Source organism: Coffea arabica, chromosome 3e, assembly GCF_036785885.1.
Source record: "Coffea arabica cultivar ET-39 chromosome 3e, Coffea Arabica ET-39 HiFi, whole genome shotgun sequence".
In the NCBI taxonomy this organism is placed as follows: domain Eukaryota; kingdom Viridiplantae; phylum Streptophyta; class Magnoliopsida; order Gentianales; family Rubiaceae; genus Coffea; species Coffea arabica.
In genome coordinates this window covers 36,910,707-36,982,795 of record NC_092315.1, presented here as the reverse complement: position 1 = coordinate 36,982,795, position 72,089 = coordinate 36,910,707, and the positions used below count along the sequence as shown (strand labels likewise).

The window sequence follows — 72,089 nt, the reverse complement described above, 5'->3', positions numbered from 1 at the left end:
AGGGAAAATTGCTTAATTGATCCCTCACATTTTTAGAAAAAAATTTTTGTTCCGTTTGGATCCCCAAAATTTTTGAATTATTGTTTTTGTAGTCAAAAAACAACCCCCAAGTCAACATTGTATTTCATTTGTATACAGTGATCACTGTATACAAACGACATCGTTTAAGCCCAAAATGTAAAACAACGGGTATTTCACGCCCAATTCTCTTCGGCAGAACTCCACTTGACTTTTCCTTCTCCATTTGCTGTTCTAGCCTAAGCAATTCCCCTCTTCGATTCCTTGCCGTCAAAGAGCTCCATCCAGCGAGTTCTTTTGACCACTTCTCCCATGGTATCATTTCCTCGCAATATTGACTTCCCCCAAAAAGCAGATCTTGCAGTAGCTTTATCCCACGCAACTCAATAAAGCCAACTATTTGGAAAAACACTTTGCTGAGTGTTCCTTCATTTGGCTGACACATGCGAGCTTATTCCCTTATGCTGTCACGTTTTCCAGTAGCTTCTTGAGTCCAGGTATAGTTGCATTCCCCCTTTCAATATTGTGATGCTAATTCATTGCCGAGTGTAAGGGTACAAATTAGGGCCAAATTCGTGATTAAGTTGACTATTTTTTCCCTTTTTTTGTCATCAGCCGAACTGTAGCCCACTTGAAACCATCTGCTAGGAATTTCAAACAGGTTGCAATTACGAAGCTAGTACTGATCGAAAGAACTTCACTGGCTGCATTTATTCGACTTCAACCTTCACAAACCAATACCTTCCTGCCTGGTCCGTATGTTATTTTGTTATTTTTAATCTTTATTTGTGAATTAGATCTGACCACGACATCAACGCATCTTAATCGTTGTTCTTTATACACATTTCATCTTATCTCAATTCTGCGATTCATCGTTGCTTTTATACAAACGATAATTGCTCCTCTGTCAGCTATGGTCCTGTTCTTGCTTATGCTTCTGTTTAATTTTTTGCCCTCAAATTTGGATAATGGCTCATGTGGTTTAATAATTGGTCCATTGCATGAGTTAATCCTTAGAATCGCAGGGCAAAGTGTTGTCTTAGGTTGTGATTTTCATTCGGAAAAAATTATTAATGTGGCTCTAATTGCAAAAGAAAAGAGATAGAAACATCTTGGGTATAAGAATCTGTTGTGCTTAGAAATAGATATTAACCTGTTGAACTATTAATTACTTCCTTCCATAAATGATGAAAACACCATTGTGCTTATATCAGCGCTTGTGGTTTTTAAGTTTATGTAAGTATACAATAAATCCCCTTACCTAATTTTTATATAGATTTGCTTGATTTAATTATTATCGTAATTGCCAGAGGACGGCTTTGTCTGAGTTTTTTAAAAATGTTTGACAATCCGAACATAAGCACTTGTTACCCAAACTATTTATTATATGCCTGACATCTATTTTTTGTGTTGGAGGATTAGGTCTGCTAAATTAGTTACCCGACTTGACTTTGAATTCGCCCTCTGTTACTTGGCATGCTTCGAAGGGTGGGTCTTATTGCATCTTGTCTAAATTTTTGCTATATATGGATAATGTTTTGGTAATAGTTTTTTGCTTTTTTTGATAGCTTTGCAAATAAGTAGGGGACTCAGCACTTGTTTTTTGAAGTCGGTTTGGGAAGAAAACGATTTGCAGCTTTGCATCACTTACTACTTCAAGGTATGTTATTATGAAGATGCTATACTTACTCAGTGTTTGGTATGACATTCTTTTGTTATATAGCAATGTAACTTTACCCTAAGTTTATTATTTTTATGGTTTTGCCACCCCAAAGGAAAAAAATATGAGTCGATCGCGAGCAAAGTATTTGGAACATAACACTTTCACTAAGGAATATGAAATTGCATTTGCCTAACATGTTATCAATATGCATGGAAAGGGAGGAATAACCCCTCATAACATCGGGAGTCATGTCGTCCTCGAGATTGTTGGGTTACTTAATGACTTGTACAGTACTTCATTTCCAAGCAACACTATTAGGTCGAAATACCATGCCCTGCAAAGCCTGACTAGCTGTACATTTCATTTAAGAGAAGAGGCACTACTATAGGTTGGGATGCTACCAACTACGCCTTTCTGATGGACGATGCCCACTGGAGGGATCTACTTTAGGTCAAATACCTTCTCCAAGTTTTTTCTATTAAAAATCAGTTCATTTATTCCCCTCTAGATTTACTCATGTACATCTGTCCTTTTCCTACAATTAACTAGCTTAGACCCTTAGCATTTCTTTTTTCCACTGGCTAGATTCATTATTTTGTGCTTCGTTAATGTTGATTTTGGTGCAATTTTTATAGGTGAACAAGTAAGATTTTATGATAGATCATGCCTCATTTTCCATATGCTTGAAGAAGTGTTCATGAATGTGCAGGGTATCACTTAGGGATTATAGAGTAAGGTAGTTGGTGCTTCATGGATAATCACATGCACATCCAACGTGGACACTTGGATGACGAGAGGGATAATATTGATCTCGACAACATACTTGTGGCCTTCATGCTACTAGGGTTGGTGCTTTTTGACTCGTTCATTAATCGCATTCCGAGAAGAAGAAGAGTCCAAGATAGTGCACTCTTCGGCAAGGATATGTGCTTGAGTTGATAAACGACTATCGAGACTGAATTATCGAGAACATGTATATGGATGTTCCCTTGTTCCTATACTTGTGCAAGTTATTGATTGAGCGTAGTTACTGGCAGGCATATCCATCTCAGAGGGTTGTGGTTCATGAATCTGTTGTTCTTACACTAGTGTGCTTGAGTCATGATGAGCGACATCGGGTTCTAGCCAAGTGCTTTCAAAATTCAACGGAGATAGTTGATTGGCGTGTATGTTGTATTCTACGATCATTGATGCGACTTGGTCAGGATCTCATTAGGCCAACAAACTTCAATAACACGCACCCAAGAATTCTTAACAATGGACTGTTTTAGCCGTGATTCAAGGTAAATAATTACGAATTTGTATACATACGAAGGTTTGTAAAAATTGCCATAAACATAACGATCTCTTCTTACGTAGGATTGTATTAAAATCTTAGATGGCACCCATGCCTCTACTTGATGCAGAGCAGAGATAAGAGAGTGGTCCAGAAATAGGCATGGTGAGTTATCTCAAATGTGTTTGCAGCCTGCGATCATGATATGCAATTTGTCTATATTTGAGTGGATTGGAAAGGCAATGCCCACGACTGTAGAATTCTTCAAAACACCTTACTTGATCCAAATTCAGGATTTTCAATGCCACCTCTCAGTATGTTACTCATCTATCTTTCGAAACTGCTAAATTTGGATAACTGATCAAGTGCAACTGACAAATAATTCATGAATTTTCCCAGTTTCGTTTGTGTAAATTTGAGAAATAGACTAATTAACATTGAGATTCATTGGCTGGCATGTAAATATTATGTGGTTGATGCTAGTTACACTAACATGTCAGAGTTTATGGCACTATTTAGGGGTGTTTGACAGACACAGCATGAACATGCAGTTAAAGGTTTGTTCAACCGGTGACATGTCTCCCTTAGAAATATTATAAAATGAATGTTCGGGGTTCTTAAGAAACATTTCTCCATACTCAAAGGCCCAATGCAGAACTACTTCATAGCAACTTAAAATAACATTATACTTGCATGTTGTATCCTGCACAACTTCATGAGGAATTATGTGCTCAACGCTGACTACTTCAATGAAACAACTGTCGTCAAAATCTTTGCTGATGCACAAGAAGGAGGGAACCAAGTCTTGGGGGCTCAACCCATCAATATGTCACAATAGGGCATAGATAACTAGAATGAAGATCGACAGGCAATTGTGGCTCACATGTATCTCAATGACCACAACTAACATTTCTTTCCTGTCTTGGATCCAGTGTTTCAGCCAACAGTACAATAACAAGGTCTTGGATCTTCATTCGATTGGCCCTTATCAATTTGAATTATGTCGATATAGTACTTATAATAACAATTACTCAGACTTGTACTAGATTAGAAACTTTTCATGATTTTAACAATCTTGGTAACAGATCCTCTATTTAAAGTTTGCTGTATCACTACGTGATCGATGACTCTGTGGGACGAATGAGTAGTATCAACATGTCCTAAATTTATTCTACTTCAATTAATAGACTACTATGATTGGTTTTCAAACAAAAAGTCACCATATTGCATTTTTGTTAAGGACAACATGATCATTTCGAAAAAAGATTCATAGTTCTTCCAAGACAAGATTGTAATTATCTGCAAGTTTAAGTTCTAAAATGACACACTTCCATGAATGAGGGGAAACAAGAACTTGGTAATGAGTTAAAAGAATTTGAAAAATATAGGCTCCATTTTGATCAACTACTTTTTAGAGTGTTTTTCAAATATTTTACTATAGCAGTTTTTGAAATACTGTTGATGTCGTTTGGATTGCTGTGAATGAAAGACTCATTAATTTTGAAAAATTTCTCCGTTTGGATTGACCTATATTTGAAAAATAACTATATTTTTAAAATTCTTTTAACTCATTAACAAGCTACTACCTTCCCTCATTTATGAAAATGCACCATTTTAGAGTTTAAACTTGCAGACAATTACAATTTTGTCTTGGAAGACCTATAATTTTTTTTTTCGAAATGATCATGTCGTCCTTAATGAAAATGTAGTATAGTGAATTTTTATTTAAAGACCAATCATATTAGTCTATTAACTGAAACAACATAAATTTAGGATATGTCGATACCACTCATTTGTCCCACAGAACCACAAATCACGTAGTCATACAGTAAATTTTAAATAGAGGATATATTACCAAGATTATTGAAGTCATGAAAAGTTTCTAATCTAGTACAAGTTCGAGTAATTGTTACCATAAGTACTAAATCGTCATAATTCAAATTGATAAGGGCCAGTCGAACGAAGATTCAATGCCCCATTATTGTACTGCTAGCTGACGCACTGGACCCAAGACAGGGAACAAATGCTAGTTGTGGTCATTGAGATACATATGAACTGAATTACCCGTCAATCTTCATTTCAGATATATATGCCCTGTTGTGACATATCGATGGGTCGAGCCTCCGGGACTTGGTTCCCTCCTTCCTGTGCATCAGCAAAGGTTTCAACGGCAACTTCTTCGTTGAAATATTCATCATTGGACACATAATTCCTCATGAAGTTGTGCAGGATACAACATGCAAGTACAATGTTGTTTTGACCTGCTATGAGGTAGTTCTGCATTGGATCTTTGAGTATGAAAAAATGCTTTTTAAGAATCCCAAATGTTCGTTCTATAATATTTCTAAGGGAGGCATAGCGCCAGTTGAACTAAATTTTAGCTACTCGCTCATGTTGTGTTTCCTAAGCACCCTTAAACGGTGCCACAAACATTGGCATGTTAGTGTAAGTAGCATCAACCACATAATATTTACCTGCCGACCAATGAATCGTAGTGTTAGTCCATCTATTTCTCAAATTTACACAAATGAAGCTGAGAATATTCGTGAACTATTTGCCAGTTGCACTTGATCAGTTGTCCAAATTTAACAATTTTGGAAGACAGATGAGTAATATACCGAGAGGTGGCATTGAAAACCTCGAATTTGGATCAAACAAGGTATTTTGGAGAATTTTACAGTAGTGGGCACTGCCCTTCCAACCCACTCGAACATAGATAAACCACATATCATGATCGCAGGCTGTAAGTATATTTTGAAATAACTCACCATATCTATTTTTGTACTGCCCCCTTATCTCCGCTCTACACAAAGCAGAGACATGGGTGCCATCTAAGGTGCCAACGTAATCCTACACAAAAGAAGATCGTTATATTTGTGGCAATTTTTACAAACCTTTGTACGTATACAAATTCGTAATTATTTACATTGAACCACGTCCAAAACAGTCCATTGTTAAGAATTCTTCAATACATGTCATTGAAATTTGTTGGCCTAACAAGATCTCAACCAAGTCACACCAATGATTGTAGAACATGACATACATACTAGTCAACTATCTCCATTGAATACTGGAAGTGCTCAGTTAAAGCCCGATGCCAGTGACCGTTCATGAGCTCAAACGAGAAAGGCCTCATTCAATATAATTTGAGAATAAGAAAGAAGAGAAAAGAAATTAGTAAAGAAGTGAAGTTGAAAAACTAAGAAAAAATGCCTAAGAAGAGCAAGCAGCAGGGGTTTTTATAGAGAGAGAGTCAAGGGGGCTTCTGCGGGCGATTCCGTAACCGCAGGCAGCCCAACCGACTTAATAATAGCCGAGCATGAGATCGTACGAGACCACTTCGATTATGCAAAAAACCAACCACTGAATAGAATGACTACCGCCACTCATCATGACTCAAACACATTAGTGTAAGAGTAATAGACTTATGAACCCCCACTCTTTGAGATGGATATGCCTGCTAATAACCATGCTCAACCAATAGCTCACACAAGTGTAGGAACAAGGGAACATCTATGCGCATGTTCTTGATAATTCTGTCTCTATGATCATTTATCAACTCAAGCACATAATTCTTGCTGGAGAGTGCATTATCTCGGAGTCTTCTTCTTCTTCTCGAAGCACGATTAATGAACAGGTCAAAAAGGGCCAACTCCAGTAGCACGAAGGCCACAAGTATATTGTCAACATCAATATCGACCCTCTCATCATCCAAGTGTTTGCCCTGAATGTGCATATAGTTATCCATGAAGTACCAACCATCTCTCTGTAATCCCAAGCGATACCTTGCACATTGATGAAACAAAATCAGAAAAATATGTCATACCAAGCCAATCCCAAACTTTTACCTATTGTACTTAAAATCCTGCTTCATAAATACAGAACAAATAATTCAATAATAGTTAAAAGCAAGTCCATGACATTTAAAACACCAAGGGCATGTAGCAGACTCATTTTTAAACATTGCCAATAGTTAAAGGTATGACACATATTACTGGATAGTAGTTATTTCACAAATTCAATAATAGATATAGTAGTCACCCAAATTCAAAGTCAAGTGAGGTAACCAATTTAGCATATCTAATCCTCTAACACGAAAAATAGATGCCAGACATAAAATAAACAGTTTGGGCAATAAATGCTTATGTCTGGATTATCATATATTAAAAAAAAAACTCGGCCAAAGCTGTCCTCAGGCAATTACGACAATAATTAAATCAGGCGGATCTGTATAAAAATTAGGCAGGGGGATTTTATTGTGTACTTACATCAACTCAAAAACCTCAAGCTCTGATATAAGCACAATGGTGTTTTTATCATTTATGAAAGGAAGTAATTAATAGTTTAATAGGTTAATGTTTATTTCTAAGCACAACAGATTCTTATACCCAAGATATTTCTGTCTCTTTTCTTTTTGCAATTAGCGTCCCATTAATAATTTTTTTCAAACGAAAACCACAACCTGAGACAACATTTTGCCCTGCTGTTCTGAAGCTCAACTCATGCAATGGATGGGATTATTAAACCGTATAAATCATAAAAGGCAACTAACAGGCCATGAGCCATTATCTGAAATTGGGGGCAAAAAATTAAACAGAAGCATAAGCAAGACAGGTGTATAGCTGACAAAGGTATAAGAGCAATGATGAATCACAGAATTGAGGCAAGATGAAATGTGCATAAACAACAATGATTAAGATGCATTGATGCCGTGATTAGATCTAGTTCACAAATAAAGATTAACAAAAATAAAATAAGATACAGACTGAGCAGGAAGGTATCGGTTTGGGAAGGCCGAAGTCGAATAAATGCAGCCCGTGAAATTGTTCCGGTCGATGCTAGCTTCGTAATTGCAACTTGTTTGAACTTCGTGGCAAACGGTTTCAAGTGGGCTATGGTTCGGCTGACGACAAAAAAAAGGAAAAAATTTTCAACTTAATCCCGAATTTGGATCTAATTCATACCCTTACACCCGGCAATGAATTAGCATCACAACATTGAAAGGGGGAATGCAGGTCTATTTGGACTCAAGGAACTACTGGAACAGGACTAAGCAAGAATAGGACTATAGCTGAAAAAGGTATAAGAGCAATGATGAATTGCAGAATTGAGGTAAGATAAAATGTGAATAAACAACAATGATTAAGATGGATTGATGCCGTGATTAGATCTAGTTCACAAATAAAGATTAACAAAAATAAAATAAGATACAAACCGAGCAAGAAGGTTTTGGTTTGGGAAAGCCGAAGTCAAATAAATGCAGCCCGTGAAGTTCTTCCGGTCGATACTAGTTTCGTAATTACAACCTGTTTGAATTTCATGGCAGACGGTTTCAAGTGGCCTATGGTTTGGCTGACAACAAAAAAGGGAAAAAATTTTCAACTTAATCCCAAATTTGGATCTAATTCATACCCTTACAACTGACAATGAATTGGCATCACAGCATTAAAAGGGGGAATGCAACTATACTTGGACTCAAGAAACTATTGGAACACACGACAACATAAGGGAATAAGCTCGCATGTGTCCGCCGGATGAAGGAACACTCAACAAAGTGTTTTTGCAGACAATCGGCTTTGTTAAATTGCGCGGGATGAAACTACTGCAAGATTTACTTTTTAGGAAAAGTCAATATTACAAGGAAATGATACCGCGGCAGAAGTGATCGAAAGAACTCATTGGATGGAGTTCTTCGACAGTGAGGAATCGAACGGGGGAATTGGGTGTGAAATATGCATTGTTTTATATTTTGGGCTCAAACGATGTCGTTTGTATACAGTGAACACTGTTGATCTTAGTCCCTATCTTTTGATATTTACAAAACAATTGGATGATACTAATATCTCTTCAAAAAGAAACCCTTTCAGATATGAAGCAACCTGACTCGAAGAGTAAAAGCAATTGAATGAGATAAAGGAAGTTCAAAACTGTCGGACGCTCGTGAAGACAACATCGGACGTTCGATAATCAATGCAGCACTTCGGATGCATGAAAAACTTCATCACCGGACGTCCGAAAGAATTAAGATATTCTTTCTATCTCACTGTCTGCTTTCGGACGCAAGTATTAGAGGTACCGGACGTTTGAAAAAATTGAATAAGATTTATTAAAATCATTGTTTGCTTTCGAATGCAAGCATTAGAGGTACCGGATGTCCGATACTCCCAACGGCTAGTTGACTTTTCAGTTGCCTTCTATCCGTTGGAAGCATTAATGAATCTCTTTTTGATTTCATATAAATAGTACATGGTCAGAAACTTAAAAAGAATTTTTGCATACTGAGAATACAAAAAGATTAAGAGTAGTTTTAGTGAGAAAACACTCTACAAGGAAGAATTGTACTATTTGTGGTGTAAGATTCGTGTGAGCTTTTTCATGTGTGAAAAAAATATTTCAATAAGTGTAGCTTTGTGAGGGTTATCCTGAGTGATTGTAAAACTTCCTGACTTGACCGAGTGTAGCTTGGAGTAAGGAGGAAGTGAACATTCTTTTGTACACAAAGATTGGTTGTATTTTATCAATTTGAAGAAATTTGTTCCATAAAATGATCTACAAGCTGAAGAGGAGCTTGGTGGTCAAATTGGTTTGCAATTCCTCTCTTTATTTTATTATCTTGTGAATCTTAATTACTTATCTCTTCTACTCCCTAGTGATATTGCTCTCTTAGAAATTGATTCATTGAGTGATCACCTAGAAAAGAGAGTAAATTTCATATTGAATAAAAAAGTGTCACATAACTTGATTAACTTTTAAACAATCTAATTCACCCCTCTTAGGTTGTTTTTTATCCTTATAATTGGTTTCAGAGTTTGGTCTTCTAGAGATTAAACTCAATCGGTTTAGGAGTAAAAATGACAACCAACAATGCCATATTTTTTGAAGAACAATCTGTTACTAGACCTCCAATGTTTAATGAATCGAATTATGTGAGTTGAAAAGAAAAATGATTATCTTCTTACAATCGATTGATATTGAATTGTGGTTCACTGTTAATAAAGGTCCATACGATGTCTGGATAATTGATAAAAATACTCATAGATCAAGACCAAAAATCAGAAATGAATTGATTAGTGATGATAGAGCTCACCTTACCTTGAATGCAAAAGTTATAAATGTGTTATATAGTGTTTTAGACTCAAATAAATCTATTAGAGTCAAAAGCTACAAGTCAGCTAAGAAAATTTGGGATAAACTGAGAGAAATTCATGAAGATAGTGAAAATATTAAAGAGCAAAAGAAATCTATTTTGGTTACTAAATATGAGTCTTAAAAGTTTAAGACTAAGGTACAAGAAGAAGAAGATGCAAAGGTAAGAATGAGCATTGCTCTAAAAGCATCTTAAGATGAGGATGACTTGGCTTCCTTGGATGGAGAAGATATGGATGTTGGCGACAATGATCTTACTCTCATCACAAAAAGTTTCAAGAGAATACTCAATAAAAGGAGATTCATAAAAGGAGGATCTATCAATTCATTTTCAAATCAATTCAACAATGCAAGAAACAAAGGAAAGCAAGAGTCAAATAAAAAATAAGGTGATAAATGCTATGAATGAGGCCAACCTGGACATTACATGAATGAGTGTCCAATGAAGAGGAAGAAAGAAGGAAAAGCTGAACAAAAATCAAATTCAACAACTTTCAAATCATATGGAATGAATTCAACTCAGATGGTGACATTGAAGAGGAAGAAAAATCTGTTCAAATGACTTTCATGGCCATTGGCGATGATGAGGTAACAAACTGCAACTCTCAACTTGTTAGTGATGATGAAAGTGATGATGATGTTGATTCCTTCACTAAAAAACTGCATAATAGCTTGAAAGAATCTTATACTAGAAACAAGAAATAAAAATAAAAAATTAGCTTTCTTATTTAGGACAATGCAAACCTTTTTCAATAAAATAAAAAGCTGAAAACTGAAAATGACTACTTTAAAAAAAATGAGACTAATCTACACATTGAACTTGATAAAAAAACAAAACTTTATGAAATATTCAAAAAGGAACAAGGTGATTTGAAAAGAAGGATAAACAATCTAAATGAGTTGCTCCAACACAAAAAACAAAACTGTTCTCAAGGGAATGGATCAAAGCCTTATTTTGACACTATTGAAAAAAGTTAAATTCTAGTACAAATGAGTTTACTATTTATAAGAGAAGACAAATAAGATTGGTTAAATCAATCCATACAAATAACTCCTTGATTATGTGTAGTTTTTGTTGTCAAAAAAATCACATGAAAAGTAATTGCTATGTGAGAAAGAACATGAGAAAAGGCGTGAAATTCATGTGGATAGTTAGACATGATGCTAACTCACGTGGACCCAAAAATTAAAAAGGGTATCAAATATTATTTTGTGTACTTTTTTTTTTTTTTTGAAACATTGAAGTACATAAGTTAAGCCTATCACAGATTCAAGACCTATCCGGGTTGCCAATGCAGGGAAGAGAACTCGCGGCTGTCTAGGCATACCGTAGCCCGCACAAAATGCGGAAGCTGAGGAAGCGAAGTGCAAAATAATTCCGACGACATCCGCAACCCAGCGAGCGCATCCACCGAAGCATTTGCCTCCCTAAAGATGTGAGATACTGTTGCCGAAAGTGAGGAAAGCAGCGCTCGGATGCGACGCAACGTATTACACAAAGGCCAACGGGGCGTCGCTCCCGTATTGAGAAGATCAACCAGGCTCTTAGAGTCCACCTCCACCAGCAGGGGCCCCGTATTATTTTGTGTACTTGTGTGTAGGTGAATTTGGTGAACATTATTAAGGCATCAAAATGGTTTATAAACAGTAGATGTTCAAGATACATAACTGGTGATCCATCACAATTCATCAAACTCAAGCCAAAATCAAGTAAAAAAGTGACATTTGAAGATGATAACAAACCTAAAATAATTGGAGTAGGAGATGTTGGTAAGAATGGTTAGACTTTTGTTCATAATGTTCTTTTAGTTAATAATTTGGATTATAACTTGCTAAGTGTTAGTTAATTATGTGATAGAAATTTGTTTGTCTTGTTCAAAAAGCATAAGTGTCTTGTTCTTGATTCAAAGTTTAATATCATTTTCAAAGGAAAAAGAATCAATGACATCTATATAGTTATTCTTGAAAATGTTGATTTCTCTAACTTTAAATGCCTTAAAATTTCAAATGAAGATTCTTGATTGTGGCATAGAAGACTTTGTCATTTCAACATGAACTTGTTAAAAGAAATATTCATAAAGGATCTTGTTAGAGATTTGTCAAAATTTAAGTTTAAGAAAGACAAAATTTGTGATACATGTCAATTTAGAAAACAAATCAAAGTCTCTTTTAAACCCAAAAAGTATGTTTCTACTTCAAGACCATCGAAACTTTTATATCTTGATTTGTTCGGTCCTACACAAATTGCTAGTTTGGGTGGTAAGAGATATTATTATCTAGTCGTTGTTGATGGTTATTCTAGATACACTTGGGTGATTTTTGTTGCTCACAAAAATGATACCTTCAAAAATTTTGTTTTCCTATTTACCAAAGTTCAAAATCTGCTTAGTTTGAATATTGTTAAAATAAGGAGTGGCAATGGTTGGGAATTTAAATTTTGTGACTTTTCAAAATTTTGTGATCACAATGGTATTATACATGAATTTTCAATTGCAAGAGCCCCTCAACAAAATGGCGTAGTTGAAAGAAAGAATAGAACTTTTCAAGAGGCCGCAAAAACCATGTTAAGTGAATACAGCTTACCAAAATATTTTTGGATCGAAACCGTAAATACGGCTTGCTATGCAATGAATAGAGTGCTTTTGAGACCAATTTTGAACAAAATCTCTTATGAGTTAATTTTTGGTAAAAAGCCAATCGTTGGATATTTCAAAATTTTTGGTTGCCAATATTTTATTTTAAATATCAAGGAACATCTTGAAAAATTTAATAAGAAATCCGATGAAGGTATTTTTTTGGGTTATTGTGAAAATAAGAGAGGATATAGGGTCTATAATAGAAGGACTGTTGTCATAGAAGAAACCATATATGTTACATTTGAAGAATCTAATAATGATAGTTCTAATAGTTGTTGTGAAGATGATGATGTAGGTGCTCGAGAAGGATTCAAGAAACTCACGATTCATGTTCAAGACAATACTTCATTAGAGGAAAATTCAAAAGAAGACAATCTTCAACAGAGTCAAGCATTAGAAGAAAATGATAAGAATGTTAATATACCTAGGGATCTTCCAAAAGGTTGGAAGTTTGTTTAAAATCATTTCAAAGAACTTATTATTGGTGATCCATCCGAGAAGGTAAGAACTCGCTCCTCATCTAAACAATTAATGGATAATTTTGCATTAGTCTCACTTTTTGAATCTAAAAATATTGTTGATACTTTGAAAGATAAAAACTGAATTTTAGCCATGCAAGAGGAACTAAATCAATTTGAAAAAAACAAGCTTTGGACTCTAGTTGAAAGGCCTCAAAATCATCCTATTATTGGCACAAAATGGGTCTTTAGAAATAAAACGAATGACAAAGGTGAAGTTGTGAGGATAATTTTGCCTTAGTCTCACTTTTTGAGTCTAAAAATATTGTTGATACTTTGAAAGATAAAAGCTGGATTTTATCCATGCAAGAGGAACTAAATCAATTTGAAAGAAACAAGGTTTGGACTCTAGTTGAAAGATCTCAAAATTATCCTATTATTGGCACAAAATGGGTCTTTAGAAATAAAATGAATGAAAAAGGCGAAATTGTGAGGAATAAGGCTAGACTTGTGGCCAAAGGGTATGTGAGAACCCGAGAAAATTATGTGTATACCCTAAAATTATTTTATTTTATTTCCTTTGATATTAGGAAATTATATAAAATGATATAATCTTAGTCTAAATACTTCACAAGACTTTAAATTTGGTGTATACGTATATATTCATCATTCTTAGTTAATAAACTTAATAAATCTCGAAAAGAAATGTAAGAAAGAATTGCTGGAATTTCACATCTTGTTTAATAAGCTAAGGAACTTGGTTTTTAGTGATTTAAACCTTAAGTTAGTGAGATTTTAACGCTTAAAACTTCTCTCCTTACACTTTAGAACTTTAGAACTTATGTTTGGGGTTCTACATAAAATTCCTAGTCTTGAAAGTGTAAATCAAATGGGAGTTTTAAGAGTACTAGATTGCTTGGATTAGTTGAGCTATATTTAGAGAATCCTAAAACTCTAAATAAACTTATTAGAATTCACGTTAAGAATACCTGAATGATTGTAGTTTATTTTACCTCATGAATTGAGAGTGATCAAGGATTTAACCCAGAAAGCGAAGCTTAATCGACCTTTAACGGTGAGTGTTTCCGAATTTATGTGTTTAACTGTTTATGTTTGTTTAAGTGAAATTATGTGATAAATGTGCTTATTATGAAATATTGTTAAGTGATTCATTGTAAAGTGTATCTTAATTGTCCCTTGCCTTTTAAGTCGAGGGTGTACTTTATCGCACTCAACTTAGTTGAGTTTGAAGGTTGATAATTAATCAAGTGATATTGTAAGTGTGCATGACTGTAAGTCGTGTGTGTACTTTATCACACTGGCTGAACTGAGTTCCAAAACCCTCTGTTCAACGGACTATTCGAGCCAGCAAAGGGTTTGGTCGGGTAGGACGATAGCTTTGGGTAAGTGTTTCGGTATGCTCGAATATTACCATGAAATAGCAGATTACTGATATTGATATGGCCATCCAAGTGAGGGAAGTGTTTATTGTTTTGGAGGTTATAAGGAAGAGTTCGACGGAGTGTGTAGTGCATTGAAATGGCTCTAATGCGAGCACCGTATCCTTTTAAAAGTGATTGTTCAGTGAAGTAAAGTATTTCCTCAATTGCTTAATGAAAATGATTGTACAGTGAAATGTGCACTACTTGCTTAACTGTATTGATTTAAGTGCTTATTGATTGTTGCTTGCATGGAAACCTCACGGGCGTAAGCTCACCCTTTTAGTTTTGTTTTCCTTACAGGAGTCGGAGATTGAAGAGTGATTGGATTGAACTAGAAAGTTATTTTGGGAAGATCCGTTATTCTGTGTATATAGTGTAGTCATGGTCTCTTTTGAATTTTGAGACTGTTGAATCTTTTGTTTGAGTTGGTGTGATATTAAGAATGGATATTTAGAACAAGTATTTTGTTTCTTTTATTAGACAAATTTATGTTTCAAGTTTATTGGAATTGTACTTAAAAGTGAATGTTCAGTTGTTCACTGGTAATGTTATCTCTGAAATTAATATGAGTGAGTGAGTTCTGACGAGAGTCAAGTGGGAAGTCCGCTATCTTTTAGGGTACGCCCTAGGAGAGGGTGGGACCGTCACAGGGTATGCTCAAAAAGAATAAATTGATTTTGATGAAACATTTGCTCCCGTAACTAGACTAGAATCAATTAAGATGATTTTGGCATGTGCATGTTTCAAGAGCTTTAAACTATTTCAAATGGATGTTAAAAATGCTTTCTTAAATGATTTTATTGATCAAGAGATTTATATTGACCAACCTCCCGGTTTTGAAAATGAGACATATCCAAATCATGTGTTTAAACTTTCAAAAATTTTGTATGGATTAAAACAAGTTCCAAAAGTATGGTATGAACATTTAAATAATTCTTTAGTTGAAAATGATTTTAAAAGGGGTATTGTGAATACCACTCTTTTCACTAAACAAAGTTCTAGTGATTTTCTAATTGTACAAATATATGTGGATAATATTATCTTTGGTACTATTGATAAGTGTTTGTGCAAGGATTTTTTTCACTATTATGCAAAATGAGTTTGAGATGAGTATGATAGGAGAGTTGAATTTCTTCCTTGGATTTCAAGTGGTTCAAACTCAAGAGGGTACATTCATCAATCAAGTTAAGTACACAAAGGAACTTCTCAAAAGATTTGGAATGGAGGATTTAAAGTAAGTTGGAACGCCTATGTGTACGTCTACCAAACTTGATAAGGATGAAGAAGGTATGAAAATCGATGAGAAGAAGTATAGAGGTATGATTGATAGTTTACTTTATTTAACTGTAAGTAGACCTGATGTTATGTTTGCTGTTTGTTTGTGCGCTCGTTTCCAATTTTGTCCAAAGGAATCTCACTTAATGGCTGTTAAAAGAAATTTTAGATATTTAAAGGGAACCTTGAATTATGGTCTTTAGTATCCAAAATGTCATGAATTTAGTTTATGTAAATTTTCGGATGCTGATTTTGGTGGATGTAGGATTGATAGAAAAAGTACTAGTGATACATGTCACTTTCTTGGTAATTGTTTAGTATCATGGTTTAACAAGAAACAAAATGCTATCTCTTTGTCTACGGCGGAAGCGGAATATGCAGTCGCCGTTGCATGTTGTGCTCAATTGTTGTGGATGAAAAATACCTTGAATGGCTTTGGTCTGGTGTATGATTGTGTGCCTATGTATTGTGATAACACTAGTGCCATAAATTTGACAAAGAATCCCATTCAACATTCTAGAACAAAACATATAGATATAAAGCATCATTTCATTTGTTATCTTATTCAAAAAGGTGAAATTTATGTACAATATGTTTGTTCAAAAGATCAAATTATTGATATTCTTAAAAAAACATTACCTCTGGATCAGTTTATATTTTTGAGAACAAAGTTGGGCGTTTTGAAAAAGAATTTCTAAAATTTCTCTGATCAATCTTTATCGGACGTCTGATACCAGATGAATGGACGTCCGACAGTATTCTAAGTTATTGTCTAGAAAAGTTTTGTGTCGGACTAGTCTCTTCGTTCGGCCGTCCGACACTCAAAAGGGGCGTGTTATAAAGAAGTTTTCTCCTCCATTTAGTTCAAAAGCAACCGTTGTCTCTGATGCACGGCTTCACTTTCCTCCACTTTCAAAATTTCAAATTTGTTTCTTCTCAAAACAAATTTCAAGAAATTGACTTCACAAATGACCTCACTGCCCCTTTGTAAACTGATCACCATTCAAACTCTCTTCTAACTGTCAAAAACTCGACTGATCCCAAATTTCTTCAAAAACCCTAACTTCACAAAACTTATCTACTTTTGGAAGATTCGAGCATTCATTCTAGGCTAAATAACCATATCAGTCCATTTCATTTACATTCTTTTCACATTCTCTAAGAAAATCATCCCACATTTTATCATGGTTCGATTGAGAGGAGGACCGTCAGGCACCGAACGCACAACCAGACTTAGAAATGAAGAAACTATGGTGCCATCACCAAGCAAATCGACTTGTGGGTCTACAAAACACACTGCAAAAGGAAAATGCACTAATCAGACTGAGCAACAGGCCATCACATTGCCCAGGTTCATTGATGATGATGCCAGAGACAAGTTTGAATCGATTTCACATAAAGGTTTCATCACTCAAATAACTATCATTCGTTCTGAATTCTGTAAGCTTGATATAGAGCCAATTTTTAAGCCTTTTGAATTCCAAAAATAGTCTCATATTCTGTCTATACCCAACACATATTACCCTGAAATACTTTATTAGTTTTTTGCTAATTTTAGGAAGGGTAGTTCCCATATTGAAATTATCTTTCGTGTTAATGGCATTAACATTCTTCTTACTCCTGATATTGTCAATCTAGTTCTAAAAACCAAAATTGAAGATGACTGTAGGAGTAAAATTATAAATTTTTTCTCTTATGAAGAATATCCGACTACTCATCACCATTTTCATATTGAAAACTGATGACCTACTTTCAAAATCACTTTAACACACCTGCTGAGGCCAAATTGGAGAATCTCAGTTCTCAAAATCTGATCATTTTCACAATCATTTCAAACTCGTTGGTTCCTACTGACGGTCATAGGACTGATGCCAACAAAATCGAGCTTTATCTGTTTTACTGTTTTGTTGAGAAAATTAGAATTGATTTGGCTTTGTCATGCGTAAATTTTTGCTCAAACTGGGCACTGATAGCGGTAGAAAACTCTCTTATGAAAAGTTTTTTACTCTAATCTTTGATCATTTCAAAATTCCTGTCACTGGAGTATCTCCAAAAGAGAATTCATCCTCTGTTTTTACCAAAGCCCATTTTGAAAGAAAAAGTATCAGGTTTTTTTATGGCCACTGGTGTTATAAGGAAGCTGTTTTGGAGTCTAGAACCAAAAGTTGTCATGAAACTCTTGTTACTCCTAGACCTTCCAAACAGTCTCATGTCATTTCACCATTTTCCATCCATCCTCGCAAATCATCTACTCAACCCACCTCATCTAATCATGAAGTCATTTTCCTATTTAAGGAACTCAAACAACATGTCCTTCTCCTTGAAGATGGTCTAATGATGACCATGACACCTGAGCAACAAGCCACCTTTCTGGACAAAAGAAATCTGCTTGCGCCTCCTGTCCCATAAGAGGACGAACACATATATCAAAAGGAGCCACGCACTGAGTCAACTCCTGTCCCACAAGAGAAAGAACCACAAACTGAGTCCACTCCTCCCATTGCTGAAATCCATGCCTCGAACTTTCAGCCTACTCCTCATGATCCCTCGATTTCAGACAAATACAAGGCTCCAACTACTGAGGATAGTGAAGCAGATGATGAAGAAACTGAAGATGAATTGGATCCCTTTCAGTTTCGTCTTGCAAGAAGGAGGCTTGGATCATTCAAGATCATAATTTAGGTACTCTAAGGGCATTTGCACTTCATTTAGGATGCATTTACATGGTCTTTTGTATTTTTCTTTCTTTTCTTTTGATGTTTCTAGTGCTTTATACTAATGGATTTCTCTGGTGTTTTGGAATGAATGTTAATTAATATGACTGATTTTGGTTAACACTGATGGATTCTAGTTGAATGGCTAATATATTTTGGTTGATATTTCTTTATTTGGTATTTCTCTTGGTTTTATTTCTATGTTCTTGGCTGGTATTGGTTGCGAAATTTTGGTGTTGTGACTGCTATGTAACGGTGTAATGGATTGTTGAACTCTGGTTGATATTGGTTGCTAACCTTTACTCTCTCATCTTATGATGACAAAAATGAGGAGAAATGGATGCTACGTGTAAGGGGGAGTTATTCTGAGATTATGAATTTGGCACTTAAAAGTTTTGGATGTGATGAGTAAGGGGGAGCTTATGCTTATTTTTTTTTTCTTTCTTCCATCTATTGTTTTGTCATCATAAAAAAGGGGGAGAATATTGATCTTGATCCCTATCTTTTGATGTTTGCAAAACAATTGGATGATACTAATATCTCTTCAAAAAGAAATCCTTTCAGATATGAAGCAACCTAACTCAAAGAGCAAGAGCAATTGAATGAGATAAAGGAACTTGAAAACTGTCGGACACTCGTGAAGACAACACCGAACATCCGATAATCAATGCAGCACTTCGGACGCACGAAAAACTTCATCACCGGACGTCCGAAAGAATTAAAATATTCCTTCTAACTCACTGTCTGCTTTCAAACGTAAGTATTAGAGGTACCAGATGTCGGAAAGAATTGAAAATTTTTTTCAAACTCAATGTCTGCTTTCGGACGCAAGCATTAGAGGTATCGGACGTCCGAAAGAATTGAATAAGATTTTTCAAACTCTTTGCCTGCTTTCGGATGCAAGTTTCGGAGGTACCGGACGTCTGATACTCCCAACAGCTAGTTAACTTTTCAGTGGCCTTCTATCTGTTGGAAGCATTAATGAAACTATTTTTGGTCTCATATAAATAGTATATGGTCAGAAATTTAAAAAAAACTTTTGCACACTGAGAATACAAAAGATTAAGAGTAGTTTTAGTAAGAAAATACTCTACAAGGAAGAATTGTACTCATTGTGGTGTAAGATTCGTGTGAACTTTTTCTTGTGTGAGAAAAATACTTCAATAAGTGTAGTTTTGTGAAAGTTATCCTGAGTGATTGTAAAACTTTCTGGTTTGACCGAGTGTAGCTTGGGGCAAGGAGGAAGTGAGCCTTCCTTTATACACAAAAATTGGTTGTATTTCATTAACTTGAAGAAGGTTGTTCCATAAAGTGATCTACAAGCTCAAGAGGAGATTGGTGGTCAAATTGGTTTGCAATTCCTCTCTTTATTTTATTATCTTGTAAATTTTAATTGCTTATCTCTTCTACTCCCTAGTGATATTGCTCTCTTATAAATTGATTCATTGAGTGATCACCTAAAAAAGAGGGTAAATTTCATATTGAACCAAAAAGTGTCACATAATAATTAGTTTTTAAATAAGCTAATTCACTCCCCTCTTAGGTTGTCTTCGCTCCTAACAAACACTGTATATAAACGAAATACAATGTTGACTCAGGAGTTGGTTTTTTACTACAAAAATAGTAATTCAAAATTTTAGGGGATCTAAACGGAATAATAGTTGTTTTTCAAATATAGGTCAATTCAAAAGGAGAAGTTTTTCAAAAACAATGAGTTTTTCATTCATAGCAATCCAAACGATATCAACAGTATTTCAAAAACTGCTATAGTAAAATATTTGAAAAATATCCCAAAAAACAGTTAATCCAAACGGAGCATTTATAAATCAGCCAAAATAATTACTCAAATACTAAAATTTTGCACGTTTGATCCCCAAACTCATTTTTTAGTTTTCTGGTCAGAAAATGCATGTCTAACTCACAAGCCCATAATTTCAAGAACAAATAGGAATACAATTTATTTCCCTTCACCAAAAAAAAAAAAAACACATGACTTCCTTTTTCCCTTAATTTTCGTTTATCAAACCTTATTTCTAATTCTTACCCCAAACTCCAATTCCCAATAACAAAATTTTCAGTAAGTTCATAAATAACACATGTAGCCTTATAATATTACATAATATATGTATCAAATCACAATATTGCTATTTAGAAGAGATTTTATCATGTGTGGCGATTCATCGGTGCTTCTCGATTGTTTTTTATCCTTTTTCAATCTGATCCTTACGCTATTTTCTTTATTACCTTTTTGTGAAAGTGCATCTATTGAAGTTTTGTTATTGGGAATTGGGTTTTGGTAACTTAGACTTAGAAATAGGGTTTTATTGGTTAAAAATAGGGGGAAAGGGTGGTCATGTGTGTTTTTGAAGGAAAATGAATTTTATTTCCATTTTGCCTTGGCAATTGTAGGCACATGAGGAAGACGTGTGCTTTCTAGTCTAAAAATTTAGCACAAATGAGCTTTGGCACCAAATGGGTATAATTTTCATATATCAGGGACATTTTTTTTACTGATTTTAAAAGTCAGGAACTCAAAAAGTTTTTTCCTCAAATGTGAAGGACCAAATTGGCAATTTTTCCTGATTTTTTTTTTTGAAAAGTGAAATTAATTTCAAAAATTGTCTAATTGTAAGGGGTGAATTTTATGTGAGTGTGTTTGTTAACTTGATAAATTAGGTTTTAATTAGGTAAAATACACAAAACTCCCTTGTACTCCCTCATTATGATACTCCCTTGCACTCCCTTGAAATTAACTTCCTCAAATATGATACTTTCTCATTATTTAAAAACACCCATATAGCCCCCTCGTACTTTAGACTAAAGTAAAATTTGATCGATAACCTGTATGCTACCTGCAAGTGATGTATTATTTTTTTTAATATTTTTTTGTTTTTTCGTCATTTTTTTTTCAATTTTGGTGCTTTGACTTAACTATCACAGATATTTTTACAAATTTTATAATTATTGATGCACTTTTAAAATTTTCTAAAAATTATTCATACCCTCCTACTGTTTTCCTCTACCATCTCTCTCCACTGACGCCAGTTGCCACCACCACCTGCCGCTTTGTCTCCAAAGATTCTTCCAAAACAATGGCCCCAAAATCCAAATTCACCGAAAAATCCAAGAAAAAATTTCATGAATTTCATAAGCTTCCATCATAAAATTCTTGAAAAAGTAGACAAATCAGATGAGTGAAAATGGAAAGTTTCGGAAATGGAAAATCTCCAACTACAAGTCCTCTTTCTTCTGCCTTCGTGAAATCATAGCAAAAATTATTCATACCCTTTCCCTCTTTTCCTCTGTCATCTCTTTCTACTGCCGCTAGTCGCCACCACCGCCTGCGACTTTGTCTCCACCACCGCCCCCGACTTTGTCTCCAAAGATTTTTCTACAACAATGGCCCCAAAATCCAAATTCACCCAAAAATCGAAGAAAAAATTTCATGAATTCATAAGCTTCCACCATCAAATTCTTGAAAAAGTAGACAAATCTGATCAGTGAAAATGGCAAGTTGCAGAAATGGAAAATCTCCAACTACAAGTCCTCTTCTTCTTTCTCCCCGAAATCATAGCAAAAATGAGACCCACCTATAGAATTTCTCTACCCAATTTTTGGGTCTTTGATGGCTGATTCTTTGGTGCCCATTTTTCCCATGGGAGACTAGATCTGTAGCAATACATAAAAGTACAAACCAACCCACTACCTCTCATATTATGGTGCTCCAAATTTGCAGGATTTTAAATTTTGGGTGGAGAAGATGGTGGTGTAAAGTGGTGGAGGGGATGGTGTAGAGTTCGGGTGAAGAGGGGATGGTGGTGTGAAATGGTGGTGCAAAGTTCTGGTGGAAGGGATGGTGGTGTGAAGTGGTGGAAGGGGAAGGGGAGCAAGAGAGAGGAGGAAAAAGAAAGAAAAGGTGAAAATGAAAAAGAAAATGAGTAGATGCCAAGACCCCCTTGCTTCGATATTGTGAGTTGTTGAGAATGTGAAATAGAGGAAGAAGGAGACGAAGAATAGAAAAGAAAAGGAAAGGAAAGGAAAATAAAATAAAAAAGAAAACAATTAATAATAGACAGACTACCGGTTCACAGCAGATCAAAAAACGTAATTCCACTCTAGTCTAGAGAACGAGGGGGTAACGTGGGTGTTTTTAAATAATGAGGAGGTAGTGTGTCAAATAGTCAAACCACAAGGAGGTTTTCTATATTTTACCCTTAAATTTAAGTGTATACCTTAAAGCACCATTTCAAAAAAGAGCAAACAGTAGAGGGACGGTTGTTAGACCAAATAATTAGTGGCCCAAAATGGACCAACAATGCTAAAATTCAAATTGTGAAAATCAAATAATGCCATGTAATTTTGACCTGACAAAAATATAAGGACCCATGTGAACATTCTTTTGTTTTTAAATTTTTTTTAGTGTAATTAAAGGTATTGAATTTAAATCTCTTACTTACACTCTCTTTTCCCATACCACCAAATCCAGCTTTCCCCCTCTTTCCCCCTTGACCCACTTAAACGCGTAATTCTGATACAACAAAAATAAAAAGACCCATGCAAATAGTACCCAAATATAATATCTTTGTCATAAAAATGTATATGCTGTTTGCGATAAGTTATAACGAGTTGAAGAGTTGTTATATCATATGGGAACGATGACAATCGTTACCACCCTTGTCTCTTCCAAAAAAACCCCTATGGAAAAAAATTATGTGTAATTTTTCTGCATGGTTTAATTATACGCATTTAATGTTAGAATTAATCTTCTATGTACTACTAGGAGGAAAAGCCCACGCGACGCGTGGGAGTTTAGTGCTTATAATTAAAGATGCTTAATAATTATTATTTGGTATTTTGTAGTATAAGAATTGAAGTATGACAATTTTAATATATGATATTAAATAGAAAAATCATAAGTTACATATTGAGTTAAAAAATATACTAATATGCAATGAACAAAATTATAAGATACGATCAACTATTTTGCATCTAACCTAATAAAATAAAAGACCTATTTATATCTGCTCATGCACTTTATGGATATTAAAATCTATTTTTTGGTTTGAATTTGATCTTAATATAAGGGCAATGCACCACATTATCTTGTCATATAAGTGAGATTTGAACAATTAGCATATTTGAAGAAAATCATTGCTAGTGGAATTTCGGTTCTTGCAAGCCAAATTCTTGAATTTATATTGATTCCAAGGACATATCATCATGAAATCTCCACATTCACCAATCCATCAATTATGATTTATTGTATGATTTAAAACATATAGTAAAGCATCTCCTTCTAGATAGGGATTACAATCACTAAACATCAGTTTTTTATACAACAACTAAAATGCTAATTTAGAGGAATAACCACGTCAAATAAAGTACTAAAACATCTTAGACCACTCAATTCAAGAAAACAATTAAAAGTAATGAAGTACATACTTTATATTTGCAGCCAAATAGTTTTAAGTAGATAGTTAAACCTATTGGCAAATCAAATGAAGTGAAAAATTTGCCTAAATGGAATCATCAATAAAATAACAAACAATTTGAAAATTATCATAACTAATAGTTAAAACAACAAAAGTAGATGCAATCTACATATGAAAAAATTTATAATGATAAACTTACTTTAAACCACAAATAATAATGGGAAAATTGTTCAAAACGTCCCTCACATTTTGTAAAATGACTTTTTTCGTCCCTCACTTTTAAAAGTGTAATTTTACATCCCTTACAAATTCATATTGGTCAAATTTGGTCCCTACATAGGTTTTCGACTAATTTTTGGTTGGAATTCATCACGTGCCTTGCATGTGATTATTTTTGAGGGGTAAAATTGTCAAATCAAAATTTACATAATCCATCTATAATCCCTTACATTTCACAAAATAAAATTTTCATCCCTCACATTTCACAAAATGAATTTTTTCATCTCTCATTGACCATGTACACAAATAATTTTTTTTTAAATTCATGTATATATCTATTTGATTTCACCTGAACAATATGAATAGTATGTAATATATCTTTATTTTATTTCACTTAAACAGACTAATTGTAGTTGTGCATATGCTATTCAATAGATAAATACATTAGTTTAAATCTAATAATTTTTTTTAAACCCATATATTTATATTTGATTTCATCATGTAAATTTATTTAATATTTGTAACATTTTCTATTTTGGTAATAATTCATTTATTAAGTTGCATAATAAGACCATCTTATTAATCAATGTTAATTCGAATTTTATAGCCATGCTAACAAATTGCAATTTAAATTTGAAATTTTTACTCGCTACCTTTAAGACTAATAGTTGAATTTCTTACTTTATGATTATCTTAAAATTTAAAAATGTCAATCACTTACTTCATTTGGTCATACTTTTTTTTTGTTTATTTTTTTTGTCCAAATTTAATTCGGTATAAATGCTTGATAATGTTTAGAATTAAATATCTTCTTTGTTTTCAATTTTTGAGTAAAAGGAATGAACATTTGTAAAAAACTAACAAATTTTTTTAAACCCCTGTATATATCTATTTTAATTTCACTTGAACAGTATGTTCAGATGAAATGTTCAGGTGAAATTAAATAGAGAATACTATTTATATTGTTCAGGTGAAAACAAATAGATATATATTAATTTTTAAAAAAAGTTATTTGTACATATGATCAATAAGGGATGAAAAAATTTATTTTTTAAAATATGAGGGACGAAATAATTCATTTTGTGAAATGTAAGGGACTATGGATCGGATTATGTAAACTTTGATTTGACAATTTTGCCCTTAAAAATTGATTACAAGCAAGGCACATGGTGGATTTCAATTAAAAACTAATCAGAAACCTAGATAGGGACCAAATTTAACCAATGTGAATTTGTAAGGGATGTAAAAATATACTTTTAAAAGTGAGGGACGCAAAAAGTCATTTTATAAAATGTGAGGGATGTTTTGAACGATTTTTCCAATAATAATTAACAAATGTGATCTCCTTCCTATCATGCCTATCTAATATGGACAATTGAATTATAATACTAAAAAATCATCACACATACAACCTTCAAGATTACAGATTTCTTACAACCAAAAAATAGATTGGTTAAAGAAAACATACCTATTGAGATATCTTACAAGCAAAAAGTAGATTGGATAAAGAAAATATACTTATTGAGAAAAGTGTTGCAAAATGGGGAAGATGAGTAGCTAATATAGCAATATCCAAATTTAATAGGTTACATGATTGTGGTGAAAGAAAGTTGTAAGTAAATGAAATGAATATGAACAAATGGGGGTAACGGCCAAGAAAGCAAACTTCTCTACTAATTGGCATTAATTGTGTCTTAATATCTATATATCATAAGTTTGCAGATAACTGATGAGAAATGCTTTAGGAAATTAAGAGACTTGGATGTTAATACAATTAAATGATTAGAAGAGCTTTTATGTTATTTCACTAAAACACAAGCTGAATTTAGTTATACCTAATGTTCAATCTCACCCCTAGTTTTAAATGTCTAAAAGGACATCTAAGTAATTACAACAAAACTAAATTAGTTATAATGACTTGTATTCAATACTCCAATTGCACTTCAAACTCTTACATTCCCAAAATAGCCCTACCCTTACAGTTGAAATCCAAAGAACATCTTTACCCTAAACTCATTCTTATATAGTATAAGGAATTAGAATTAATCTTCTATGTACTAAGTGTGCAAATATTACCTTTGAATGAATAATAACTATACAAATTTTAAATTTGAAATTCAATTTTTATACATGTGTCATAATGTTAATATTAATGTATGTGTTGACATGATAAGTTAGACGTGAATTCGGGGCACCCATTAGAAAAAAAATAAAAAATCATTATAAAATAAAATTTTCCTGAAAAGAAAAAAAATTGATAAATCACTAAAGCTTAAATTTGCTAGCATAAAAATTCAAACGTCAACCCAAACAAATAGAAAAAAGGAAATAGTCTACATTACTACTACTAAAACCCCGAACGGCGTCGTCGTTTTCTCCTTCCCCCCGAAAGCCCTTTACGGTGCAGACTGCAAATTCTAGCGTCCTTAAACCCCTTCCCTTTGCCTTCCTCTCTTTCCATTTGCACCCAAAAACGCCTTAACGATGTCGTTTTCAAGAGGTCGCATGGCTTCATCAATCCTCCTCGGCAGCCTCCGCTGCCAGACGAAGCCCGCCAACAGCCACGCCTTCTTTTCTTCAAGTACATCTCATAATTTCTCAAGACTGATTTTCAATTTCCATTTTCATTTCTGAAGTTTCATTTTTTTAATCAAAATATTGCAGGTGCAATCGAAACCATGACTAGGAAGCCGCCGGCTAGGGTTCCCCAACCGATGATGATGAACGATATGTTTACGCTGGATATCAGCTCTCAAGTCGGATCGTGTATGCCTCTGTCGATGATGCGGATCGGGACCCTGATCCATAACGTCGAGATGCGACTCGGTCAAGGCGCCAAGCTCGTCCGAGCTGCCGGCACTGTTGCTAAGATTTTAACGGAGCCAAACACAACGTCGTCTAGGTACAGTTACTTCTATTTACTAGTGCTAGATTTATTTCTTTCTTGTGCTATGAATAATTCGGTGTAATTACGGCATCGTTTTGGTAGTTGGAGAGCTATTGCTTTTAAATTAGAACAGAGAATTGATTGAAAAATAATGGTGGAGGTTGTAGGTGTAGGGAAGGTACAACATATTGAGCACAAGGTACAAAATTGTTCTTGTAGTTTTCTCGTTATTATTTATGGGTTTCATTGTGAAAGATTGAAAGTTTGAGGAAGAATTTTGGTGGATAAGGCGGTATAATCTTTCATGCATAGTTTACAAGTAGTGGCAGTTGAAGGTTGTGGCTCTATTGGAATGATGTAGAATGAATTTGTAGTGAGGGCTGATGGGGTGGTTGTTGTGGTGCTATGCCGTGGCCTGGATTTTTGTGCTTTTTTTGAGAGTCATGTATTTTGCAGGTTTTGTGAGATAAAATTACCGTCGGGGAGAAAGAAGAGTATAGACACAAGGTGTAGGGCAACAATCGGACAGGTATCGAATCCAGAGCATGGGAAGAAGAAGTTACGGAAGGCTGGGCAGAGCAGGTGGCTGGGAAGGAGGCCAAAGGTGAGAGGTGTGGCAATGAATCCGGTTGATCATCCGCATGGAGGCGGTGAAGGGAAAAGTAAGAGTAGTGGGAGTCATGGACGTGGTTCACGTACACCATGGGGGAAGCCCACTAAGTGTGGCTACAAAACTGGGCCACTCAAGAGGAGAAAGTAGCAGATTTTCTGTAGTTTCTCATTCACAGCTGAGGTGTAACAAACTATGTATATTGTAGCTGAAAATTCATTTTCGCTGGAAGTGACAATAGTATTCAACAAGTGTTTTCTTTTACTCTTTTATAGTTTGGGTGTTTTGAAGTTATACACTTTCTCACTGACCTGAGTTCTGCTTTGCTTCCAATTAATCTGAATTTTGTGGTGCTTGTTTTGGTCTGGATATTGCAAACTTCAGTAGATGTGAAGCAACATGGATAATTTGCCGATCATGGTTTGATCTAAAAAATAGAGTAGTACACTGCTACACATCAGAGCATTTAGTAAGGTTATTTAAATGGAATGCTTGTCTATATTCTGTCTGATGTAGAAAACTAGTGTTTGCGGTCACATACGTGTGTCCTTTTTTATTTATATGTGACAAGATGAGTAACTTTGGATATTCTTTTGTATTGTGTCGTAGCTTAGACTGTGATGATGGATATACTATACTCTGCTCGGATTATGATGAAATGTTCTGCTTAAAATATGCTTGGAGGAGTAAATTATGGAATTCTGTTTAGAACATGAAGTGGACAAATATGAAGACTTCCATTCACGGAAGCTTTCTACTATCTATTGTTGTATGCTCCTCCATCTTTTTGGCAGTTATAAGCATTCAAATTTATTTGTGATTTAAGTTCCTATCCACATTTTTTTTGCATAACTTTCTTGTAATTTTATTTAATAATGCATCCCAAAATCTGGACTAGTTCTTTCTAGGCATAGAACTTTGGCTAATACAGTGCATTCATGTGTTGTGATTAAATGGCCATTTATTTTTTGAACTGTTGTGCATTACTGGTCGACTTTATGTGCTAATCATATGTTAGATCATAGCTCTGTAGTATAATTGTATAGATATCTGGTAGAATGAGGGACGGATTGTCTGGTGCTGCTAGCTGCCAATGAATATGTCGTGACTCAGATATCCACATCAGTTGGACTGCCCACCATTGATTGACATACATTTGCATATTGGTAATTTGCTTCTTAGTGACTTGCTACTTTGATGATTATTCTTAATGAAGCTTGTATATGTCTTTGATGCCAATTGGATACCTTTAAACTTGTTTGTTAAGGTGTTCTGATTAGTATGACCTGAGACTTTAAGTTCTTTCTATTTATAGGAATTACTACCTGGAATGAGGCTTGTTATACTTGAATTGACTTGATGGCTCATCATTCCTCTGAAATCAGCAATTATAAATCAAGTATTTTGTTGTGTAACGTGGATCACTCTTGAATTGTCTGTTACACTTGAATTTTCTATTCATGCATCTCTCTTACATAAAACGAAACTTGAAACCAATGGGCTGAATGGATATTGTCTTCAAGCTAGCTTGACTTTTTTTTTTTTTTTTTTTCATTCTAAATCAAGTATTTTGTTATGTAACCTGGATCACTCTTTTGACTTCTCTGTTCATGTGTCTCTCTTACGTAGAACAAAACTTGAGACCAATGGGTTGAATGGGTAATGTCTTCAAGCTAGCTCGACTTTTTTTTATTCTAGTCTCTATCTGCTTTGTTGACGTATAATCTGATTAGGAATATAGAAGGAAGGTGAAAGTTGATCTGCTGTGTACCTTGTGGTTGAAGTGTAGTTAAAATACACCTATGGTTCATTTTACTCATTCATTTTGGACTCTGTGTGTGTGTGTGTGATGACAGTGATCCAAACAAGTATCCCTGCAGTGACAAACTTGTTTTTGCCAAGCTAAATTCAGGAGTTATTCAGGAGTTACTCTCAGCATTTCTTTCCTAGGTTTTTATAGTTGTACTCTGATTTTATACATTTTATCAATAAGAGAAGTTCTGCAAAGGAAATCCTCCTTTTGTGTAGATTTACACTGTATTTGTTTTTCCAAGTATTGTATATGTAATATTGATTTTTTGACTTCGCGAGTTCCCTCAGTAATGAGTCTTGTATCACATCATCTCTTCAGAGGATAATTTTAGAGCAATCTGGAAGAGGGAGGTAGAAGTATGTATAATGCTTCTACCTTCGAGAGTAATTATGGATATCAGATATCCAAGTCATTGACGGGTCACATATGCCTTCACATTTTGGTAACTTTCTGAGAGTTGCTAAATGCTGCTGCTTAGTTCTGGAAGTTTGTATTTTGGTTTTGATGCCACTCAATACCTTTTGTCTAGTTATTTAAACTGTTGGTGATTTGAATGACCTCACTCCCAAGTGCTTTCTATTGGTATGGTTTAGTACCCCTGAATTCAGCTTGCTAGATTTGTTCTGACTCGATGTCACCTTCCTCTAAATGGGGCAATTATACGTTCATCGAGTATTCTGTTATGTTACCTGGATCACTCTTTCTCTGGCCAAAACACTTGTTATGAGGGAGATGAATATCAATTTATTAGCTTGCGTGATATCATTCATTCTAGTTGCGCATCTGCTTATTTAATATATCATCTGATTAGAATTTTCAAGGTGAATGTATTCTATATTGCAATTCTTTTAATATTGTATATGCACTTTGAGGAAGCTACGTTGATTTCGGTTTTTGGTTGCTCTGCTATGAACCTTTGTGTGGAAGTAATTGATACCTTTGATAGTTTGATTTGGACTCTCTCTCTCTCTCTCTCATGGCATTAATCCAATTAATAATCCTCAGCAATGCGACTGTTGTGCTAGCTAAGTAAAATTCAGTTTTTTTTTTTTTCAATCATTGCTTTGCTCAACTTGCTTGGCACATATCAGCAAATGAAAAAGGTCTGACAAAAGGATGCCATTACGCGAATTGTATCAGCTATGGTTCTTGCAATCTGCTGAGCTCGAGGTGGTGGATAAGGTCTAAGAAGATTTCCGTGTATTACGAAAGAAAAGCTGGATTCTGAGATGCAGTACTGAAGTTCCATAGTTACAGAAACTTTTTGCCTTTAATTTGTTTCGTTTCATTAACGCAGATACAAAGGCTAACAGGATTGACTTGTATGACAACTGTGTAGGATATCAGTAAATTGATTTTGGCTAAAAACTGAAATGTTCCATGCTTAGTTGTGAAGTTGAATTAAAACTTCATTTACAGATGCTGAAATATAGCGCATAAAAGTTCAGTGATGCCCTCTTGATTTATACAGATGCTGAAATATAGCGCATAAAAGTTCAGTGATGCCCTCTTGATTTAGACGTTACAGATTTAGCAGATCATATGGATTTGAAGGATCCATGCAGCGGTCATAGTAATGATTCTTAATTACCTTAGATACTCTAGGTTTACCATCAAAGAAAGTAAAGCAGCAATTCAAACTTTTATTTTCTACTGTTACTCTCTTCCTTTCCTTTTACCCCCCGTCTACTTCTGTGTACATTTGCATCACTATTTCTGATGATGCCTTTAGTCTAAGCAAATTAAAGCCCTGTTTGGAGTTGCAGTGCTTTTGATAAAAAAGTACTTTTAGATGTTAAAAGTACTTTTAAAATGTTTGGTGAATATCATTCCATAAAATTAGAAATAGAGTTTTCAGTGTTAAAATTATTTTTGGAAAAAGTTCAAATTTGGTGCTTTTGGAGTAGGTTTTGTGATTTAAAAAATAAAATATTAAATTTAATCATCTTATCCTATATTATGAACCAAATAAATAGATAAAAACTTTTAAAAATTTTCGAATTACACATTATCCAATACAATAAGTACATATTGAATTATATCTCCAAACAGTATATTTGAAAGTACTTATTAAGTAGTTGATAAGTACTTTTATTAAAAGTTCTACTAGAGAAGTACTTTTTTATAAATTACCGCAACCGCAAATGGGTTCTAAAACAGTTTTGGGCTCATATTTGGAATATTCTCCAGTAGCTCAGATCCAAGAATTCAAAAGCATTTGAGGGAGAAGATGCAAGACATGACAATTCCACAACGATGATTTATTATCTCAAATTGCTGTTCTCAGCCTTTTGCTTTTCTGTGTCTTCTAATCCAAATTACCAATTTGGTCCGTGAATAAATTTCTTTTGGGAAAAATTGAGAAAAGAGAAAAGGAAAAATGAATATTCATCAGTAGGTAGACTCTTGTGTATTTTTGGAAAATGGCGGAGGCTGGTATTAGTTCAATAAACAATAAATAAAATGTTGAAGTATGAAAATGCCCACGAGTAAATTTGCATCTCAAGCAAAATATTACCAAATGTATACAAATGTATCTATGATTGTGTGAGGGTATCAATCGCATTATTAAGGTCTTTGAAGTAATTTGATAGGGCTATATATTTTGATGGGGATACATGTTTGAAAAATTTTCAATTTGGTACAAGGAAAATTGCTAAGTATTTCATAATGGGGTGTAAATCTCACCAAATTCATAAGCGCGGAATGCTGTATTATTCATGTAATAAGATATACATTATCCTTTGTAGTTAATTTTTTTTAAAGTATAAGTAGAAGGATTTGAACCTTGAATCTCTCATAACCTCTGATTTACGTTTCCTCCCTTTGAATCATCCAAACCTACCCTTCCTCTAACCTTTATAATTCAATTACAAAACTATCTTCAATTTAACTTTCCTACTATTATTTTCAATCCAAGTCAGACAAAACAAATAAAAAATATTGTGCCTTCTCCCAATGAAAGAGACCACAGCCTTAAATGTTTACCTCTATCTCCGATGCCAAAGTTTCACAAATCTTAAATCCTAAATCCCCCATTACCTGAAGATGGTGAAGGTCAGACAAGGAAAAAACAGCAAGCATAGTCATTTTTACCCTAGTAATCCTGTCATTGTGGTGCAAGTCCAAGGTTCTGCACATCTAGAAAGTAGCAAGCTCATCAACTATCTCTGGAATGGGAGATTGACTAGTGCTCATTTTTTCGATTTGGTCAAACGGGAAGAGATAGTTTAATTTCCTGTGAAATTGATATTCTTTGGGATCTTCTTTTGTGCATATTTTTGTCGCCAAAATTATGTAGGAGTTGGTGGAAATCTACATGTGAAAGCTGTGTCTTTTTTTTTTTTTTTTTTGTCGATACGATAGCTTCCTATACTATAGAGAGGGAGAGTGCCTAAAGAGATCTTGGGATAATCCGAAGGGGACTGAACCACCACCGGATCAGACGAGTGCACTATGCACCCGCCACAGGGAAAGCTACGTCACTGATGAATTTACTTGGCATTTGACACACATATTCCCTGTTTTTGTAGCAACGAAAAAAGTAGTAGTCCTTTACTTGTGCCATTACTATCCCTTGCTACTTTACTTCAACAAAGACCATCCCTTGCTATTTACTTCAACAAAAACGTGTCTTGTGTATGCGTGCACATCCTTTTTTTCCATATGTCACAAGGCGTCAAAATATGATTGTGACTTGTAAATAAGTCACAAATTAGGTCAGCCCCTACATGGTCACAAGATTGATTGCGAGTTCCAATAAATGTGCTACTATTATGACTTAAAATCATACCTTTTATGATCTAAAACCATCATATTTATTGTTACTATGACCAGTTTGATGTCATAATAAACAAAATTTTTATGAAAGTCACTAAAAAGAGGGTTTTTAGGAAAGTTTTTGTGATTTGCAGTAATCTGACGCATCACTAGAAAACTTAAATTTCTCGTAATGAATTTAAATTTCATTAACGAATTTTTGGAAAATGGATCATAACATTAACGAAGGTTGGAACTCGACAATTTTGATGGTAGATTTGTGCTGAACTCTGTGTGAATAGACACTTACCCATGGATGAATACATGTAGAATGAAATATTAAGTAATATAGAGGTTAAGATGAATTCTTGGTTTCTCCATGCGGATTTCAATCTCAACGTTTGATGTGCTATTCTCTCCTAGGCTGCTTCCAGCCATCTAAAAATCTATTTAAACCATAAGAAAGTGAAATAGAGATCACAAGATAAAAGCTTCCAAACAGAGGTGCAAACCGAAGCATGACTTGTGGACACCTTCATTTATCTACCAAAGGGTCCTTGAGGATCAAGTTGCTTACACAGCTCTAAATAAGTAAGATAAAGAACTCGATCCTTTGCACCTGTCCTATGATTCTTGGTATGCTTGCAAAAATACTTGAGTTCACCGAGCTTACAGCATCCAAGCATCTGACCTAACAACAAAAATAGCCAATTGATGGATCTCTTCTTAGTAAGAATCGGCTTTACACTATTGCTTTGGTCACAAAACTTGCAATTTGGCAAACATGGATTCATCCAAACATTTGGTGCCCTGTCATGCAGAGAATCCTTATTTTTCGCGATAAATGTCGCAATCTCCGCGAACTTATTTTGCAAATCGAACTCCATTTCGTACTTTTCATCACATCTTTTGCATTGAACTTCACCTCTAATCCTGTTCAAGCCATTGGAAAGCAGGTAATCTAGGGTGTGCACGGTGGCGCGTCGTGTGGTAGCCCAAGGGTACGGTGGAGGGATGTTTTCGGACTTTCCTGGAGGCGGAGTTTGTGTTGGTGGCTTTCTTTTGCGTTGTGGATGTGTTGAAATTGTCCCCTCTTGGTGAGATGCCGTTTGGAGATTCATAGGGACATTGTCATAGATATGAAGTGATGGTGAAGGAGAAGCTCTTGAATAACATATCGGTTGAAATGCAGTGGAAATGGGATTTGTAAAGAGTGAAAGAGTGAGAAGTTTCTCATCTTCATCACCCCTGTGATTAAGTTCTTGAAAAGAGGGAGAAGATATAGTATTCTTCATGTTTGTAGCCTATTTTGAATGAGAAAAAGGTGAAAGATTTTGGAAAGAAAATTGCACTATTCTATATTGAGGGAGACGAAATAGAAGAAGAGAATAGGAAGAAGGGGATGAAGAAATGACAGTTAAGATATTGTTGGAAGTGTAATTTGATCAGATTCTGTAGGTTTAGATGCTAAAGGAAAATCAGTAGATGATAGCTATCTTGATCTAACTTCCTCTAACAACCTCAGAGTTTATTGCCAAAATAACTCTTCTTCTAGAATATATACTCAAAGTAACTTAATTTTAAAACTTATTATCTTTGTGATCCTTTTTTGCCACTTAATTTTAAAACTTATTACCTTTGTGATCCTTTTTTGCCACTTAAGCTGCATATGTGTCAGGATAGAGATAAAAACATCTTCCATTTCTCTTTCTCATCTAATATTTTCTTCAATTTTCTCTATAAAGTTTCCCACATTTTTTTCTTTCGTTATTTTTCCCTTGTCAAACATAATTTAAGAAGCCAATCTTTATATTAATAGCATCTAAAAAATATGTTTCGCAAGTCGATAATCTTAAGGTAGATGAAGATTATTTTTATCTTTTCAAAGAGTAGGAAGGATAACATAAACAAATATGATAACCTTGAAATTTTTGTAATTGATTACAATTTTCGTTGCAATTTTTGGTGCAATTTTTGTATTTTTAAAATTATTTTTTGAAAAAATATATATGCAATAGGTTTGATACATTTAAAAAAATTCGGAGACCAATAATAGTAAGGTCAATAATGGTAAAATTTATTTAAGATAATTATAAGGAAATTATAAAAGTTATGCAATCTTCTTGTGCCTCTATAATAAAAAAAATTAAAATTTGATTAGAACTTTCCTTTCTTGTTATTCTACATGGCAATCAGGATAATTAGATGGGAACAATAATATCATTATGGTAATAAAATTTGAAAGTGAATCACATTGGAAATATTTTTTAGTAAGAGTGTTATTTTGGCAAAAAACTCAACAACCTCATAGTAAAATCCGGATATCTTCCTGATCTCTGCAGAAACACTTGATAAACTTGTACCCTGATCTTGACTATTGCAATAAGGTAAAATTGTTACTGCATTATAGTACCGTTGTAAAATTTACTAGTGGATTTCAAAATAAAATAAAATAACGGTAACATAATCTCATATGTTATCCCATGTAACTAATGGCTATTTGAAGGCAAAACCTAGTATCATTTTATGCCATGATGCTCAAATATATAGTAAGAAAGTAATTCAAGACAAAGGTCCCTTTGCTATGACTCAGACTGGAAACGTGAATTTATCTCTTCTTTTTCTTTTCCCTATTCATTTTGGATTGAAGTTTGACATCGCATTGAAGTCCTACATTCTTAAAATAGCATGTAATTATGGGCTTCCAGCCAAGTTCTAGAATCTCTCATCGTGACTGTTGCAAAAAGGTAAAGTTATTTGTGCATCGTAAGATTTTAATTTTCATGGAAGCAATCTGAAAATGGTTTTTCAAAAACTTTAAAAAGAATAATGGTAAGATAAGCAGATATGTCTTTATGATGGCTACTTTTGAGGCAAATCTTTAATTAATTGTCATTCTATGTCATGATTGTGAACAATATGCCGGGGGATTAACTCAAAACATTATTGGTTCTTGGGGTATGTGCAATGACAGACTATAAAGGTTAATATAGTTTCTTCTTTTCTTTTTGTTTCCCCCTTTTCTAGTTGAATTTTAACATTACAATGAAATAGGGACATTCCCAGGGACATATATTTTTGGGCTTCTAGTTAAGTTCTAGGATCTTGGCTTCCCACAACTACACTTCCCATTAAAACCAATATTTTGAAATTCGGACAGGGTAGTGACGAGGCCAAATTTGAGAGTCAAGAGTCCATGGATTCAATTGGTCTAGTCAAGACTAAAAAAAAAAAAAAAAAAGAGAACCAAAGGTGGTGCCATAAATGTTATAAGATAATAGAAAAGCATCCCTGCAAAAATATCGCCTATGGTGTTTTGAATCTTTAAATAAAATTTTGGTGAGTTTATACATAAATCTATAAGGCACATTTGACAAAACATAGATATTAAGGTTGTAATTGGAATTAAAAAACTTATAAGAGCATTTATTTATTTATTTTGACGTGAGCATTTATAGTTGTCCAATCCAAAAGAAAAATATATAGTGTAAAAGTTTAGAGTATGAAACCAAGTTAAAAGAAATAAAGAAAAACATAAAAAAGTAAAAACCAAATAAAAATGGATTAAAAAATTGAAAAAAAAAAAGATGAAGAGACTTGTTTCTCCAATTTTTTTTCCAACTTTTGCCCAGTCAATCCAGTTTTTTACTAGATTTGATCGAACCAACTGTTATCCAGTTTTTTAAATTGGTTACAAACAAATTGCTAACTAGTTTCCATTGAACCGACAGTGTGATTGGAGTTGAAAAATACTTTTATTTTTGGCAAAATTGCACATACGAGAGAGGAATGCAATATTTTAAAAACACTTATTAAAACATGCGAAAAAAAGAAAAAAAAATCGTTAACCCCCTTCAATAGTTTACTCATTGTGGCATGGAAACCATTTTCATGACAAGGAAAACTTTTGCTGATGTTTGCAAAACTTTTTACTAGAAAATGATTTAGTTTTAAAACTATCAAAAAGTTGTCCTTTCTGAATGTACATGGAAACATCTGTAAAACAGGCTATTTATGCTACATTCTTCTTATCTTTTTCTAATTACTTAACGCTGCGTGTCTGGTTTACTTGAATGCTTTATTCTTCTAGCTAAAATTACATGAATCATGGCCTACTTTAAATTATATTATACTGAGAAACACGGGCAATTAATTTGAATCCATTTTAGCTACATTCTGTTTGTTAACTCGATTTTAATCCAATCGTTGAGCTATCTTGCGATTGGTACAATGTACGAGAATGGTTCACATGGGAAGAACCAAGAAACAAAAACTAATTAGAAAGTTGTGGATGTAAACTAACTTTTTAATTGTTTGTTGCTTCTTCCAGAAAAAGAAAGATTTATACCACCAAAATTGAAAAGAAAATATTGTTTGGATCTGGATTTCAATAACATTTTTATCACATGAATATCGTACAAAAAATGCTACAATTAATTATATTAGAAAAAGGACTTACTTCACTTTGGACTCTCCAACTTGTACTATTTTTTCATTTTGCATTCTAAATTTTAGTTTTGAATGCTTTGCACCCTAAAATCTCAATTTTGGATACTTCACCTCCTAAATTCTCCAGTTTATGACATTTAAATCTAATCAATAACAATATGAGAAAAATTAATGAAATAAAGGACCGCACAAATCATTACGCTACACTAAAAGTAGACAAAAGAAGTCAAGGGATGGTAACAAAAATAAAAGAATACGTTATCATTAATTTGCATCGTTTTTTATCTCATTAATTTTACTAACAATTTTAATAGTCACAAGTCTGGTTATAGTTGCGACTATTGTCATAGTTAACAAGTTTGATACTTCTAGAAAAAACACTTCGAAATGGGAAGGCGATCATCTTGGTGAACTGACTGTAACCCAAACCGACACAGGTGAACAAGTAGACTGTACTAGGGGACTTGAGAGAACCATGTTGAAGGAACTCGGCAAAATGACCCTATAACTTTGAGAAAAGGGGTGCTCTCCTATCTTTTGATTAGTAAAGCCGCACATACCAGTGGACAGTGATTGTTTATTAAAGACATAGGACTCTGCTAAGGAGTAAAACAATTTATAGGGTCTCGCACCTGCCCGGTGTTCGAAGGTCAGAAGGAGAAGTGTTACAAGCTTGAATGGCAGTCTCAGTAAATGGCGGCAGTAACTCTTTTAACTGTCCCAAGGTAGGGAAATTCCTTATCGCATGAGTAGTGACCTGCATGAACGGTGTAACAACAGTGATTGGAAACATGTAAATCAATGATAATGTGTTCAAAGTGGTAAAAAATTACGAAGTGATTGCACGTAGAACAACAAAACGATGCATTGTCATGAATTTGAATCGTCCTTTATCTCGTTAATTTTGTTAATGTTACAATTGAGTAGACTTAAATTGAACAAATTTGAGAGAACGGCATAAAAGGTGTTTAAAATTGAGAGTTTAGATTATAAATATCCAAAATTAAAATTTAGGATGCACAGTGCATAAGTGGCAAAAAAACAGTGGAGTTAATTGAAAAAAGAAATGCAATAATCTTCTATCCAAGTGCAATATAACTTAATGTAAAGCTATGGACTCCACCATTGCTGTGGACTACCGTTTAGTATATTCCTAGGCACTATATGGACTTGGATTGACATGCGTTAGAAGCAACTTTTCACAATTATGTTATACTAGGGAAGGGATGGATTGAAAGGTTCTGAGGTGGAGTATAAGTGAGAATTCTTGATTTCGAACCCTTTCATTTATATTAAAAAAAATAAATTAATCTTAAAAAAAATATACAAGTATATTAATAATTAAGCACATCATTTTCTCTCATTACTGCTGGTGATATGGTATATCATATTTGTGGATGCCTTGCACTAAATTGGCCTAGGAATTAAGCATTATCTAATTATGCCTTATTCTTATCTAATTATCTAATTATGCACGTGCATACTCTCTTAATCCTTATCTAATTATGCCTTATTCGACTACTTATTTGGTATGTTGGTTCCCACGTGCATAATCTCTTAATCCTTACTTAATTATGCCTTATTCGACTACTTATTTGGTATGTTGGTTCCCACGTGCTTAATCTCTTAATCCTTATCTAATTATTGCCATCATCACAAATTAAAATTACAAGTGTTCATCTATAAAAAGAAATTAAAAATCATGATATAACGATAACTACAAATATAAAAAATCTCTAAAATAAAAAAGATGGACCATAATTTGACTTCTATCTATTGTATAAGTCGTATGCCATGTAATATAGGTTTTTTTTTTTTCAAATAAACTAAAGTATTGAAGAATCCAATTTAATGGTTCAAACTTGTGCAAAAAGAAGCTTTTGTGTATGAGAACTTGATACCCTTGAAATTACTCTCTGAGGAATAATGTGCCACCTCATTTATATGTAATAACTAAAAATTTTGAGCTAGCCCATTCACATGTAAAAGCAAAAAATCAGAAATTTTTAAGGAAATAATAAATTTACGTTTTTTAATTTTAAATTCACACCTTGTACAAATTTTAATACCAATAGTACAAAGAATCCATGCACCAAGATGTAAATTTAGAATGACATATATAGCGTGGATTTGGCCACTCCCAATTTTTCTACTAGCAGCTAAAAGTGATATTTACGACAGTCAATTAGAATCTTCGTATAAACTGCCATTTTTTCTGATTACCACTCTCAATCTTTAAAAAGCCAAATAGTGAAATTAGAAGTATATATCACGTCAACTAATTTCTGGTCCTTGGCCAAAAATTTTCTATACCTACCCCGTCAACCATATATCCTGCCTACCCATTTCACAAAAGCTAACGAAATTTCCCGTTTACTTTTACTCCCAAAAAAGTGGATGAGGACCATACGTGTCCACTCAGGTTATTCCGAATTTCATTTAAGTCCCTTGATATTTTACTTTTTCAGATTGAATGCAAGGAAATGGTCTTGGTGAGATGATAAGTGGTAGAGCCAGATTTTGACCATTTCAGGAGTTCGGGGAGAAGGACTTTTTCTTTTCCAAAGTTTTAGTGGGACAAACTTAACTTATATATTTATAGTTTATATTTTTTTAAAATAAATTATTTTATTTTTATTTTTCAAACTTTTTAGTTTTATAGACAAAACTCAACTTTTTTTGTGATATAAGTAAGAACTGTTGTTTTACCCTTCAAAAAAATGTAAATTCCATGCTTATTTTTTTTTTATTCGTTTAATGCTTGTATCAAACTCAGCTGTGAAATGACAAATTTATAATGTTTAGGAAAGAAATCCACCTATAGGTATATCATTTTTGTTAACATATATGGTAATAATTTCAACTCGCACAATCAGTTTGGGGATGTCTTCTCAGACTTGGATTTTCTATTCAAGATTCTAAATTGAACATAAGTTTTAAGGCAAAAGATATAATAAATTGGTAAAAGCCTATTCTAACTAAGTTTTGTCCAGTTCTGTCCGCCCGATATAATTTTTGATAGATGCATGTGGTATATTTGTAAGCGTTACACCAGATGAACAAAACTAAACAAAATTCAATTTAGACTTGTCTCATGTCCTAATAAGTGCTAGCCATTGAGAATAGATGTCAAATTCCTCCCTTTGACACAAAAAGCTTGAAACCTAATCCACCGGGACAATTTCATAAACCTCCCTTGAGGTTTCTTACTATTTCACTTTAGTTCCCTTGATATTTTAAAAATTATACTTACCTCTCTTGCTTTGACACTTTGATAATCAAACTTTAAAATAGAGTAAAAAATCTAATGAATACCCTAAAATGCCCTTATCTACAAAGTTCAATTTGTTCTTCTAAACAAAATTTTTATGCTAATATTTGTTATTTAATAATCAACTATAACAATAAATCTTTTGGTATAATAGAGTATTTTTCATAGTGCTTTATTGGGAATACAAATTCTTTTGAAGATAGAGAAAAAGTGCTATTTTGTTTCTTTTAAACTTTATGGACTATTTTTTAATGAAAATTTATGGACTAGTTTATTGGTGGAACTATCATAATTTGGTAGTGATTTTGGGCAATTTGTTTTTAATCATTGTTAACTTATCCTTGATTTTGATACCCAAAAAAAATTAGAGAATATTAAAAGTTATCAAAAAATATCACTAGTTTAATGTAATTTGGATAGATATTAGAGACAACACTGATAGTTTTTCTATACTTCTAATGATATATAAGAGAAATGAATAAGAAGGAAAATGGTTAATCGATCCTTTGCATAAACATGGCAACAAGAGAGTTTTATTAAAAATATTAAGGATAGTATTATCATTTTCAATGGACAAAAGAGGTAGGTGCAATTTTTGAAACCTTAGGAGAGCCAAGTGAAATTAGTAGAAACCTCAGGGGAGGTTTCTGAAATTATCCCTAATCCACCATGCAAAATTGGTAATGTGCAAAGAACCATAGCTTTAGCCTACCCCGCACGATACAGTCCTTTTCACTTTCATGGCGTCTTTTTGACCACATACTTTAGTTGACTAAGTTAAATGAATACGCAGGGAACCCCCAATGAACTTCTTTTTGATATCTTTTTCAGTTTTTTGTTAATTAATTTGCTGAAGCCTTCACTTTCGTAAGCTTTTGCAAAGTCAGTGTTCACACACGTATTCTATACGGCTTCGAAAGGTAAAAATCAAAGGATAATTAATATTTTTCAAGGCCTTCTTGTTAGCAGCCAAGCATGAGCGGCAAATGACTATAGCCCTGGCGAAAAAAGTCATTAGCTTGACCACAAACTAAAAAGCTTTTGTTGTTTTTTGACTTTGGGAAAAATTAAAAATTAATGGAATCAGATGCATTTCCCACAAACCCATTATAGTTATTGACAAGGAATGAGAATTGTGCGTCTAGAAATGCCAATTATTTGTTCTTATCTGAGTGGAGGAAAAAAGTTGCCAAGAAGCTTCAAGTTCCTTTCCCTTTCTTGCATAAGAATTTATTTCAGAGACTATTTCACACGTCTATACTTTAGGGAAAATAAAATAAAACAACTAACTCCAAGTTTGTAAAAATTTTCACAAATGCTACTATGGTTTTTGTAAACATTTGCAGTCACCCGAGAGTGACGAGACAATCAATTTATTGGATATGTATTTATATTTTTATTTTCGAAAAAGGATCAGTAGTTGACAAAAATCAAGATTTATATATCCTTTTTCTGACATAGTAATCTACGTATTAGGATTTTTAAATGTTGTTTTATGATAGACGAATAGCATAAGTAATAAAGATTTTTTAAATATTATTTCATGATAGACGAATAATAAAAAATAATAAGAATTTTTTAGACGTTATTTCATGATAGATGAATAACAAGACATTCAATTCTAGACAATATTATTAAAATGGTTTTCGTTAGTTCGAGAAATCCAAGTTGGGCTCTTGACGCATCAAAATTAAGAAGAGATTATGCGGAAAATTTGAAGGTTTCAGAGATGGTTCTTTTTGAAACTTGGAAAGTGTTTGACCTGAGTTTTCCACTAAGAAGACTCAAACATAAACAATTGAATATTCTAACCCACTAGAGATACGTTTCTTTGTATGACTTTTTATGTGAAGCGTAAACGTTTTAGGTTCCCACTTCATAGAGCCTTCATGCTGCAGAAAAGGACCAATAAGCTGCTTTCTCTGCTGATATATATTCATTTTCTGATGTAATTCAAGTTCTTGATTGATTTAAAGGAGTCTTCAAAGCCAAATTCGGGGACAAAACGCCCACCATTTTTTATGCAGATTTGAGAGTTCAAGTTTGTGAAGACACTCATGTTGGTTTCGTCAAGCTAGAATTTAAACTGAACTCAAGGAAAAGATCAGGTTCTTAGGCTGTTAACATTCAACAAAAGCTCTGGCACACATTTTTAGGTTCCGCAGATTCAACAGAAGACGTTCTTACTTTCTGCAGGTGGGTTTTTCCCATTTTGTTTCTCTCTCTTTTCCTTCATGGTTGTCTACATTTCTCAATGATACTTTGTTCTGATTGCATCCTTTGTTTGTCCAGTTCAGTAGTTTAGAACCCAAGTTAATAAAAAGGCAGGCAAGGGAAGAAAGAGGGGGGGGGGGGGGGTGAGTGGATTCTGGAGACTTGATATCCAGAGAACCTGGCCCATGTATAAGAAGAATTGTCATGGATGAAATTCAATGCATGTTTGGAAAACCAAACAAGGAAAACTGTAATCATCTTCTAAGGAAATATGGTACTCATTTTGGCAAGTGGATAACTCAAATTATCCCTTGAATACGCTCACTTAGGCTGGTTTCTGGGAAAATTTTCAATTAACTTCACAGAGTTTTTCCATTTCCAAGTCTTCCTTTATTGCTTCCAACTTGACTTATGAACATTCGAAAATAACGAGGCTTTCCTATTCTGCCTCTCCCTTTCTGGAAGTTCCTAAAACTACAAATCATGTCATTAAAGTCCTTGCCACACAGCAATTCAATATCTCCTTTGAATCTTGAACTCCCTTCATTCTTGACCATGTATATAACCTGGAACGTGATCTTTGGTAGTTTATGTTGTCTGACTAAGTCATTCAAACTTCAAAGGAGCCATAGTTGAGCAGGTTGCGTGTGTGTGTGTGTGTTTATGTTCTTTTTGTTTCTTTTCATTTTTTAAATGTTAAACTTTGCTGAAAGGTTTGGTTCTAATTTCCTGGTAATGGAGTTTTGGCTGCAAAAGGAGAACGAGAAATTCGAGTTGTTTATTTCAACTTGTTAAGAAACTAACGAACTAAAATGACAGGTACAAAACATGGGCTCCATAAGAAGCTCAAAAATGGCTACAACTTTAATTCTCATGGTAATGATTATCGCTCCAAACGTCAAACAACTTGCAGGACTCACAGTCGCATCAGATAATTTTGAGTCAGGTGACTACTAACTATCTCTCATCAACTTGCTAATTATAATATTTAATTTCTTTTTGGGTCTTTTATCAGTTTGCAATCTTAAAAATTTTCTAAAATGATTTAAAAAAATGGGGTAGTTGAACGCTAGTTTTAGGCCAGTTTTACTAAATATTTTGGGAAAATTAAAAATCAGAAAGAATTTATCAATAGACATTTTCCCTAAACAGCAATCCATACTGATACTAAGTTTTTTTTTTTTTTTTTTTTGGGTTGAACTTAATAAGCAATGCACCAAACTCGGCCAAAATATGCAGATGCGCTCAATATTAACTCAATCATATTTTTTACTAGATGTATTCTTGTTTTCAGGAAGGCAGTTAAAGCAAACCAAAAATGCTTCAGAACAAGTAAAACAATCAGATGACACTGTGCGAGCCGATCCCCTAGACCATTTGAGGAAATATAGGGGAGGATATGACATTACCAACATGCATTATTGGAGTGTAAGTATGCTGCATTTTTTTTGTCTAATCTTTCCTGTGAAAAATGATATGAAAAAAAAATGTATTTATACAACTTATGCATTATTTTTGATTTTCTGTAGTCCACCGCTTTCACAGGCATATATGGATATGCCATTGCAGCTTTATGGGCAATTTGTGGGCTGATATATGGAGCATATTCGCTAGTGACCTCCTTTTGTTGGAAAACGAACAGAGAAGAAAAATTCAAGAAGACATCATCTTGCCGAAAGAAGTGTTATCCATGGTCTAGGGTTTTAGTAGTTCTTTTCACCATCTTGGCAATGTAAGTCAATGAACATCCCCTCCTCTAGCTTCTTTAACAATGTCAAGTGTTTGCCTCTTTTTACAATGTCCATTGATCAGAGACTAACACTGTGATTCTTAATCTTTCTTATTCTTGCTCCAACTAAGTTTTCCCTGGATTAATTTTATTTTAAACTCTTAAAATATCAGGCATGTGAATTTCTCTGTCACTGTCAATGCCTGGACTTCAAATTTACTCCACTTTGCCTTAATTGGTAACTCAATGTGATTTGTTGGACCAAAAATTGGTTTTTGAACAGCATATTGGCCTTTAGGAAGGCCAAAAAAAAAAAGAGTAACAATGACAGCAATAGGTTAAATTTTTTTTTTCCGAAACAATAGAATTTTATATCATAACCAAACTGTACAGTGTTGGAGCAAGGGTTCCTATTTTTACAGTAGTGCATTTAGCACTATGGGGGTGGAGTAGTTCCACTCCATGTCACAAAAGTTCAAAGAAGCAATTTTGCTCAGACTCTAGCATAGGCTATCAGTATCCTCATTCAACCCAGTATTAGGTTAAATGCTGTAGTGACTTAGTGAACTTGATCATCCTACCCAGTATTAGTAATATAGCTGACAGTAAAAACTTAAGGGTGACAATAGTCCATATTAATGCTATGAGAAATGCAGTTAAAAAGTCACCAGGCACGCCTTCATAATGCAGAATTTAGAGCACTGATTCAATGTTTGTTGTAATATTATCAAATGCAGAATTGGGTGCGGACTTTTTTTGGGAGGAAATGCAAAATTTCACTCGAGAGCCACAACGGTGGTAGATATTCTTATTGATACGGCAGACCATGCGTCTGATACCATATATAACACAACTGAAGCAATGAAAGACCTGAGCGCTAACTTGGCAGCAGATGCTGAAAGTGGAGATGCCACTAGGTTCCTGAAATCTACAGCCCAAAGTCTTGATACTGAGGCTGATGATATACATAGACAAGCAAGGAAGCATAGGAGGGCAATCTACAACGGCCTCAAGATAGTGTAATCATTTAATCCCTCTTTAGTGTCAATACATTCAATTTTATACTTCCCTTCATACATTTTGATGAATGACCTCTTCTTTCTTCTTGCAGGTACATAATAACTACAGTTACAATTTCATTGAACTTGGTTGCAGCAATCGCTTTATCAGGTCTGCAAATTGCTTGCATTACATACCTTTCTCTCTTCTATTTATCAACTAAGAGTCTGGTAAAACAGTTATATGTTAGCCACTAAGTTCTCATTGAAATCCCACCAATATGCGAATCACAGTCTTAGGTATATACAATGATTGACATTTCACATTATGTACGCTTGCTTCCTAATGCCAATACATATCCTAAATGTGTGGTGTTAACATCATAGACAGAACAAGTCCAACCAGAAGCTAAATTCATCACTAAGAATATCTTATGCGACAAAATTAATTAAGAACTCTCAGATTCTAAACTGAGAACAAATTATTTCCCCTTGCAACATCACTTGAAGGGCATAATGCAAAATATTCTATTTAAAAGAAATGTATAAACTGACCAACCTAGGTTGGAAAATCTAAAAGATCAAAATTTTAAGTTGTTATACAATTGTTATCGTTGCCGGAAAAAAAAAAAGGAATTTCAAGTTGATTTCAATGTTGCATCTTTAGAATTATTGTTCCTAATGGTGAAACTTCTATATCTGCAGTTTCTGGAGTCCTAAAATTACGAAGAATTCTTCGCCTGTAAGTATCTTGCTTTCCATGTAAGATGAAGATCACTTTTATTGAAACGCCAAAATCTATTTTGATGATGATAATAATAATAATAATTTGAAAAAGCAAATTTTCCTAACAAGCTTGTCACTTTTGCAGGATGGTTATACTATGTTGGATCCTCACAGTCTTGTGCTGGTTGTTTTCCGGAATCTACTTTTTCATAGAAAAGTATGTCTTATTCAGAGTACCTTTTTGTGCAAAGTTTCATCATACAACCAAATGGCAAATAAGAAGGGCAGTTTCCATAGATACAAGTAAAAATATTTGCTGTTTCCAGTTTTGCAGATGACACATGCACAGCCCTTGAAGGATTCCGACAAGATCCGTACAACAACAGCTTGAGTTCAATTCTACCTTGCGATGAACTTTCGTCAGCCAAATCAGTTCTTCGTCATGTCAGTGCAGAGGTATACAACGTGGTTCACGAGGTAGGATCACCAACCAGTCAAGTTTTACTATGTAAATTTAACTAAAAATTTGTAACCTTCCGTCCGTACGTAATAAAAAATGAACAGCTTAATTGCAAACGAAAGGAGAGGGGAAAGGGGAGCACACAGAAAAAATGCACATAGAAGTCCTTTTACTAGTAGTTTACTATCATCTCCAAGAATGCAGTATACTACTAGTAGTACTCACTTATTGGTGCAAAAGGAGCAAATAATGGCAGTCACTGACTCCTCTTTCTGAATATCTTATAATATGGCAGGTAAACGGCAACATTTCTACCAGATATGGAAACATATTTCAAATCTGCAATCCTTTCTCAGGACCACCACATTATCACTACCAGCCACAAGATTGTCCAGCCAACGCATATAAAATAGGGGATATTCCACAGGTATGCAAAATAGCTAAAGACTCGATACAAACATTAGATGCTGCAGAAACAAATGATTTGTGTGCCTACGAAGACCTGACTGTTTATTACATGCAGCATTCTAATTTCAAGCAAACTGCTGCAAAATTTTTAAATGAACTTACTTGAATTATAAGCTATTTTCATCAGCCCTACTGCATGATCTTATAAAGAAATGAAAATCAACTGATCAAAGAACAATGTGTACTTTTAGGAAACATGAATCTCTCCTAACATTTTTTCCATTTCTTTTCTACATCAAGCTATTGAAGCAGGTGACATGTCCTGATTCTGAGCAAGGTTGCACGGGAGGAATTGTAATTCCCACCAAGTACTACAATAGATTGGAGATATACACAACTTCAATACAAAGGTTACTGAATGAATATCCTGATATGGAAAGCCTGGTTGAGTGTCAGACAGTAACAACCGCCTTTTCAGAAATCCTAAACACACACTGTAAACCCCTAAAACGATACACAAGGATGGTCTGGGCAGCAATGGTATTCTTGTCAACGGTAATGGTGGCTTTAATTCTATTATGGACAACTGAAGCACACTATGAGCAGTACCAGCATTCTTCAGATGGTTCTATGAAACCCTTTTCAACATCAGCAGACAAGCTGGAATCAGGAACAGCTGAGGCACCTAATAATGGCTCAATACCTAGTTCAGTTCTTTAAGTAACAACCAACCTCCACAACAACACCGACAGTAGAAACATGAATCACAGGGGTGCTATCAAGTTGAAGAGTTAAATTTAAAATTATAGCTAGATATATACAAACCAGCAAATTTTGAAAAAATCAACTAGATAGCTTAGGAAAACATGATACAATTCAACACATTTATTCTCCACAAGAATAGTTCTATAGAATCAACCCTATATTCATAGAATGCCATCAATGGGGACAAACCCCTCAGTTATTCATTTATAATTCTTTTCATAAGAAATGTGTACAGCTTAAAAAGATACTCATTCTACAGATACTCTGTATATAGTCTTAAACACTGGTTACTGTGAATTGAGGCAACAAAGACATTTATTCTACAGGGAATGAAAAACTAAGTTTCCATCCGCATTATTTGACTTTAATTTGGACAGATTTCCAAAGAAATATGTATACTACATTGTTAAATGACAAGAAAATTGAAATAGGATTCTAATATACTAACTGGAGTTAGAATGGCAAGCAGCTTATGAAGTGAGTAGTTTATTATGAATTCCAAATCTGTCAAATAGTATTCCCTATCCCTATGGATCTGATGAAAAGTAGTGCTCGCAACTTACACATTCTACGAAACATAGGTGTGTTCAATGCAACTATTTCAAAAAAAATTGTGTCGAAATCCTACGATGCAGATGGATTCCAAAAGAAATTCATTAAGCTCAAAACCAAGTGACACACATATTGCATCGACAATATAAGAAACTCAAATGGACGTAGGGATACATTATAGAAGATAGATTTAAATTAGCAGGCCACATCCTAAATTACATGAGGAAATTTTTAGTGCATTTACAGCTATAAAAATCCAGAAGTCAAAAGAAAAACCAAACAACATCGTTTCCACTTAGAAACTTTCACTTGCTAAATCAATTAAAAGCCCCGATTAGCAAACAAAATCTCTGAATTCAAAGAAAAGCAAATTATAACACTTAATACAACATATACACAGAGACAGCGAAAGTGGGGGGAGAGGCGAGGGAGAGAGAGCCTTTTGATATATTAATATTATAGTCAAATATGCCCCTATCTTTCATTGTTAGATCAAAATCATATTATTCAGGGGAAAGAAAGTAAATGTAATCATCTTCGATATCAAAATCTATAAATTTAATGATTACTCAAAATAGTACTATTGAATCCTATGGATTTGATCAAAAGTTCTTAATCAAAACTTAAACATTCTATGAAACTTAGAAGCGTTCTATGCTAAAGATAGTAAATCAATTGTGCCCAAATTCTTAAATCCAAAAGGACTACAAAAGAAATTTGTCAAGCTCAAAAAACTAACCAAAAGACTTTATATTGCATCAACAACAATATATTCAAATCGACGTAGGGATACAGAATAGATGATAGATTTCAATTTTTAGGCTGCTCACTAAATTACATGAGGAACTTTATAGTGCATTCAAGGTATATAAAACATCATTGCCCACAAAAACAGTCAATCACTAAATCTATTAAAAGCACCAAGTAGCCAACAAAAATTCCACATTCAAAGAAAAATAAATGAAATAACAGAGAGAAACAGACAGACAGTGAAGAGGGAGAGAGGGAGAGAGAGAGAGAGCCTCCATATACACTAATGTTATTCCAAAATATGCACCTATCTTTCAGTGTCAAATCAGAATCATATAATTCCCAGAAATAGAGTAACTGTAAACAGATTAGAAATTATACTTTTTAAATCCAATAATTGCTGAAAATACCAAAACAGCATAAGGCCATAATGTACAATGAACCCAGGATGGCCAGAAAAAAATTCCAGAACAATATAACCTTGCAATTGTCGACACTCAAAATCTATGATGAGTTGAAGTCCCAATAAAACAGCACTCCACGTAATTATTTCAAATCACTACCACCCTGCAAAGGGGGATAAAAGGTGCAAAAGCTGTAAGCAACAACTGCATGGCCATTGAAGCAGCAATACAATCTATGATCTTTTCTTACCAAAATAAGCAAAATAAACCAAACCTATCTTGTTCGTCAAGATTATTTAGAGTAATTTAAAATCACAAAGATGCAAGTTTGCTCTTAAATACAAAAGAGGTAGACTTAAGATCTAAATCTCAATCCTGTAGAAGAACAATTAAAGACAAGGCATCAACATAAGTTTAAATCTCCTAAGAAAATGCTTGGAGAAAATAGACGATCCAATGTTTTAATATCTTCTAATCCTTATTTGGCTTACAAAACAAAAAATAGAAATAATAGCAGAAAGAAAATCTGTCAATTCTTAAGTATTGAAGTTAACTGTTTGTTCTTTTCTCTCTCACTCAGTTTTGTCTTCTAATTCCTTCTCTTCCATCTCCATAAGCATTAGGAAAGGGCAAACTCTGATACTTGGTCCATATAATATGACAAGTGAAATTGGACTTCAAACCATCACTTTCCTCTAGATATGTTTTGGGATGCAATTTCACTTGCAACTACTTGTCTAATGAGGTCAAATTTTGATGAATAAACAACAAAAGACAGATATTGCAGAGTTGCAACACTTCTCCTATTATAACTGCACCACTCAAAAGGAGAAACAATAAAACCAAAACAGTGTTGTGCCTGCCGATCAAAAGTCCCTACAGGACCTTTTTGGTTAAAAAGAACCTTCCTTGCACTACATTCATTCATTTAATTATTTGGTTTTAGGAACCTTTCTTTCTTAAGCTATATTGTCAGGAAATTGAAAAGTTTAAATACTGTAAGAAGAAATTTGGACAAAAAACTTGGATGAAGGAAAATTAAATGTAGAAACAAGTATAATGCAATAAACAATCTTTTCGTCAATGAATGACTTAGACCATAAGTTAGTCCCTTGATTCTAATAGGCCATAATTGATGAATCCTTTGTGACGTTTCAGGGTTAAAATACTTGACACAAAAGTGTGAGACATGTGGAACCTGTTGCTAAACAATGGAATGTTCAAAATCTGTCAAGGACTAACGAAGAATACTTTTTCTAAACAAACATTAATGGCAGTCTACTTCAAGAAGTACAACAAAGATTTCATGACATTGAGTAACAGAAAGATACAACTTTTGGTACTTAAATTTCAATCAAAACCTAATAATAAATGAACAACAATTGCTTCTAAAAGTTCCACATTCTTAGATGACAATAGACACAAAGCACTATCATAATAACAAAGTCCAAAAGACTAATGTTGATCTTATGCTGCCATGCTGCATATCCAAACAAGATTCAGATTCAACCTCTTCTTTGTTTCTGAATCATGTCATTGTGCAGGGGATGGTGCACGTGAAAGTGTGAAGCAACAGTAGTGGACAGGACCAATAAAACTACAGCTGGGAATGTGGATTCAGAAACTTATTTATCCATTACTCCCAACGCATTTACTGACCACTACTGCTGTTCGCATTACCCAAAAGGGTAATACAGAAAAAATTTCCTAAAAAAACCAATAAAAAAATCTAAACGGATTCGAATCAGAAATTCTACCTTTTTACCTTAGATACTAACAAACCAGCTTAACCTAGCCAAAACTCCTAAAGCAACTGAACTCAATAATACAAATCCTTTGATGCCATATAACAGAAACTACAAATTGTATCTCAATCAATTAAAACCAGGGACCAAACAAGTACATAATCTACATGATAACCCTAAAAGTATAATACATAAAATTATAATAACACTAAAAATAAAATCTAACCAGAATAAACACAAACTAAATAACAATTGCAGCCAGCAAATTAAAATTTCGATTGCGTACCGATTTGACATTAGATTTGGGATTATTCAGGCAAACCCGTTCCAGATTAGTAACTCTCGTATTAAGGACATTGTATTCCTCGTTAGCCTGTTACACCAAAAGTATCAAGAAAAATATATATAGCTCTGAAATTTCACAAATATATAAAAATCGAAGTTTTTTTTTTTTTTTTGGGTTCTTTTACTTGGGAAAAGTGAGCGTTGCGATGGGCCTGAAGGTCTTTGTAGACAAAGACGCCGATTGTCGCAGAGGCCGCAGTGAAACCGAAAGCAAACCATCCTAACCTCTGTCTGATCATTTTTTTCCTTTGGAGAGGGAGGGGAGAATTAGGGTTTAATGCTCGGTGATTTCTCCAGTGGAGGTTTGGCCACAGATTGCAGGTGCACCGTAGTTATAATCCCGACTTGGCACCGGGTGGATGGATCATCGGTTCAACCGGTAAATAGGTGATTGAATCTATATGTCATTAAAATAATATAAACACAAATACATACACATACACACACATATACATATATTTATTTATTTATTTATTTAAAACTTATAAATAATCTACTTTTAGATTTTAAATATTGTAAAGAGATACATACATTTATAGAAGATTCAATTTTAATTTACACACTTTGCAAATATAGTTTATATAGTATAACATAAAACACTATTATTTTATTTGATAATTCAATAAGCTTTTAAGAATTGCATTACTTTGGTATGTATATGTTTTTTTTCATAAAAATGATATAAAGTCTTTGAATATATACTGTTTTCATGATGATAGTATTTGTATTTTGAAAATTAAAGAGATTAATTGTAGAATAAGGAAATAGGGAAAATGCACTTTTCATCCTCAATATTTAAGGTGTTAACCAATTTCATCCTTAAAGTTTTGTGCAAAACACATTTCATCCTCATAATTTTTTAATTTTCACTAATTTTGCCCCTAAAGTTTATGTTAACACATTTCATGCTCATAGTTTTATAATTCCTATCAATGAAGGACAATTAAATGATTGTTAACCAATTTAGACATCATATCATCACATGTCCGATTAATAATTTTATTATTAATACTTAATTCAATTATTGATTAATTTATAGAAATAACAACCAGTGTTTTTGGATAGGAGACTATCTCTTTTTTTTCCTTTAAATTGTGATATGATGTATTTGAGACAAAATAAATAGATTGAAAAATAAATAGAAGATTGAAAAACATGTATATGATGCAACAAAACAAAATTTTGCAAAAAAATCACAATCCAAACCATTTATTCTTTCGCATTAATATTTTTCTCCAATTAGTTGTAATGCATTTGTTTGACATTTTTCTTGAATTGGCTATAGTGGGGTTGTTTATTTTCCACTGACTTCATTTTCTTTGGATTTTCTTGTTCGATTGTGATTAATAAGAGAATAATGGTAGTTAAAAATTCCTTAGTCTTTTTTGTACTAAAATGAGAAAGTGAATTATGAAAAGATTTTTGAATTTTTGGTTGATCCATTTTTTTTTTTTTTTACTAATGGGCATGCCGTGGTCAAGTGACGCTATCCCATTCAAATTGCTTGACAATCTACCAATTGTCCTCAAATAGCCAAATTTAGGAAACTATTGCGATGAAATGTGTTTGCATAAAACTTTAAGGATGAAATTAAACAAAAGCATAAAATTACAAGGATGAAATGTGTTTTGCATGAAATTTTAGGGATGAAATTGGTTAGCACCTTAAACATTAGGGATGAAAAGTGCATTTTTCCCGAAGGAAATATATCTTTCAATATACAATGCATGAGGCATGGGTTTGGTATTAAAATTCCTTTTAGTCTTGTGTTATATTTTTGGATTAATTGCATTTTGCACTCTCAACTATGCGGGCTTAGCACTTTACACGCTAACATTCAATTTTTCGCACTTTAATTCAATTGTCTAAACTTCGATTGATAATTGTGTAATTTGGTTGGCACTTCATTAGTGAAAAGACCATTTGCACCTTAAGATTTATATAAGAGGCTAAAATTACCCTTCAATGAATTGGCGCCTAAGGTACTTCTAGTTTTCCTCTAATTGGAGATGATACATATTATATTAAATCTTATTTATCTATGTATGTACAGAAGTTTAGCCAAAATTCAAAAATATTCTCTAAATCTCTTATTATTCTAGATAACAAAAATAGCTTCTTTATGCAATAGTAGAAATTTAGATTCTATACCCTTGATTTGCAGTTTAAGCGTGGAGTAGTTTCTCGTAACAAAATCTTATTTAATTAGGTATGATAACTATAAAAGCAATGATTTGCTTTTGGACCATATGTAGCCATAAAGACATTTGTTTCATATTTTTGAAAGTTTCTACAAATAACCATACTTTAAAAGGGTAGATCCACTGTCATACCTCAAACAAACATAGTAGATCAATATATTCACGCGATTATCTATTTTTTTCCTAATACCTATCCAAAGATTCTGTAACAACTCCAAAATTATGCAATTTTCTTCTCTCTTAAGTTTGCATCTATCCTCTTCCTATCACTATGCTTCTTTTGGTGAATAATGTTGTGATCTTCCTACTTTATCTTCTTTATTCCTCAAAATTTAGAGAAATTTCATATGGGAGCCTCAAAAGAGAAAAGAAAACCTTGTTATTTATCCAAAAAGTCGATATGGTGAGATGACAAGAGTAGGGTTGATGGGAAAGCAAATGAAGCTTCGACAAAATGACACAATTTTGATGGGTACTTTCAAAAGTAGATCAAAATATTGAAAGGGTAAATTTGCCATCTCGTGCCTTTAATTGCCACATAACAGGTGATTGAAATGAAGTGCAAAAAATGCAATGTTTGAGGTAGTAAAACATGAAAATTAATAGTTTGACGGGTACAAATTGCCATTAACCCTTTATTTTTTTTCAATTTTACCCTCATAAAAGTAAAGATTTACTAAATATAACTACCAAAATTAAGTAATTTCTAACAACTTTTACCGTTTCAATTTCCAATTCCTTTTTCTTTTGTTTGCACATAAAAAAGCATGACTTCTTTCGTTTGTTTTTGCAATAAAAAAACTTCTAATAACTTCCATTGGTTTTAAGAAAGCAACTCAAAATTTTTTTTTCCTTAATTTGCACACCCATAGGCAAGGTTTGCCATCTCAACCAATTTTGAGATGATTCCAGCGAGTCATAACTAGAACAAGAGAGGTCGGTATGAAACCCCCACCCAAATTGGTGATTGATTAGTTACTGAGTCAAGTCACTAAGACGAGATATTTGTGAACCTCATTGACATTCTCCAAGTTGAATCAAGAGTCATAATTTAGTCCTTTTGGAACCAAAAGACTTAGTTTTTTGAGAGATGAAAAGTCACTAGTTTTTATAAAAAAGAAAGAGAAGCCCTTTTCCTTTATTGTCTCAATCATAAAGGAAGTGCCAAGGGAAACTTGAGTGGAGTTGAGAGGGAAGCAAAGAGAGAAAATAGGGTAGAGTTGGCTCTAATAATGAAAACGAAAGAGGGTATAACAAGAATTGTAACTGTGTGAAGATTAAAGAAGAAAAAGGCAATAATAGGTGCAGTTGAATTGTTTCTTTTCTTTTTCCTTCTCTTAAGCAGATCACTTGAAAAATATAGAAAACAAGAAAGAGAATTGAAAAAAAAGGACGGGCTGATACTATTTCCTTTTTCCACCCCAAGACCAATTAAACTTTGTTAAGTCCCCATAGGTAGTACAGTTCCAATATTTGCTCAAGACACTTAGTGATTTTAGTATCATCTAACCCACACTTGCCAAACAAAAGGTGTGTTTATTTATTTCTATTAATTTTCTCATTTTGATCATTCAAAGTTTTGATGATAAAATTATTTATTTATAATTTTTAGAGTTTTTAATTTTAGTGTACTCTTTTTCCCAAACCTAGTATACAGTATATTTGTTATTTGATATTTGGTATTTGCAAATTTATAAGATGCATTTAGGTACTTTTTACGTTTTCTTAAGAATATAATTACTAGGACTCTATATGGATTAGAGAATATATGAAAAAGAAGTTTTTTATTTTTGGAGTTTACAGTAACACACTCCAAAATATGTCCTCAAAAACACTCCAAATACATATATTTCAAATACACCTAACAAAAGTAAACCTTATACCTCTCTTTTCTTCCACCCACTACCCACTACCGTTACCCATCACATACCACCACCCAGCTCCACTTACCCTTCTTCCTCCTCTACCGCTATCACTCCTTCCCCCTCTCTTGTTTTCTCTTACTTTCTCTCCATTTCCTTCCTCACTCATCCTCTTTCTTCTCTCATCTTCTTCCTTCTTCTCTCTCCTCCCCCTTCCCTTCCTCCCCTTTGGTAGCAAGCCACGACCAGATCTGGTCACAACTAAAGACCTATCATAACAAAAATTTGATTGTTCATGACTTATGATCTATAAGAACAAATGCCATGTAAGCAACTGGAGAGCAAGGATGATGAAAGTGACAAGAATAATAGAGAAATAGAGTATATAACAACTATTATATCAATTGATGAATGGGTCACTATTAGAAACAACTTAGCTGTAGAAATGTCCAATAGTTAGAGAGTTGGGGTTGATATTAATCAACTATACATTCTTGAAGACCCTATGGTCTTTAATACACTTATTTTGATGATTAACAAACAACTGATGAAGTGTATTAATGTTTTTACTTAAATGTAATGATAGAAAATGAGTAGAATTAATGAAAATGCAATCGGACTCAATGCGGACACATAACTTATACCAAGTAGACATCCGATTGCATGGAAAGTAGGAAATAGAAGTTGGCCATGCAGACTCAATGTGGACACAAATACGGACCTGATGCGAATTCAATACGGAATAGCTCTATTTTTTTTATTATTGGAAACACATTTCAGATGTCTATAAAAAGCTATGACTATATATTTCAGCAACAACAAGTGAAAAAACATTGTCAAGAGCTTACAAGTCAATTCCTTCTAGCTATTCTTCAAAATAAAAAAAATGTAAACATGAATATCCTTTGTGACAACCCCATTTCTGCTCAGGGCGTACCCAAGGGTTTGGCGGACCGCTTGTCCAACTCTCACCAGGACTCACTCACTAATAATCTTGGAATAGTCTGTCACACCTCTAAATTGACATAAAAGTTCTATTCAACCAAGAATTTCAACTTGATTTACAACCCAAAAGTGAAGTATAGGATTACAGTACCAAATCTCCAAAATACATTCCATCTATAAAAATGCGAATACATGAAAATTATACACCCTAGTTCATGCCTACTTGCTCCGGCTTTCATTCCTATAAGGATAACAAAACTAAAGGAATGAGTTAAAAGCTCAGCGAGGTTCTCAAACCAGCAGTTAAGTAGATAAAACATAGAAGTATCACATTTAACACTTTTCACACTTTGCACAGTAATAATGCAGTCATTCAAGAAACAAATATTCAATTATTGGAAGAATACGTGCTCACTTGGAGCTATTCATTCATTCAGTCATTCAATCTCCGACCATTTCCCTTATTCCTCTACATTTGAAAACATTTAACAATAAAAACTCCTTCAGTGTTCATTTCATTCAGTCAGTCATTTCATTCATTTCGTTTCATTCATTGGTCAGTTCTCCACCAGACTTCATGGTCATACTTGAGTATACCAAATATTGTCCCAGGGTCACCAGCCGCCCGACCGAGTTCGCTTCTGGCACGAGTCGATTGCCAATGAAGGGCAGGGGCCCAGTTCAACCAAAGGCTTACATTCATGCACAAGTAACATTCAATCATTTGATCATTGAAAATTTCACGTTCACTTAGGTCAAGTGCGATAAAGTACACACTCGCCTATTGAAAATCCATTTAACAATCATTGGAAAGCATTTAACATTCAAGCAATCACTCATAGATATTTACATAGTCATTTATTACACAAACATGCAAGAAACACTCACCAATAGTCAAGTAAGTAAGACAAGAGAAAACTTTCACAAGTTCTCCTCGGGGTTTCCCTCGAATTTCTCTTGAATACCTGAGACATACACAATCAATGATTACCTATAATCGTTGAACCAAGGCCAAACAATTTCCCCTTAACCCTTCACTCAAGCATGCTCAATTTTTTGTCAAATTAAGAGAGAAACTCTCTTCACTTAACCACTAAGATAATATTCAAGGGAAGATTCAAAAGTGCTCCATTTGTACGTCAAAACGTGGCAGGAGTTTTCTTATTCAAGTCAAAAGAAAACTCATATACATAATAAATCCATAATCCAAGTATGCAATGGAGTGCAAGTAATCGAGAAAGTTAGATTTAAAAACCAGAAAATGTTTCCAAGACCCTTCCAAGTTTTGTTTGTCATTTCATAAGAAAAATCCCAATTTTTGTAATGCTTTTTGAAAAGTCATAACTCAGGTTTCGTAAGTCTAAAAATCATAAATTTTATACCGTTAGAAAACATACTCAAAACAACTCTTTAGAAGACACTTTCATAAAATTCAATCCATAAATTAGTCAAATCTCAACCTCAATTCACTGCTCAACTGAGTGCCAAAACAGGACATTCTTGGATTTTCAGCTCACTTTGAAAATTTTCTGGTATTTTATAGAAAGTGAACCAAACCATGAATTTTACTCTATTAAAAGAGTTATAAGTCTAGTTTCAAACGCAACAAACAAAACTCAATTCTAACTTTCCTATACCAAGTTATAGTCAATTTCCGAAATCTGCGCAGACCCTCCTGCGAAAATTTCCAGCAAGCAAACAGTTTGAAAAACTAAGTCTTTCCCCTTTTAAACCTCTTTGATTTTGGATCAAAATCAATATACATATGAAGAGCAAGGTTTTAACAAATGTCTTGAACAAGAGTATATCAAAATCACCACAAAATTTCTGAAAAGAAAGCTGAAATTCCTTCTCTCCCTCTCAGCCAGCCATAACAGAAATTTTTGAGCAAAATCTCCAACAAAACTTCCAACTTTCTTACTTAAATTCCATGGTAAATGCACTATATCTTATAACTAACATGTCATGAGGCTTATAACATATGTTCTTGACAAGAAAATCCATCACAACTCCACATATACAAAGTTTCAAGTAATTACATCAAGGCTAGGAATTTTGCCTCTCAAAGTTAGAAATTGCACACGAAGACTAAAATTCACATGTCAAAGTTTAAAATTTCATATCAAAGCTAGAGCATCTCTTATCAAAGCTGGAAATTCATCTCAAAACTAAAAATTGAACATTAAAGCTTAAAATTAACTAAACCCTAGCAACAACTTCACCAAACCCTAGCAAAACCATGAATTTACCATAAACATGCTTCCTTTAACTTCAATCATAATATATCTTGCATAAATTTCAAAAAACAAGTAAAAAGAGATGTTATCTAGGAATTTTACCTCAAAATCCCAATATGACAAGCAACTCAAGAGTTTTCTTCCTCAAATCACTCCACCAAAAGCTCACCTCCAAGTTTAACTTAAGATTATTCGGTGTAGATTTGGGTTGGTATTTGAATCTCTCATGGATTGAGCAAGAAAGCAAGATGGAACTTGAAAGAATTTTTGTCTTTTTTCTCTCCCTTAAGGTTCGGCCATCATGGAGGAAAATGAAAGAAATTGTGGTCAATTGGAAGATAAAGATGGAAGAAAGTCTTGGTTTGATGGTTGACAAGTGTCAAGATCCAATTCCATTTCTATCCATTTGCTCTCTTAGCCTCTAATTACTTGTTTATTCCTCTAATACACTCTTAACACTTCTAAGCATATATTTCCTCTAATACCACACCCGTTCTTGTCCACCAAATATAATACATATATCTTACTAGTCGGTCAACTACCTTAGTGTACTACGAAACTTAACATGCACTATAATATAAAAGGAAAAGAGAAAAATCTTAACTTAACCTTTAAAATCACTATCAATTAGGGCTAGCAAATAAGCAAATAAAGTAAAATGAAAAGAAAATATAAATTAATTTTTCAAAAATAGGAGAAAATTTAAAATAATTTTCGGGTACTCATACTCTTTCCCCCTTAAGAAAATTTCATTCTCGAAATTTTATTTTTACCTTCTATTGCCTTAGATGACTCTAGAGCTTGTTGCTTGTCTATGGCGTTACCCGCGCTGGCACTCTTGGTCTATAGACGCTCAGGCGAGATGCTAATGTTCAAAGGACTGATCGGACCTGCCTTCCTCAAAAAGCACGAGAATACAGATTCGTAGTGTTCGTTCGGCCTCTACCCTTTACACGTTGGATTGTTTCCTTGACTCCACCATCACCTCAAAAACCAATACCAGACTTACCACAGTCTCAAGCTGAAGAAAAAAAGAAAAAAGAATTCATTGCTGTGGAAAAGCTGATGGGAATGGTGTCAAAGTTTAGACCGTCAATGCGACAGGATTGTGAACGAATGGAGGATGGTTTCATGATGCAGTGGGCACAAGTGTCGTTTCCTTCTTTCATTCGCTTGTGTAGGGTTAGATTTATCTCCGAGGGAAAACAAAAGTTTGCAAAAGCCAAAGTTCTGAGGAAAGCCTTGTTTTCTATTCAACCTCTCTTATTTCTTCTTTGTAAAGAGGTTCTTGAGACTAACCAATTTGATGTTTTCTTACCTAGTTCTATTTCTAACCTTTTGTAGGAATATCAAAATGTTTTTTTCAAGGAAATATCTAGTGGTTTACATCCAATAAGAGAAATTGAGTATCAAATTGATCTCATTCTTGGAGTATCCTTACCTAATAAGCCACCTTATATGACCAATCCCAAAGAAATCAAAGAGATGCAGCGCCAAGTGGAGGAGCTTTTGAGTAAGGGTTGGGTGTGTGAAAATCTAAGTCCTTGTACGGTCCCAATAATACTTGTACCATAGAAAGATGGAACATGGAGAATGTGCACCAATTATCGTGCCATTAATGCTATAATAGTAAAATATTGTCATTCTATTCCTAGACTTGACGATATGCTTAATGAACTGCATGGTGCTGTGATTTTTACTAAAATTGATTTTAAAAGTGGATATCATCAAATAAGGATGAAAGAAGGAAATGAATGGAAAACTGTATTTAAGATACAACATAGTTTGTATGAATTGGTTAGTTATGCCTTTTGGGTTAACAATGCACCTAACACATTCATGCGTCTAATAAATCATGTCTGACGTGCATTCTTAGGTAAATTTGTAATTGTTTATTTTGATGATATACTCATTTATAGTAAGAGTTTGGAGGAGCATGTCATGCATGTACAAGCTGTCCTAGAGGTTCTTCAAAAGGAACAATTGTATGCTTACCTCAAAAAGTGTACTTTCTGCACTGATCAAATTATGTTCTTAAGATATGTTGTAAGTCTGCAGGGTATACATGTTGATCAAGACAAAGTGAAAGCAATCTTTGAATGGCCTATCCCTACTTCTATTAGTGAAATAAGGAGTTTTCATGTTTTGCCTAGTTTTTATCATCGTTTTGTCAAATATTTTAGTACAATTGCTGCACCACATACTTCAATCACCAAGAAGAACCAAGCCTTTCATTGGGAAAATAAACAAACTAAGTCGTTTTAATTATTTAAACACAAGCTCACACATGCACTTGTATTTAGTTTGCCAAATTTTGATAAGACTTTTGAAGTTGAGTGTGATGCTTCTGGTATAGGTGTCGAAGCGGTGTTGCTTCAAGAAGGGAAACCGGTAGCTTACTTTAGTGAAAAGCTTAATGGTGTTTCTTTGAACTACTCCACCTATGATAAGGAGCTTTATGCATTGGTTAGAGTTTTGCAAATTTGGCAGCACTACCTAAGCCTTAAGGAGTTTGTTTTATATACTGATCATGAGTCGCTTAAATACCTCAAGTCTCAAAATAAGTTGAGCAAGCAACATGCAAGATGTATAGCATTCATTGATAGCTTTCCCTTCGTAATCAAGTATAAACTCGGGAAGAGCAATGTCGTGGCAAATGCATTGTCATGAAGATACACTTTAATCACTACTTTTGATGCTAAATTGATTGATTTTGAGTTAATTAAAGAGCACTATACTAATGATCCCGATTTTGGAGCCATTTCTTGTACTACCATGGCAAGGCCATGAGAATTATTACCTATCCCAAGCATTCTTATTTTTCATGGACAAATTGTACATTCCAACTTGTTCGTTGCATGAATTACTCATTAGGGAAGCATATGGTGGATGTCTTATGGGACACTTTGTCTATACTCCAAGACTTTGGTAAGACTTTGCCTATACTACAAGACCAATTCTATTGAACCAAGATGAGGGGTGATGTGGAATGATTTCTTCAAAAGTGTGCAATTTGTCATCATGTCAAATCAAAGGTAAATCCCTATGAACTTTATGCTCCATTATCTATTCCTAGTATTCATGGACTGATCTTTCAATGGATTTTGTACTTGGTTTACTTAGGACTAGGTACGGTCATGATTCAGTTTATGTCGTTGTTAATATTCTAAAATGACACATTTTATCCCTTGTTATAAAATAGATGATGCTAAACATGTAACAGATTTGTTCTTGAGAGAAATTGTTAGATTGCATGGGATGCCACCTACCATTGTTTCAGATAAAGATGTTAATTTCCTTAGTTATTTTTGAAAATTATTGTGGAGTAAATTTGGAACTAAACTTTTATTTTCTACTTTTAGTCATCCACAAACTGACGGGCAAACTGAAGTAGTTAATAGGACACTCTTTACTTTGTTACGTGCAATCATTCAAAAGAAACTTAAAATTTGGTAGAATTGTTTACCACATGTCAAATTTGCATACAATCGCACTATGCATAGCACTAAACAATACTCACCGTTTGTCAAATTTACATACAATCGCACTATGTATAGCCCTACACAATACTCACCATTTGAAGTTGTTTATGGATTTAACCTTCTCACACCTTAAACTTGTCTTATTTGCCTATATTAGAGAGAGTTAATATGGATGGTTTGAAATGAGTTGAGTATGTTTGTGACTTGCACTAAAAGATAAGAGTTAACATTGAGAAATGCACTCTCCAAAATATGCAAAGTGCAAACAAGGGTTGTTGTAAGATAGTTTTTGAACTTGGGGATTGGGTGTGGATTTACATGCGCAAGGAGCAGTTTCCTATGTAAAGGCATAATAAACTCTTACCCAGGGAGATGGACCATTCCAAGTCGTGGAGCGGATCAATGATAATACATAAAAACTTGACCTTCCAAGTGAGTATGATGTGCATGTTACTTTTAATGTTGCTGACTTGAATCCTTATCTTGCAGATGACGAGCTTGAGTTGGGGACAAATTGTCTTCAAGAGGAAGGGAATGATGATGGATCCATGGCTGTTCAAACTCCTCAAGGGTTGAAGGCCTCAAGTTTAAGTGATGCTCAAGTTGTTCCAAGCTGCCCAATGACGAGGGTGCGCACTAAGAAACTTAGAAAGTCATTCCAAGGCATAGATCGTGAAGTACAAGCTCAAGTGGGAGATACTAGTGGAACTCGAGGTCATGAGCATGAAGATTCAATAATTGTTATGCTTATTCAAGTCATTGACACAAGTGAAGAAAGTTGAAGTGTAATTGGGTTGCATGATTAATGAAGAACCGAACCAATTTCAAGTTTAATTCTTTTGTGTCGTTTGTTTAGTTTGAGTTCCAGCTTGTTAGTCATTCATTAGAAATTATTTTAAGAGTTAAGTTAGTTATTTGAATTAGAAAATAAGATTTAGGTCATGTTGACCAAGATTAGAGCCAATTAGGATTTTTAAGAAAGTAGCAATCTATTTTCAAAATTGAGTAGGTTTCTTGTTTCTTGTAAGAGGCTATAAATATAGCCTTTAGTGACGTTATTTTTCAAATTATTGATAAAAAATTTTCAGCCAAAAACTTGTGTTTTGCAATTCTCTTGTCCAAGAGATCTTCACTTGAATACTTGAGATTTGTTCTTGAGTGTTCATCGACTTATTAACCAATAAACCAAAATTAGTTGTGGCTTCTTCTACCAATAATCTTGGTTCGCTTTTTTGTTTAGTTGTGGATTGAAATTAAGTTCAATAGGTTCACAACTATATGGATTAGAAGGGTCAAGAGTGTTCGCAACTCCAACTTGGTTCTTTATTTAGATTTGGGGCTATGTGGGATACGAGTTCAAGCCATTCATAGTAGGTTCGTATCAAAGACTACCATACGCATATTCTCACTTTAGTGAATATTACTATTTATGAGTGTTACTTCATAAAGTTCGCAGAGTTCAAACTTTTCAATATATCAGAACTATTGATGGACTTATACATCTAACTTTCAAGACAACATATGTCGTACTTGATCTTTTATACAATGATAATGAGTGAAATGAAATTTTAATTGAAGCATCTACATAGGTATCTACAAAAAATTTGTGACACATGTACTGTATTATAGTAATGCACTCTGAAATAAGCAACTCCTTTGGTATATGGCAATGCCACTAAAAAAGCATGACAAACAATTTACAATTTCATATCAACAATGATATGGAAAACCCTCAAATTCGTGTTGATAATGTTGAATTACAAAAATTTTAAACTAAAACTAAGGGTTCAAAATGTTAACCCAAAATTATCAGTAACTTGATGGGCCGGACGTTATATACTATTTCTCTTCGCTTGCTCCGGCCGACGTAGGACACTATACTCTCCCCACATTTAGACCTTTGCATCTTCACAAAGCCCTGTTACAATCCAACTGATCGCTTAGTCATGCATGAATTCTATAATTGGCTCGTATAGGTTCTAGAGGTAGTTCCCGTCGAACGTGGCGTTTAACCTTGCACAACACTTGATTTTTTGCACTTCTTCATGAGGTCAGAACCACAATACTTGGCCCTAAACTCACTCCATGCAGAGATCACACGAGATTCGCTCTTATACCATTTGTAATGCCTTGCACCCGTCGAGTTAGCCCAATATCTTTTTCAATTGAAACCATATGATCAAAATGGTTAACACAAAATTATCAGTAATCCAATGGGTTGGACGTTATATACTATTTCTCTTCTCTTATTTCGGTTGATGTGGAATGCTATAAATGTTGGCATTTACCTTTTTGGACCTTTGTTTTCTCATAGCCAATTTTATGTTGCTCTTTTCCATGCTACTTTGTCATTTGGGTTGAAAATATTTATTATTAATAGAGGTAATGATCCATGGGATTCAGCAAAAATATTACATATCAAGAGATTTTTTGCCAATTTTTGATAAATCATAGACATCACTTTTGTGAGAACTCGTACTTTTTTTTCTTAATTTCACCTATTTTAAATTATTTGCATTGGCATGTTGTTTAATTTTATCATTTTAGCATGAACTTTACTTAAATTATATCTTTATTGATCGCGTAAAAAAAATCTTGCAAAAGTCACACCGACGCGATTAATTGATGAATTGAGGAGTTAACCTCAGACTAGTAAGAGTGCGTATTAGTGGAGTGAGAGAAACTATCTTGAGAGATTAGTATTTAAGAGTAAGAAACAAGAGAAAAACTAAAAGTGCCAACCTTCACTTCATTTCAAATCATCATCCAAGCGTTTATCTTCTATTCTTTTCTCTCTCACTTGGTTGACCTTAAGGCTATAAAAGGAGGGGAAGAAAAACTCCTTTTCCAACTACAAAATCTTGCTCCTTTTCAAATGCATGTCTTATTGCACTCTACTTGGATTACTTCTTGATGATACTTGTTGATTGTGTGAATTAAACTTGTCGAGACTAGTGTATACTTTATTTCACTCGCCCTATTCTGCTTGATTTGATAATTTATTTGCTCGTACTTGACAATTATACTTGTGCTTGTACTTAACTTGGCGTCGATTTGAAAACAATCTCATCAACTTATACTTGATCTTGAGGGCCCCAAAACCCAATGGTTAGCCATTCAACTCGAGCTAGCAAGGGGTTGATTGAGGAGTTTGATGAACCTTGGGCTCGCGTACTTGACTTGCTTGGATATACTCGAATAATATAACATTTTATTTGACGTGCAGGCCCGGCTGGGGTTGTAACGGTGGACGAAAATTGCTGAAAAGTGTGGTTCTATGGACTTGTTACTTACTTGGTTGACAGAGTGTCAATATGTGGAAAATCGTGGTTCAAAAGTATCGGTGTAGCATGAATTGTGGATTTAGCTCCTGAGAGCTCCTATATCCTTTATTGATTGTGCTTTTGTTTTCTCTTGTGATTTACGTAAAAGATTATGGCTGACCTTCCTGATTTACATATTATTAATGCTAGTTGTACTCGTTTGCTTGCCTGCTTTTCTTGATCTCACTGAGTGTTAGCTCAGCCCTTTAAATTTGATTTCCTTATCAGGTTTTTGAAGTGGAGAGAATTTTGAAGACGCTGGCCTTGACTATATTTTGGTCTAACTATGTATGTAAATGATTTAAGTAATCTCCTGATAGTTGTAATTTGGGACGCTTGATGTATTTTTGGAATATTATGGTATAGTTAATGAATGACTTTTGAAAGAAATGACTTCTTCTATATATTAGTAAGTTGTTGGTTGGGTAGTAATAAGTTATAAACTTGGCTCGTAGTGAGTTCTAACGAGAGTTAGGCAGGCGGCTCGCCTAAACCTTAGAATTCGCCCTAAGAAGAAATGGGGTCGTCACAACTTTGTAATAAAAATTTATAGTATATCGCTTTTATATTTTATGTATTGTAGATGAATGACATTTTCATGCTTATTTGTAACCTGTGCATTTTATTTTATTGTCTGTGTCAATTATAGTATTCAAACAATTAACCATTATGTTATTAAAAATTTACAAATATTCAATATACTCTCTTGATTTATCTGGAACTTCATAAATGTACATGAAATATACAGGTTAGATTGTTTAGATTGATACGATCATATTTGGAGTGCTTCAACATTCAGGATGCATCAAAATGTTTTTTATTGATGATTAGGTAATCATTCAAATTGTATTTTACTTATTATATTAACATTTAATATTTACTAATTTTTCAAAAATGATCAAAAATTTGTCATGCAAAAAATAATAAGAGGCACTGATATGATAAATATTTTCGGAGAACACCTCCATGAAGGCAAGGAGTGTTGGTTTCAAAATATACATATAATTCCAATTTGACATCACAAAATGATCATACTTCTTTTGTTTTAGAACCATATTTTATTTGCAATCTTAATTCTGAACATAACATTAATCCTTCTTTTTTCACAAAAGCAAATAATTGTCCAAAAGTAATATTTTCAAATGAGATTACATCTGTTCCCATTTCCTTTTGTAAATTATCTATTATTCTTTGTGAAAATAAGCTTGGTAATCCAATTATGAATCTTTCTTTCCAAAATGAAGCATTGCAATCTGGTCGTCTTAATACATTGGTTAAAAACATATCTTTATACCATCTAAAGTCTGATAATGTTGGACATCTTAAATTTGTTAAAAATATTTTATTAGAATTTAATTCTTCTTTTGGGTTTCCTATAAAATACATTACTATTGTTACTATTAGAAATTCTGCAGCATCTGATTGTATTTGAATATTTCCTTGATCATCTTCAATTTCTTGTGTGTGATCTAATATTGATAATTTATCTTGAAGTGTTAAAGCATTATCCCACCAATTTTTTAATTGTCCAGTAAATCCTGAAACTAATAACGTTGCAATATTTCTTTCTTGAATATTTTTTATCTTATAAGCTAATCTAGCCATTCCCATTTCTTGCAAATTATTTAATACTTCATATTCTGCTTTACCATCTATATTCCATTCATAAATTGAATCTCCATCATATTTAGTAGTACGAAATTTTGGTCTTTCTTCATATTGAATATCTGGAGGACTAGGTCTTGGATAATAATTTCTAGTACTTATTATTTTCCAATCTTTATTATAAATTTTTTTTCTTCTTATTTTATTTATTTGATTGTCTTCTTTTTCTGTGAATTGTTCACATGGAGTTCAAAGTACCATGGATATTTTGCTGGAGTTTCAAAATTCATCAAGAATTAGAAAAACCTCTTCCAATGTCATTAGTCAGAGAATTCAAGATTAAATGGTGGACAGGATTTAATCAACAGTTTGGAGACCAAACAAACGTGATAAGATTCTTAACCACAGGGGACAAACTCAAATGGACGAATCAATCACCTACTCCAACAACTTTGCCAACCACTACAACAACTTTGCCAACCACTTCAACAACTATGCCAACCACTCCAATAAAGAAAGAAAAAGAAAAAGTTGTCAATATGGTATCCGAAGCCATTACAAACGACTTTTTTGATGAAAAAAATGATGCAGGACCCAAAGATGCTCAAAGAATATTTGGACTATCTACAAAAGCAGGATAAGAATGAAGAAACCGACAAAATTGCGGAGTCAGCAGGATCATCCGAATCTACTTTCGATCCTTTCGGAGGACCATGCGAACAAGACCCAAATGACTTTTGAATAAAGGTGTCGGCCATATTTCAAAGAAAAAGCAAATGAAATTCAAATGAAGATGAAATGCAAGCTCGAAGAGCTCTATAAATAGATTTAACATCAGAAGAAGAAGCATCGGCGAAAAAATCAGTACAGAAATCATCTTTGTAATCCTCATCCCTTATCATTTCAACCACTCTTGTATTCCACTACCTTTGTTCCAAATATTTTAATAAGGAAATTCAAGATTCAATTGTCTGCAAGCTTCCGTTACAAAGGCTACTCTAATATTGTAACCAATTTTACATCAAATTTCTATGAACATTTCAATAGAAAGTAACCTGGGTAGAAGTGGTATCAGAGCCACATATTTACACATGCAAATGCATATTTAAGATTTTGAACTACTATTACTTTATTTGAATTACGTTTCTATTTTGATTTGGCTAATTCATGCATTTATGTTTACATATTTTATTAAACTTTTACTGAAATCATTAGTAAGACTTTGATGCCTTGTTAGACCATTGGTAAGTCCAGGGTAGGATGTTCCCGGCATAGTGCTCAGTTGTTCCTGATTAGGTAAAACTTTAATCAAATATAAAACATGGCTGCATTTCTTAGACAGTTAAAAATAGGATCTAATTCAAAGCAAGATAATATAGTACAAAGTCATGAATATCATATGCCTGTTAATAATTCAGATTGGACCATTCTAGAAGAAAAAATAGAACATATTTATAGAATAGGCCCGTTAGATTTCAAAACAGCTTTATCAGTTAAAACACATGAAGAAACAATATCTATTCAAGAAGAATATCAATCTATTCCATTACTAAATCATAGTACAATTCAAAAATATTTAAGTAAAGGATATCGATATATTCATATAGGACTAATACAAATTGCAGTAAAACCCTTATTCCATCTAGGAGTAGATGCACCAATATATTTAGCATTAAGAGACACTAGACTCAAACGATATAAAACTTCTTTACTTTCTATGATTCAAACAAATGTTTGCAATGGACCCATATATTTTAACTGTACTCCAAATTTTTCAATAGACCTAACAGACCCACATATTTTGAATTCAGTCGTATTAGATATTCATCTACAAAGAAATGAATTTGAAAAATACACAAAGAATTTTGCAGTAATATATAGAATATACTATAGGCCTTTATCCTCACATTTAAATCCTAAATTTATAATGACTCCAACTCTTAAAGAAGAAACAACTTTATTACAAGTAGATGCCGATAGACCTACAACTTATACTCCAAAGAGATTAACATGGAATGAAATTACTATACCCAGTGAATTTGAAATACAAAATCCACAAATAGCCAGAAACATAGAACAAACTGAGGTAGAAGATATTATAGAAAAATCTGATAGTAAAACTTTAATAAGATTTTCGTCATTAAGAGAAAGACCTAATTCAAATTATTCTTGGCCACCACCGAGACATTCTAATTATGAATCAACTGAAATTAACTTTCCTTTAGAAAACACCTCAACTTTTAAATATAAAACTCCTGTTCCAGAAGTCATAAATCAAAATCAATCAGAAGTCATAGATCACACAAGACTAATGGGAAGCGTTTTTCTCAAGGTGGAGCAAGGTAGATTAATTAACTAACAATTAATTGCAACAAATTGGTAATTAATTGTGATTTGTTAGGCAACAAAAAAGTAACAATATTAATTAATTAATTATCAATTAATTGTTAAAAAGGACAACCAAATGTGATTTGATTGGCAACCAAAAAAAAGAGGCTAAATTTTGGCTAATAACTACACATAATTGACAATTAAATGCGATTTGTTGGGTAACCAAAACAATATTAATAATTATAAAAGGCTGATAATTAAATGTGATTTGTCAGACAATAAAATTGCGAAATTATTACTTAATTAATTAAAAATTAATTTCAAAAAATTGATAATTAAACTTGATTTGTTGGGCAACCCAAAATAAAAGAGGACATTTTTTATAAAATTTGAAAAAAAATTGTAATTAAATGTGTTTTTTGGGGCAAACACAAAAAAGAAGCCAAAATTTTTGTTAATAATTGCAAAAAAGTTATTAATTAAATGTGAAACTTGATTTGTTGGGCAACCCAAAATAAAAGAGGACATTTTTTATAAATTTGAAAAAAAAATTGTAATTAAATGTGTTTTTTGGGGCAAACACAAAAAAGAAGCCAAAATTTTTGTTAATAATTGCAAAAAAGTTATTAATTAAATGTGATTTGTTAGGTAAAAAAATAACACTATTAATTAGTTATTAACAATGAATTGTAAAATTTTGGTAATTAAATGTGATTTATTGGGTAACCGAAAAATGGAACCCAAATAAAAAGTAAATAAATAAATAATTATAACAAATAATAGTGGGGAATCTATAATTAAACATGGTGTGTGGCGTGACCAAATAATAAATGACACTAATGGAAGGGCACCACATTGTTGATTGTTTACGTAGAATTAATACTAAATAAAGATTATCGTGAAAATTTGATAATAATAGTTGAATGTCTTCCCCTCTCATTCCAAAAAAACAAAAATAAAGAGCACCAATTTTTTTCAATGAGATTAGCTAGGTTGTCGTTGGAAAAAAATCAAATAAAGAGTAAATTTTTTACAATTGGAGCATAACAAAAGCAATTACAAAAAGATAACATAATAATAATTAATACAATTAGAGCATAACATAAGCAATTATTACAATAAATAAAAAATAATAATTAATAATTGTGATTTATTTGGCAACAAAAAAAAAACGTTGATAATTGTGAATAATTGGGATACCAATTTTTTTTAAACACAATTTATTGTTGGGAAAGAGAAAAAAAGGCTAAATTTTAGCACAATTCTGCATGCAATTAGAAAACTACCACCTCTCATCCAATCAAAACTCGCCACATCACCATTTTCATGTGCAGTTGGAAGGACTACCACCAATCGACGAATCAGAGGACGACAACTCATCAAATTGAAATCAATTGGAGGACTACCACCAATTGACCAATGGAAGAGTGCCACGTCAGCAATTGAGTTCAATTTGAGGGAATGGCATTCACACATTTACTATATATGTTAATAATAAATAAAGATTATCGTGAAAATTTGATAATAATAGTTGAATGTCTTCCCCTCTCATTCCAAAAAAACAAAAAATAAAGAGCACCAATTTTTTTCAATGAGATTAGCTAGGTTGTCGTTGGAAAAAAATCAAATAAAGAGTAAATTTTTTACATTTGGAGCATAACAAAAGCAATTACAAAAAAAGATAACATAATAATAATTAATACAATTAGAGCATAACATAAGCAATTATTACAATAAATAAAAAATAATAATTAATAATTGTGATTTATTTGGCAACAAAAAAAAAACGTTGATAATTGTGAATAATTGGGATACCAATTTTTTTTAACACAATTTATTGTTGGGAAATGGAAAAAAAAGGCTAAATTTTAGCACAATTCTGCATGCAATTAGAAAACTACCACCTCCCATCCAATCAAAACCCGCCACATCACCATTT

At 33.5% G+C, this 72,089-nt stretch overlaps 3 protein-coding genes and 2 long non-coding RNA genes across 6 annotated transcripts; 3 read left to right on the top strand and 2 right to left on the bottom strand.

Annotated features, from left to right (window-relative positions):
* Positions 1 to 205: 205 nt before the first annotated feature.
* On the top strand, positions 206 to 4,075 carry LOC113737790 (uncharacterized). Of its 2 annotated transcripts, none has more exons than XR_011842107.1 (6): positions 206 to 515; positions 634 to 770; positions 1,435 to 1,506; positions 1,587 to 1,678; positions 2,391 to 2,964; positions 3,041 to 4,075. It is a non-coding gene; the product is annotated as an uncharacterized lncRNA (long non-coding RNA). The 2 variants fall into 2 exon arrangements; XR_003459966.2 differs by having other exon boundaries at positions 207 to 515; positions 1,441 to 1,506.
* Positions 4,076 to 26,582: 22,507 nt separating this feature from the next.
* On the top strand, positions 26,583 to 28,145 carry LOC113736762 (large ribosomal subunit protein uL2my, C-terminal part-like). The gene is made up of 3 exons (XM_027263855.2): positions 26,583 to 26,860; positions 26,944 to 27,181; positions 27,623 to 28,145. The coding sequence occupies exons 1-3, from the start codon at positions 26,764 to 26,766 to the stop codon at positions 27,924 to 27,926; spliced, it is 639 nt and encodes a 212-aa protein (XP_027119656.1). The 5' UTR covers positions 26,583 to 26,763; the 3' UTR covers positions 27,927 to 28,145.
* A 5,516-nt stretch (positions 28,146 to 33,661) lies between these two features.
* LOC113735826 (uncharacterized) lies at positions 33,662 to 34,643 on the bottom strand. The gene has a single exon (XM_027262809.2). The coding sequence runs from the start codon at positions 34,641 to 34,643 to the stop codon at positions 33,888 to 33,890; it is 756 nt and encodes a 251-aa protein (XP_027118610.1). The 3' UTR covers positions 33,662 to 33,887.
* Positions 34,644 to 42,806: 8,163 nt separating this feature from the next.
* Positions 42,807 to 48,722, top strand: LOC113736759 (uncharacterized). Its single transcript, XM_027263854.2, has 11 exons — positions 42,807 to 43,264; positions 44,102 to 44,228; positions 44,577 to 44,710; positions 44,812 to 45,014; positions 45,749 to 46,030; positions 46,123 to 46,181; positions 46,715 to 46,751; positions 46,881 to 46,952; positions 47,062 to 47,212; positions 47,491 to 47,622; positions 47,904 to 48,722. The coding sequence occupies exons 2-11, from the start codon at positions 44,111 to 44,113 to the stop codon at positions 48,321 to 48,323; spliced, it is 1,608 nt and encodes a 535-aa protein (XP_027119655.1). The 5' UTR covers positions 42,807 to 43,264; positions 44,102 to 44,110; the 3' UTR covers positions 48,324 to 48,722.
* On the bottom strand, positions 47,849 to 52,560 carry LOC113736760 (uncharacterized). Its single transcript, XR_003459837.2, has 3 exons — positions 52,290 to 52,560; positions 52,106 to 52,192; positions 47,849 to 50,237 (listed from the first exon to the last, which is right to left on the bottom strand). It is a non-coding gene; the product is annotated as an uncharacterized lncRNA (long non-coding RNA).
* Positions 52,561 to 72,089: the final 19,529 nt, after the last annotated feature.

Bases quoted from the DNA above. Each gene is read 5' to 3' on its own strand.
- LOC113736762 (XM_027263855.2), top strand. From the start codon at position 26,764: ATGTCGTTTTCAAGAGGTCGCATGGCTTCATCAATCCTCCTCGGCAGC. The intron at 26,861-26,943 runs GTACATCTCATA...AAAATATTGCAG, and splicing joins CCACGCCTTCTTTTCTTCAA to GTGCAATCGAAACCATGACT. The intron at 27,182-27,622 runs GTACAGTTACTT...TGTATTTTGCAG, and splicing joins CCAAACACAACGTCGTCTAG to GTTTTGTGAGATAAAATTAC.
- LOC113735826 (XM_027262809.2), bottom strand. From the start codon at position 34,643: ATGAAGAATACTATATCTTCTCCCTCTTTTCAAGAACTTAATCACAGG.
- LOC113736759 (XM_027263854.2), top strand. From the start codon at position 44,111: ATGGGCTCCATAAGAAGCTCAAAAATGGCTACAACTTTAATTCTCATG. The intron at 44,229-44,576 runs GTGACTACTAAC...TCTTGTTTTCAG, and splicing joins ATCAGATAATTTTGAGTCAG to GAAGGCAGTTAAAGCAAACC. The intron at 46,752-46,880 runs GTAAGTATCTTG...TCACTTTTGCAG, and splicing joins TTACGAAGAATTCTTCGCCT to GATGGTTATACTATGTTGGA.